This window comes from Sabethes cyaneus, chromosome 3 (assembly GCF_943734655.1).
Source record: "Sabethes cyaneus chromosome 3, idSabCyanKW18_F2, whole genome shotgun sequence".
Lineage (NCBI taxonomy): Eukaryota > Metazoa > Arthropoda > Insecta > Diptera > Culicidae > Sabethes > Sabethes cyaneus.
This window is the reverse complement of record NC_071355.1, coordinates 180,786,268-180,851,918: the sequence shown is the minus strand read 5'-3', so window position 1 is coordinate 180,851,918 and position 65,651 is coordinate 180,786,268. Positions and strand designations below refer to the sequence as shown.

Sequence of the window (65,651 nt, the reverse complement as noted above, 5' to 3'; positions counted from 1 at the left end):
CTTGCATACGGATTTTAATACGCTGCGGAAAATTGACGGGAAATCCATGGAAAAACTCAGATTTCCGCAATGACTGAAAATCCGTAAGCATTGTGTTGGGGCATTTAGACTGGAGCTTACTTTCACGTAAGCTTTTTCAATAAATACTGCATAAATCAAGTTGAAAACAAAATTTAGCACAATGCATTCCTGTTTTATTAAATTTGACATAAGAAAAAAACAAACAAACAGGGGAGGGGGGTGGGGGTTGAGCCAATGTCCACGCTTGTCTACGAAGGGGGACGGGGGGGTTGAAAATTGGTATTTTTCTGTCCACGTGGTATCTGGATGGCCCCAAAGTCTACTTTAGCTTGGATTGCGCCGCATATCTTCAGCGCTAAAGCAGTATAGTTTGAGACTCTCGGTTTCAGAGAGAAACGATCAATGGAGGGCGAAACACACGTTGAAAAGACATGCGCGCGTGAGAGGACAGGAAAAGCGTGAGCTGTACATAAAGATCATACGATATTTTGCTGGTTTAGATTCGAGAAAAATTTGTGCTTTCATCGGTTCAACAACATATATTTTAACGCGATTGCAAATAAAACTGCCACTGAAAACGGCATCATGCCGGGGATAGAAACTACAGTAACTGTTGTGTTTTTAGTTAATGTGTTTGCAATTAAACTTTGATTCGACAAGATCTTAGATTTTAATACTCTAATGCGTACCGGTAGAGATAAGCTAATAGTTGAAAATAAATAGTTAAAATAAAAATCAATGGGAAAGTTCTGCACTTGGCTAACAAAAAGCTTTTAATGAGCAATAGTGTCAACCATCACCAACTGCTTTGACTGATATAGTAAGCTGCAACGCGAACGATTAATATAATTTTTCACCAGAACTAGGACTTCTTTTACCTCTTTACATTCACTGAGTTGATTTTATCGTAAAATTTCAGAAGAGAAATCGTTACGGTGCAATGTTTTTTTTATTATCTTGCATTGCAATAACAACCATTTCAAGGTTTGAATCATATTCTAAACAGACAAGATGCACACTACGTTCGTATCGTTTCGTTATTTGCTTAAAATCATACAAGAACACCCTATCGTTTTTTCTCTCTCGACGGAGAAACGTTTCGATGTGACTGTGGGACGCAATGTCAGACCACCGGCTCGGTATCCAATGAGGAGCTGGAACTTTATATAAAAGTAACGCGTGGAAACCACACTGCAAACCTTTTTATCAGCTGAGCTTATGAGATGTAGAGAAAGGTGTGTGGAGTGGAGTGGATAACATAAATAAAAACAAGACGCAGTGGGCTCTCAGAGAATTTGCGAAAAGAACCAGACGGCTCTCTTTTCTTTTGCTGGTTCCGGAAACAGCACTAGGGGTGCTCTGTTTTTATTACTCAACCATAGCATATTTGTAAAGTTTTTATCGTAGAAAATGTAAATAGCATGGAATATATGAAAATCGATGTTAATAGTAACATTTTCATACAATATTTTATTGAGTTCTTATTTATATTGTCGTTCCTTGTCTATCGTACTTCACTACCAAACCGGAAATTTAATCTAAACTGGTTTTATCTGGGTCGCCGTAAATGTACAAGCACCCGTGCAGCGTGCACGTCTTTTTCCCGCCCTGAGGATATTATCAATTTCCCACCCTTTCGTACGCTGAATTATAACTGTCGCGGGCGAAACCATCGCCGGATCGTCGCGAGGGCAAATATCGCCCTTGTATAGAAAATATCGTTAATTTTGATAACTAAAAATAACGCACTTAAACATTATATTTCAAGTGCCAGTAGTACGAAATAATTGTATTGTGAAACTGAATTGTTATTTATGCAAGTTAAATGCAATAACAAAACCACAACTTAAAAAAATCGTTTGTTATTCTATTAGCTGCATATGCGTTATAAAAACTAATAAAACGTATGGTTACGTTTTATTTCAATAACACGTATATTCGCTCGCAGTGAGTCAGGTAAAACAATAGCCTCGCTATTGTCCTGTACTCACTGCTGGCTGTGAAGTCTGTCGATTAAAAACAGAAGGTTAAGTTTTGAAAACGGAAAGTAGCATCTACCATTTAACTTTTATTGGAAAGACTACCGTTATGAAAAAATATTCAAATGTCTGACTTCATTAATAAGTCAACAAAAAAACATGAGGTTAATCGATTTTAACCCATTTTTACATTTGATGCTAAAAGCGTTCTAACAAAAAATGAAAGAAATAAAATAATCACATTACATTCAGTATATCATTGCCTCAAACTGTGTGAAGTTTGATGTCTTGAGTACAAATTGACTTGTTTGATTATTGTTCAAGAAACTTTTTCAAAATGTGGTTTTATGCTGGAATTTCTTAAGAAAAATAGTTCTTCTATTTGAGCTGGAAGAACAGAAGTGTCTATTTTCGAGTTAATTTTTTTTCCAGTTTTCGATTTTTTAACTAATTTTATATAGATTTGACTATAAGAAAAATCATAAACATATCTAAATATTCCAGATATATTTCAAAATATAGGCACGCAGAAAAAAATCGTTACAATAAAATGTCGCTCTTATACAACCAAGTTTTTAAAATTTCACTTATTTATCTTTTTCTTGGAAACCTAACAACAATTTTTTTTGTTCGTTACTCTTGCAGGGTTGGGATTTGAACACGGGTCCGCAGCGTGAAAGGCGTGAATGCTAACCAATACACCGGGACTGACCCAAATAACAAATTTCTTTTGTTTCGTTGGTATCCATTTGGAAAAGTTATTTGTAATTTTTAGATTTTGTGTAAACAAAACACAAAGCTGAAAAATATTTTTTTTTGCTTTTTTTAATCATCTTTTTCTTCTCGGTTCTTTTTTTTTTGAATTCATGCTGAACTCTGCTCCAAAATGGCTCATGCCCAATTTATTAAATCAGCGAACAGGACTTTGCTCCAAAAGGAATCACGATGAATCGCCATTTTTTTAAATAAGCGTGGCAAAATAGACTAAAAAAGTGTTCCAAACTTTGAACCAAGATGGTTGTTTACCGCTGATTCGTCACTTTCAGAATGAATGTGCGGAAACTAGACTTAAAACATATTCTGAACTTTGCACCAAAAAAGGTGTTTACAAATGAATCGTCAGTTTTTTTGAATAAGCGTGGCAAAATATAGTAAAAAAGTATTCTGAACCTTGCACCAATATAGTTGTCTACCAATGAATCTTCGTTTTCAAAATCAGAACTCTGTTCCAAGAATACTCAAAAAAAAAACAATCCTGAACTTTGCACCAAAATGGAACGAAACCGGTGTTATGCGCCGGCATACATATATATTTCTATGCAACCACATCAGCTGATTATACGTCGAATGTCGTCTGATTCACTCCATCAGACAGAGTCTAGCCACATGAACTTCAAGTGCTCATGGGATGTGCCTCCGGTTGCGGTGCTTTTGCATTATACAACTGACGCGTCTTATCACTTTTTCGATTGCAGATACAGTCGGAACGCGCGCGAGCGTTTTTTTTTTCGATAGGGAAAATGTTTCATTTCGATTACGCGTGGCAGCGCCGTGTGTGCTGTATGAACAAATTTAACATTACACCGCGCAAGGATCGGCCTAGTGACTGGGTAGTAGCTTGCAAAAGAAGATAGGAACCGTCGCGTGTCGTCCGATAGGTCATGCATGTATACGTAATACTTTGTGGACGTTCACTTTCTCTGGGTCGAAATGCTCTGATATTTGAGTACCTATGATTTGAAATTGTTTTTTTTTTCCAAAAGTCCATCTCAGAATATGCAGTCGTACGATCGTAGTGTAAAAAAGCAAGTGATAATCACCACGGATCGTGCGCTTTATTAATTTACATCAATCGCAGGCCGGGCACACATTGTGGATTAGCGAATTTATGTGAAGCATTCGGTTCCTGAATAGAGTTCATGTGTTTGAGTAGTGAAAGAGCAATCAGCATATCAGCATCAGCAATATCAGCAACGATTGAGCTGCCCTGAAACCAATTTCACGTCGCCCCTTGTTTTGTTGCTTAGTTGTATTTTAGCTTTACAACTCTTAAAACGATGATAAATACTGATAAATACTCAAATGAAGAACGCTATTATTTCGTAAGTGTACACTATTGAAAAACTGAAAATAATAAAGGATTGTCCAACTAGAAAGTCTGGCATCCTGATTTGTCGCAGAAAAGACGTCATCATGGTTTGCACGTATTTTTTGCAAAAAAGTGACAGAAACTCCTCGTTTCTCTTCACGGGGGAGAAATCGACAGATTTCTTTAAAAAGGAGCTTCGAGCTTTGAAATTAACGCAAAGAATGCTCTAAACTCACCGAACGAATAAAGCTATCGGGTGTGTTTACATCTGTCACTAGTTCGATTAATTGCTCTCTGCTAACCCGGTCGGTTGAAAACTGAATGATAAGAAACTACAATTCACGAAATGACAGGATATACGTGAGAGTTGGGCAATTTGGCTGCTTATTGTATAATGAAAGTTTGATGACATTGAACTCTTACATCTATTGGCAAACATACAATTTATCTCCCCACAAACCAACCATCTTCAGCGCTATTGTTTTACCCACCCCTCGACATCGCTATCTTGGTCTACAGAGCTTGACAGTACCCCAATTAAGTTGGACCTCTCAGTATTGTACCCCAAACAACAATGGCCGCCGCATTGATTTCCTATGAAGTGATTTCCCGCCCAGTGTTTTTGACGTTTTAGATTCAGTCATAGAAAAATGGCGACGTGCCGGGAGATCGGTTTTACCGCATCGTTGGGGGCCCCGTTTCGCTGCATCAGCTGTACTCCGCTTGGTGCGATCGATGAATGCACTCGAGGTGTCGCGCAGCTTTGCTGCACGTTGCATGGTGTCACCCTCGTATCGTGGTGATGTTACTTGAGTAGCGGGAGTTTATCTCGTCGCAGTCCGGTTGTCCTACAAACCGTGTCGTAGCTATCTAGCGAAGGCGGGCACACGGCTATTGCCTAGGCCTGTCCTTGATTGGCGCTGGTCGAATGATTTGATGAAACAAGGTGGTGTGGTTGTGGCTCGATGCAATCACAAAATGGCGTCTCAGCACTGACCGGGTGATCAGCACCCTTGGTTCTACGGTTGCCGTCGTAAATGCGAAAGAACGTTGATTCTGCAAATGAAAGCTGCAAACAAAAGGCCCTCTTGTCTTGTAGGCAATCTGCTTTTATGGAGCGATTATGAACTGTTTGAAATCGTGCCAATTTCAGGTGTCAATGCAAAAAGACTACTATGACCGGAACATGGAACGTGGTCTTTCGAGGTAGCAGATTGAGGGTGCTGTCACTATGGATTGCACGTGGCTAAGCGTGTCACGGTGGTCACGGTCGAATATTTCCTGCTCTTTTATCGTTTCCCAGAATGCAGGCACGTTTACGATTTGCACTTTTATTCGCCAACGAAGAAGTGGCCATACACCATGCACCAACCTTGATTCGATTACAATCACTGTTCGATTACGATTGTAGCCTAATGCCGTCGATGCGACGCGAGAGTGAGCAACGATCTATTGCTTTCGGAGCTTTCATGATAGTTAATGATGATTGTGATCATTGCTTCGAATTGGCTGCGTTCTAAGCGCATTTAATTAAGAGTACGACACTCAAGGAAAATGTTGCGGCATTTTTGTCGACGAAATCTCGAAGCGTGTACCAGTAGCACTCGTGAAATTGCTGCAAGGCACAATAATTGTGCAACATTAATCTGCGTGTCAACCTGCTAATCCGACTTGTGTTCTTGAAATTTGCATTTATTGTGACATCTATCAGTTGTGCCAAACAATGATAATTACGTGTCTGTGGTTGGTGGCCCAATTTGAAAATAGTCACAAGAAATGAGCTTTTCCATATATTTAGGAAGATTACGGACTCCAGTGACAAGCTAAAAAGACAAAACAAAGGAGCAGTAAGCTTTATTGCAAGATTTTTTTATCAATACTAGGGTAGATGTACCAGTAATGGGTATCAAATAAGGAAGGCAATGGAGATGCGTCTAACATAGTTCTAGTCATCCCAAGTTCCTACCTAGCGCCTCCCAGGGTCATACCCGGTAATGCACTATCACAGCGGTTCCCAGCCTTTTTTTTTTTGTCCGCGAACCTTCTGACGATATTTCACAAAAAAAATGTACCCCCTGCAAAAAAATCAATTCATATGACTTTATGTGTAACATTTTGTTGAAGAACATTGACCAAAATAGGTTATCAGGAATTTGTTCCTTAGAAACCAAATGTCGTTATCATCATCAATGTGTCATTAGCTACCGGCCATTTTCCGGGGATCTAGAAGATCTCGCACATCACTCCGATACATAAAAAAGGGGCTAAAGCTCATGTGGAAAATTACTGAGGAGTTGCTATTCAATCGGCAATTCCGAAGCTTTTTGAGTCGTTAGTTTACAGTCGCCTTTACGATAATGTGAGTAGCCGTATCTCTCCTACGCAACACGGATTCCTGAAGAAAAAATCTGTCATTACAAACCTTTGTGAATTCAGTTCTACAGTTACGGATTACATTTCAAAAGGTTTTCAAGTGGATTGTATATATACAGATATGAGCAAAGCATTTGACGCTGTCGATATTAATAGTATCTTGGAGGCGGTTAAAGATTTCGGCATTCGTGGCTCGCTGTACAACTGGGTAAAATCTTACCTCAAATCAAGAGTACAATTTGTAAAAATGCGTGGCTACAAATCTCGTTCGTTTACTGTGCACTCAGGAGTACCACAAGGCAGTCACTTAGGACCATTGCTATTCGTGCTTCTGATGAACAAATTGCCTGATGCTATGCAACTATACTGATTTACGCAGATGATGTGAAAATCTTTTTTCCCATCAAATCCATTGGTGATTGCATGAAATTGCAGCTTGATTTAGGTCATGTGGGAAGGTACTGCGAAATCTGTGGATTGAAAGTAAATACCAACAAGTGTTCAGTTATGACCTTCACCAGAAAAACCAACCCTGTTATCTTTGATTACGCATACCGAGGAAATGTAGTGCCGCGAGTTGAATATGTTCGTGACCTGGGGATAACGTCTGAGACTTTATGCACTTGTCCGAAGATTTGGCCGTGATCTCGACGACCCTTACGCAGTACTTTCGATCTACAAAGGCCTTGTCAGAAGTAAACTCGATTTTGCGAGCGTTATTTGGCGTCCTCAGTATATAACGCACATCCAGCGCATCGAAGGCATCCAGAAAAGGTTTGTAAGATTCGCTCTCAGGAATCTTAGATGGAACGGAGAACAGCTGCCACCGTATCACGATCTGTGTTCTCTGGTGGATATTGATACGGTCCACTCGAGACATAAAATAGCCGACATAGTATTCGTTTTGAACATCCTCTCAGAACGAACAAACAGCCAACCTCTGAGCAGTCGGTTAATATTCAACGATAGTGCAGTCACACTCCGACAACGCAGGACCTTTGAGCCGCCTTTTCGGTCCAGAAATTATTCGCAGCACGAACCTACTTCTCGCCTGAATGAACTTCTTCTCATGAATGCCTTCAATGCGCTGCAGCATATTATAACCATTGGCATGAGCATGAGATGTGATTAGGCATAGACTTAGTTTATACTTCAGAGGACAATTACGTTAACTCTAGACTATTTATTTTATGACTTGTAATTTTTGTAACTTTTGTAACCTGTAGAATTAGATTTATAGTCATTATTACTTGTATAGATTTAAGAATGGGTAAAGGGCTTGAAGCCTATATTCGAAATACATTCAAATACATTCAATATATCATCGTCCGCGTAAAGCCGAGGTGGCTCGTGATGTTTCTAGCAGTCGTCTTCATTCGACTCGATTCTGGGTCACTCGTCACCTATTTCCTATGAGCCTCACTCTGGCTGTGGTGACCATCCAGAGGTCGCCTAGTCTCGTCGTCGCAAGTCGTTTTCGATTTGGTCAAGCTACCTTACACGTTGGGTCCCTCTGTTGCTGGTGAGGGTGGGATTGTTGAAAAGTTGTCGCATTGTCGTTCGGCGTCATTCTTTTAAACTCCGTTCACAGTCTTGCGTAGATTACCTCCGCCGTCAAAGTTCCTGGCTATGACATCAAAGTCATCTGCGAAGCCTAGGAGTAGACTACCTTTGCCAAAAATCGTGCTACACGTTGCGATGCCCGCTCTTCGTATCACACCATCAAGACTGATGTTTAAAAGCACACAGGATAAACCGTCACCTTGTCTCACTCAACCTTTGCCGCATCTCGGAGGAACTCGAAAGTGGTAGCCCAACAAACATTTCTGTTGTATAACAGCTTATCAAGCGTTTGCTACTTGGTAATGACGTCCACAGTTTATGGGGGTTCGCGAACCTGTATAAACTGTATATAGTATATATTGAGTAAGGTACACCGGGGGTCAGTCCCGGCGTAGTGGTTAGCATTCACGCCTCTCACGCCGAGGACCCGGGTTCAAATCCCAACCCCGCAGAAGTCACGAATGACCCAAAGCTGGTTAAAGCGACTGTAATCTAAACAAAAAAAAAGGTACACCGGGGCAAGTGGGACCTAAAAAATGCATAGTTTGGGTTTATTCCACTGTGTTTTCAATACCTATGATTATTTCAAAATTCTTTTACCACAGAAACTCTTCAGTGGTATCACTTCGAAGGATTAGTTACGAAAAAGGCCTATCAATTTACATGGAATGAATCTGGAGGAGAATTTTCAAAATTATGGCGATAGGTCCCACTTGCCCCATTTACCGGGGCAAGTGGGACCTATATTCAAATTTGATTAAAAAGCATAAAATAATAGTAAATTGTGTAAGTTAATATACAGCAATGTTAAAGCATTGCAAGAAGCAATCAAAAACAATATTTGTACGAAGGGTTCATTCAAAAATAGCGTAACAAAATCAGATCACAACGGGCGACTTTATAATTTATATAAAACACAGATCGTGAGCAATTACGCTGTAAAGCATCATTGTAATGAAATGTAGTTGAATATGTCGTTGTAACCAATTTTTGCGAGACGTAATTTAGGATTAATCATTGTTGAATAGCTCGAAATACGATTATGATCTGTTTGTTCTACCATGCCCAACCCAAGTAACCAAAAGTTCGGATAACGGTGTCTAAGCAGAGTTATTAAGCTTTATGTATATGGATATATAGTTTGCTAAGCAGCTTCACTTTTAAGTAATTAACCGAACTTTGAAGTTGCCTTGAGTTCGCTGCATGGAACTATAAGCAGCTTCGAAAGGAACTTGTTAAAAACTAAAAAAAGCTAATGACTAGCAACACTTCAAGTTCTATTTTTACCCTTCGACCACCTTTCACCTACTTCTATATTTGCTTTCATCCAATCAGGCATTCTTTTTCCTATATAAATAAAAACATACCTGCTGTCGGATTTGAACCCGGGCATTCTGCGTGATAAGCCTATCCTGATCCATTGCGTCATTTCTGGTGTATGCAAGCGATGTGAATTTTGCTATTCTTAAGCTGTTCAAACGAAAGTTTGCAACTTGGCGGCAGCTTTATGAAGCGCCGGTTAATTATAGAACATTGAAATTCGGAGCAATTACGTGGCAGTGAGCTGCAGGTAAGCATGTTATTGATAGGCTAGCATGTTATTGATGTGCAACACAACAAAAATGCGCATAGTTTGAAAATAAAAATCATCATGGCTTTTTTATTTATATTCATGACTTGTGTAAAGCTTTATGTTCTGCTTGTCTGATGTTCAGAAATTTGAACAATAAAAATGAACATATGACCATTTCGCGGCTAAAACATACATAGAGAACTTGTTAGCAACTTAGGTTACTTCAGAACTTCATGTAGCATCCTAATAGCTTTGAAGTATCCATGAAGTACTCACAGTACTTCTTAAACTATTTAGTTCTACGTATACTTGATACACACTACTAATCAGCGAGAAAGTTCCACGGGACTGAATTAGAACTAATTGCGAACTTACGAGTTCGCCTGTCAAATAAAATCCGAACTTCTAGTTGCTTGGGAATTCGGTAGAGCTACTCATACGTGATAGTTACGTTTTAATAACCACAACACTATTGTTTCAATTCCAGTTGCAGATTTGCTTAATTATATCAAATTTGACTTTCCAAATTCAATTAACATCGTTTAGGTGTAACCAAAATGTGACCAAACTGTTTGTTCCCTCACAAGCTGTGCATGTGGGCTTCTTTTTTGGGGCCCCTTGGTTTAGTCTTTTTCGGTTTTATTTTAAAGCTTTACTGGCATAAATATTATGTAATTGAACTGAAAATGTTCGATAGTTCATCTAAAAAATGTATTAAGACAGGAAGTTTTGTGCTGAAACACTTTATTTTTAATAGGTCCCACTTGCCCCGGGTGCTTTGAAGTGCCGACCTTATTTCGACCCATTTTTTTTTAATGCCGTTTGTCAAATGAAACAACTAGTTTTCGGGTGTAATTTGTTAATACACTCATTATGTTTACCTACTGTCAGAAAAACACGTACTTTTACGTAAAGCCTGTGGCCAAAATATCATTTATAAAAAGATGCGTCATACTTACATCGCAAATTGAAAATATCGTTCAAATTGAAAGTTCAATTTTGATGTTTGGAATGCCTGTTATAAATATTCTATAATTTTAATACATGCGTTTGAGTTGTATCTTTCATTTCTAGAAAGGTTCGGTTGGAGAAAATGAGGTTGAGGAGAGTTATGAGCTCCGTTCCCACTTACCCCGTATTCCCACTTGCCCCGGGGCACCTTATATATATGTAAAAATAGAACAATCTCACCAGCAATCCTTCGCGTCAAATACAATTGCGTCATTTGAATTTCCATCAGTGCATCTAATATCCAATAATTAATTTAACTTTTTCCATATCCATGATATCCATGTGTATTATTTAAACTTGTTACGGCGAAAGTTTTAATCGTACAGTAGGAGGTGCTTGATGAGCTAAAACGAAACAAATAATTAAAATAACATATTAGACTTACCTGCTACCAAGACCGGGTGGCTCAGCCGTCTGCGCAAAATCTTAGTTTTGAGGTCTGGCATCTGGGAACCACGCAGCATCGCACCCCTTAGCCCAACTACTCAATCGAGTATTACCGGGTATGGCCGCGTGGAGGCGCTAGGTAGGAGTTTGGGCTGGCAAAAGCTATATTGGTCGCTTTCTCGTTTGCCTTCCCCATTTCATATCCAGTAGTCTAAAATGCAACGTTTTGAATGCAAAAAAAATCAATTTGATTTGCCTTTTTCGTTATCGAGAAAAAAATATTTGAAATAAGGCAAAAAATATGGTGTAAAAGGAACTATGCTCCCTTAAGGAAGGGTCAGAATACAGAGTATTATATGAGTAGAAGACTGGAGCATGAAGTGAGTAGGTAACCGTATCTACTTCTCTAATAATCTAAGATATTAGCGTTGATAGGAGGAAATGCTTATCAACTAAGGGACTATATTGGCTCGCTTCATTGTGCCAAAATTTTTATTTTCAGGTACAATAAAATCAAGTTTGTCACGAGGCTTTCAGGCCACGTTAAATCTTGCATGAGCATAATATTTTTTTTATATAAATTAACAAACTTTTTGGATAATTTATCATTAAAATCTTAAAATAGTTAAAATAAATGTTATAGGACAAGAGTGAATAGAATCATCACGATATGGGAAATGAATGATGCGCGGTAGAAAGGTTAAAATAGTAATGCGCTTATTAAAAAAAATCAAGAGAGCGAGGGACAGAAGTCAGACTCGGACAAAAAAGGAGACGACTGAATACGATGACTATGACATGACAATTTACCGGCATAAATCTCGAGCTTGATTCAGGCAACTTAAGTCCTCGTGGTCCGAGGAACGGTGTTCAATTGACCCACTCAGGTTAGTTCGGCCGGCTTATTTTGCATGGTTAGTTCGTGAGTCGGGCCGAGAACCAATCAGCAATACGCTGCAGCCCAACAACTTGCACAAAAAGATAATTATTATTATTGTAAAATTGCTGCAAGGCACAATAACGACTTCTTTTAAACTACAGGAACTACCAATACCAATCTTCTAGAACGCCTATTGACTATTTACCAGCGAGCTGGAAAATAAAGCTGCCACATCAAAAGAACTTTGTCGTATTCAAAAGCCCACGACGGAGTGGACGGTCTAATTATATGGAAACAACAATGAACAATTTCTCAATTAATAGACACATAGAATGGATTTTACGAATTATTTTATTAAAGGCGGACCGTAAGAAACCAAAAAAGCCTGTTCTATTTTATCGAGTAGCATGACAAAGAAAAGTTATTCGTATTATTTTCATATAACTAACTAGCTAATACTTCTAAAATCACTGCATAAACTAATTGGGGCGTTATTTTTGAAGATACAGGTTTGTTTTGCACATTTTAAAGTAAGTAAGCTTTATATCATATCATGTACATAAATTTAACTGATACTCATTCTAGTTTATTATAAAAGATATTGCTTCAAATGTACATTCTAATATTTACAACGACTTTCCGGCTTTAAAACATTGAAAATAATAAGAATTGCAGGACAATGGTAAACTGAATCAATTATTGTTTGTTATTGGGTAAACATAAACGAAAGGTGTAATGTGAATTTTCCGTTTTGATCTGGTTTGTTCAATTTTTTTTCACTTCCAACTAAAATGAAACTCTGACAGCACGACTAGCTTTTCCATCAAATGTTATATAATATGTTCGCTCGTTGTGAACTGTTTTGATCGACAATGTTCAAAGATTGGTTTCTCTGTTAACCTCTGGTTGAGCTTTGAGAGCAATAGATTGTATAGAAAGTGATAACGAAGGGAATATTTTATATTTAGTTCAAAGTGACTTTTAGTTGTCTATATAGCAATGCAGGAGAAAATTTTAATCAGCTGATAATGCACTCTGATCAGAGATGGTACTGACGTCAGGAACGATCAGGTCACCGTGTATGTTTAGTAAAAAAGACGTAGGAAGGTTTATTTTACTATTAAACAGAGGAAAAATTTTACTCTTACAACCTAACGCGCTCAAAAATATCTTTTTCGGCTATTTAACCTAAATCAGTCACAGTTTCTTTCTTGGATTTATTCGAACGGTACAATTTGCATAAATTAACTGTGGGTTATATTTATAAAAGAAAGCTGAAGTTGCTCTGTTGCATCATATGTACAGTGATACACTTGTTTTTACACGTGATCTATCACTAGAAAGAACATGTAATGTATGTATATATTCAAAACAGATCAGGCACAAATTCGCTTCGACATAATGTTACTCCGCTTTTGATTCAGCTGTAATCTATCACAATTTTGCCTCGCAGATGTTTGGCTTCGACACGCGCGTAAGCATCGATTGCTTGCTCGAATGAATATACTTTTTCAATGATGGGCAGCAGTTTGCCTTTTTCGACTAGCTTCTGGAAATAGGCAATGGCTTGCGGAGCAGGTACAAAGTAACCCCACTTTACCAGTCCTTTCTGGGCGCTTACGGAAGCAACATTGTTACGTATAATACTGAGTGCATTTTGATACATTCCTGTTGCAAAACCATTATCATCAATATTTTTAAGTACGGGTGAGTTGAATGTGATGTATTGGTCAAAATTCCAGGGAACAATCGAAGCATATTCGGTACCTTTATTAGCACAGTCCAGCACAACATCGAATCTACAATTAGACAGGAAAGCTTTGATGTTAAATTGCAAATAATATAGAACTGATATTTATACCTTCCAGCACTTGCCAAGACTTGGACATGATCTGGTTCATTATAATCGAATGTGTAGTTAGCACCTAGGTTTTGAACCATTTCTATGGCATCGGAGGAACAGGTAGCGAATACTTCAGCCCCTTCGGCCACTAACATTTGAACAGCTATTGTGCCAACACCACCTGAAGCACCTAGCACTAATATTTTTTTTCCAAGACCACCTCCCACCGGCGAAATGGCACCAAGGAGACCACCTAAGTGTCCAGTGATGTACAACCCAGACCATGCAGTAAGACCGGCATATAATATGGCACTGGCGTCAATTTTGTTAAGGCAGGAAGGTTTTTTGGAAAGCTAAATGAAATGATATGGACGTTTATCTAAATTCACCCTGCTTAAATCAAAGGTTAACTTACACAGTACCGATCAACCACGACGTAGTCGGCATGGCATCCCTGTTGATGCAAAGGAACCACACCCCACACTTCATCACCAACCTCCAAATCTCGACTAGATACGCCCAAACCTTTCTGTACGATTTCTCCACAAAAGTCGCGCCCAAGCGTTAAGGGAAACTCGATGCCACTCTTGCAGCGCATAGCATTTATAACGGACGATCCGTAACCCTCTGGAATTGGTGGATAAAAAATGTGTCGAGAATTTTGATGCATGTATCCTAAGCGAATTGAGATAGACATCTTTGTAATGCCTGAAAACTTATTGTAAATCTGGGAACCGATTTGGAAGCCTTGCTCCTCCGAATGCTCCTAATGTAAGACCGAAAAATCTACATGTAGTGTAACGGGACACAGCACCTATATTTCTTATAGAACGGCGAATGTACCTTTTAAATCGACCGATTTCGGAAATAACAAAGATAGGTAATAATATCCGTTGAATATCTTGAACCGAACGAGGGAGCCACCAACTTGTTTTTACCGTAAAACTGGTTCTTGTGTGCACAATATCACAATTGGTCGGTGTTAAGTCAGACCGGACTAAGTCGCAACATTTAAATAAATGAGTTAATGACAGAAAACGATCAAGAACTTTCTAAGCTGCTTTAACCAAATTAGATTAATATTGCAAACAACCAGAGTTATGAGATGATTTCAAACTATTAATAGCTACAAACCATACAGAGCAGCAAACTTTGAACGCGTTTTTCTCGAAATTAAGATTTTGTCCCTTGGTTCGGTCTGTCCAATACATTTTAGTTAGTTGTACTGGCAAGAAGGGGTGCTGAATTTAAGCCGTGGCAAATCGAAAGGATATAGGGTAAAGAACTAGTTTTAAGCAGTCTAAGCGGGTCACTGATTGTTTTACCTTATTACAAGCGATGGGTTGACTAAGTGGGGGATATCAGCATACCAATCTTCTTGCTATCTTTAGTTCTTCAAGCTGTTACCATTGGAAGACACTATTGTTGAGCTAAACTTTTGATTTTTCGCTTTAAAAGTTGGAGCGGTGGAACTAATTTTGAACACACCGAACCCATTTTCACCCGCAAGGTGCTGTTTTCAGCAATCCTGAAATATGAATTTTTTTACGTCCCGTTAAAAAATCCCTCGAACTTTTCCCCCTATTCAGTAAGTTCGCGTTCCTATCCGCGACCTACTAATCGGCATCTGATGCGTAATCGGCATAGCGTATCGGCATATGCGTAAAATGCCATCTGTCTAAATTGTTTATCGGGGCATACACTCACCGCACCGTTCGGCAAACGGTATTCGTCGTCTCTTTTATTCTCTGGTGTTCTTATGGGAAACTGCGTGTTTGACGTCTCACTCGCTGTTCATAAGGATGGTGGGAGAACAAAAGAGGCAAACATAGAAGTGCACACGATCTAACTTTAGAACAGTGTTGTCAAAGCAAATAACATTGAAACACATCGTCTCTTCATTAAATCACTGAGAAAATCTTCGAAAATTATTGAAAAAGCTGTCTTTTGTGTTGTTTTTAATAAAGAAAAATTAATTATGAACATACATTTCGCTTAAAAGTATTGAACCACGTTTTCACCATAGGAGGTTTCAGTTAATTTCAAACTTAAAATTCTTATTTCCAGAACCGAAACAGTATCTTGGCAACACGATAGTTCATCAGTTGTGCTGCAGCTGCTGCTACTGATGAACAGGTTCCATCAATTCAGAATTTGTTTTCAGTTTTGTTAGAAAATAATAAAACTTTCGGCTAGTGACAAAGCCTTAGATAATAGAAAAAAAGAGACTGAATAATATGGTATGCGACAATTGAGTGCTTGACTTTCAGAGTGGTTGTAATCAGTGCTGAAAATTTGATGAATTCGTTAGTAGCGAGGTGGCGATTGCTGAAGAGCAGCTGAAAAATGTACGTTTTTGGACAACAATTTTTAATTCATCATATTTCTTGTCGGAAACCCAGTAAATTGTGTTTGTGTGAATCAAATGTATGGTTAAGTGATTTGTGAAGATGATCCTATCAAAAGATTTTGAAAATATGAATAAAAAAGTGCATTTTCGGATCATTTATGTTCAACTGATTAAAATAGGTAACACTGCTTAACTCGTTCCTTACCCTATTACCAGTAGTAGATATTGCCACTAGCAACCTAAACCCGAAATATGGACAAATTGTAATTGTTTATAAGCTTCTACGAGACCCAAGACATTCAGGAATTTACCTAACGCCAAGATACTCACTTATCATAGCAACGTCGATGGGATTGACGGATGCGGCCGTAACTTTGACTAGAAGTTGGTTCGGGGACGTCAAAACGGGCATTTTTACATTTTCGCTGTACTCAACCTCGTCCAGACTGCCGTACGAATGTATTTGCCATCCGCACATCTTGCTTATCGGTCGCACCTTTCTGCTGCAGGACGCTACTCCTCCGGAGCCGGAAGACAGCAAACGGCAACCAAACAGCTGTACGACCACGGAACGGAAATAACTTGAGGAATACATTATTATTTTCACTTCAGAAACCCGTGTCCGATTTTTTTTTGCTTGACGTGCAGACAAGGTAAACAAGTGCCGGAACCAAGGGGTTTCCAGTTAGGTGTACAAAATATGGTAATCAGAGATTACATTTATAAATTAATAAATATTGCGCTCTTCACACTCAATTGGACTGCACAGTTATAAAGTGCAACTTTCAAAACTGTGATGAAAAGTGTGCTACTGATAATATCGCTAGTAGTCTTATATCGATAATACCATCAAGCTTTATCGTCACAGAAGAATATCGAAAATTGGAGGGTTTAAAGTGAAATCTTCTTCTTGTCTTGTTATTATTTTAACATTTTTGTTCTATTTCTTACGTATTTTTGCTTATACTGTCATATTATCGTTATTAATTATTAACGATAAGAAAACTTTATCAATAATCGTTATAGATTTTGATCGGCATTTCCCATCATTACAACTCTCACATCTGAAGTGACATTTGATTTGGCAGTACCAGTTGTATAGACCAAATCAAGGTGACGTCATCTGGCAGATACTGGCGCCCTTGTTTACAAACAGACCGCAGAGTCCAAAAAAGTTTCAACCGTTTAAACGGCAAGTTTGTTATTTAAACCAAGTTTAAACAGCATTAGGACTAAATTTAAAAGCCATCATGCCTGTAAAATGTTAAAACACACGCTACAACCGCTATAAACGGAAAGGAAAGTTTTCCAAAATGTAAACAAGGGCGCCAGTATCTGTCAATTGACGGTATGATGATTTGGTCTATAGGAAAAGCAAATAGAATAATTTTTCATTTATTTCATATATGCTGCATATTTGTTCAAGTTATGAATTATGTATTTGGAAACTATTTTTATATTATTCTTAGCGCCGATAACAACTCTATGTAAGCATTAGAATTCAGATAGGAATCAACCAAGATTTATGGGCTCACCAACAAATGTGTGACTGAACAAGTGTGTTCAAAATCCAACTTTCAATGCAAACAGCAATAGATAGAATCTAGGATAGAATAAACAAAAGGGTGCATGTTGCAATTTCAAACAAAACGTGTGGTACTTGTAAATAGCGTTTTTATTTTTGTTTAGGATGAAGGACTGTGCCAAGGTGAGTTAACATAGGTGATCAGACGTAACACTTCCAACAAATTTGCTAATGCTATAAATTTACTTGTATATTATCGTACAACAGCGCCAGCGTAGGCGAGCGGCGTTCTCGCGTAGCGACTGTTGTTTGAGTTTTGGTTTAAGCGAAAATTTAAAATGATCGTTTTTATTGACGATGGAATAAGGCTTCAGTGTTACGTCTGTTAGTCTGTGCTTAAACGTTATATTTCAAGTGCCAGTATAGTACGCAATAATCCAGCTTTCCATGAGCGATAATGGCGGCTATTGAGCACAAGTGGGCACAATCTTTTGTCATTCATTGCAGGAGCGTCGAGCACAGAGAACAGATTAACAGGCTCGAAGGAATAAGTAATCGATTTTTTGTGTGTAAAATCTGTCGATAGCGCCCTCCAGAAATAGTTTCACAGAGAACAGATTAACAGGCTCGAAGGAAGCAATCGATTTTTTGTGTGCAAAATCTGTCGGTGGCGCCCTCCAGAAATAGTTTGCCAAACGCATCAAAAAATATCCACGTACCTTTATCAAAATTTCTTTGTGCTGGAGTTACATATAGCAGCGATGGCAGCGACATCAAGATTTAGTTTACCACTTACTGCTCGAGGCGTGCTCTATTGAAGGATTACTCGTAGATTACATAAAAACCCAAGTAAAAACTACAGACGGTAGATAATCTACAGACGCGCAAAGAGCGTGGCATAAAACACCAATCGAACCGTCAAATCGAGACACCAAATGAGCAAAGTAAACAAACTTGTGTTTCGTATAGGCAGGGAAGACTAAGTTTTGTAATCTACCTGAAATATTAAAACTTTAACTATTGATTTACTAACAACATATGGATTAGTTACACTCGATATATCATATAATGCTTTGAAAAATTCAATTGGCTTGTTCAATTTGCAAAATATGCGTCGTAATTCGCGAAGTTCCATGGAACATACCTCACGATTCACGCAACTTACTGCTGATTATAGGGAGATTGATCCAATTCTGACTGGTTGCCAAAACTGTTTAAATAAAATAAACAAAAAAAAGTGTTGCCGAATTGGTAATTTTTCTCTTTGCGCGTCTGTAGATTATCTACCGTCTGTAGTAAAAACCTTTACACACTTTTTGTCAATTACCAGGTAGTATGTTCTCTGTGCGTCGAGTTCGCCCCTTGGTTCGCCCTGATGGAGTTAGGCCCCGTACAGAGTAAACGCGAATGCGACGCGACACGACTGCGCTCTCATGTTGCTAAATGCACAGTGCTGCTTCGAGCGAAAAAGGGCTCCGCGTATAACTACAGTAAGAAATGTCGCGTCGCGTCGCATGTCGCTTGCACTCTGGCGGTACCCTTACGCAAGTAACCAAGAGTTCGAATAATGGTGCCTAACGAGGGTTAAACAGCTTTATGTATATTAATCTTTAACTTGCTAAGCAGCGTTACCTAAAAGTGGTAATTGGGTCCTAAAGCCCTATGTCGTTTTTAGCTTGAATCGATGAGGTTAGGGTTAGGAACACATATTTTGATATTCAATTTTATATTTTTAGGCTATTGCCGTTAAAAACCTTTTTTTTTAATTTTGTAAAATTTTGAACAAAAAATAAACATTTGGGCAACCTTATATAGACAAACTATAGTTGAGCATGGTTGTGTCAAGCGATGTCTAGACAACACGAATTATAAAAAGAAACCATAGTATGTCTTGAAATGTCACGGAAAACTTTTTGTTTACCTTCACGTTCATGTGATAGTGTGTCAAAAAGTCAAAGTTGCAAAAAGTCAGTTTTCGGATGCAACACCCGCCATCGAGATGCGACCGTGTTTGGTTAGAAACGCACAGAAATTTTTGGTCAGCCGTTCGCCCTACTACTGATGCACGTCGGAGTAGCAGAACATACCAATCTGATTGATTATACGGTGTCAGTTTCGACTGGCGTTTTTTTCATACTGTTCTGCGGGGTCGATTGTACCGAGATTATACTGTTGGCCATCAGTTTGACATCGCTTAGTCGTTCTTAGCGCAAACTAGATTTGGACAAAGTCTAGCACCGTGAATCGATGGATTGGAATACATTGCCCGAATCAAAACTTATCCGATAACTAGTACAAATTTGATGTTCCACTTCCTCACGACCACAAAAACGCAGACAAGCACAAGAGACAACTGCGAAGCTGTAACTGTCAAAACGATCTAATGTCAAACCAGAGTTGCCAGTGACAAAAAGTTATCATTGTTGCCAGAAACGTGTTATTTTCGTTATGTCAAGGAAGATCTCTAATGTCAAGGGAGAGTAAATTACAATATTTTTGTTTTTTAATTTTTTAATGCTCTGCATCTTTTTAAAAAAGAAAAAACTGTACTCTGGTAGTCATAATGGGGAGCTTTATCGTTCCTTCTAAAAAAATCATCTTTTAATCACAAATTTTAGGACCCAATTAACCGAACTTTCAAGCTGTCTGGGGTTCACTGCATAGAACGCTAAGCAGCTTCGAAATAAACTGTCAAAAACTAAAATTTAGCAGCACTTCTCGCGTCACTTTTCATTTCGTCCAATGTAACAATTGTAAACAAATCCGGTTTATCACAACAAATTATTGCTCTTTTTAAACTCTATGTTATACAAAAACACCTGCCCAAATAGAATTATTTTGAGGTGAAAAAATTAGCATTATCAAAATGTCCAATGTGCACATTCGAATTACGAATGACTGACTGTTACTTCGGTCGTTCTCATGTGATGTCCAAAGTGCAAAAAAAAATCAAAACAAACCCAATCTGTACATTGGACGTTTAGCAAGTGAAAGTTTTTTTCGCATTATTTATGCATTTTAAGTGAAACAATCGGTCTAATATTGAAAAATAACCTCGAAAATAGCGTAGCACGGCAACGCACGTATTTTACGGTGATCTCGCTTAATTTATGTGCAAGAGCCTGGAAAAATAAAACCGTCCAAAGTACAGCATGAGATGGTAAACAGTCCAATGTAACTTTTTCCATAATAAACCAAAACTGCTTAGTTTTAATTAGATTTTTAAAATCTCCGTTAAATATTGAATGTTATTATTCATCAACCACGTTGAGTGAATGACTGAAAATTATTTCATTTTGAAACAATTTAAAGTTCAATTCGAAGAACTTCGATCTCGTTTTTCTCAATATGGTGGAATTGTTACATTGGACGAAATCAAAAGTGACGCGAGACTTCTATGTTCTATTTTTATACTTCTACCTAACTTCTATATTCGTTGCATTTGCCTGCTGTTGGGTTTAAACCCGGGTGTTCCGCGTTGTAAACCTATCCCGATCCACTGCGTCACCTTTGTCGTATACAAGCGATGTGAATCTTTCTAATGAGTTGTTCTTAAGTAAAAGTTCGTTTTAGAACTTGCAGCAGCTTTATGTAGCGCGAGTTAATTATAGAACATAAAGTTTGGAGCCAGGCAGTTAACTAGTAGTGAGATACCGACAGCATATGCTACACAACACAATACAATAATGATGAGCATTGCATTCTAATTTATATTTATAATTAGAAATGTGCGAGGATTGAATTTATTCGAGTGAAATAAAAATAATTAATCTCAAATAGTTGTAGGTTCTGTAGGTTCAAAAAAGCAGCACGCAGAACTTGTTAGCAACTAAAGTTACTTCAGAGCTTCATGTAGCATCCTAATAGCTTTGAAGTATCTATGAAGTACTCACAGCACTTCTTAAAGCATTTAGTTCCACCTATACTTGATATACACTACTAATCAGCAAGAAAGTTCCACGGAACTGAATTTGAACTAATTGTGAACTTTCGAGTTCGCGTGTCAAGTAATATTCGAACTTCTGGTTGCTTGGGTAGGCTGTGAACCATTTCACGAAATTTTTAACTTTTTGGTTAAAATTTGACAGTACGATGGTTTTTCGAAAATAACCCTGCTCGGGAGCATAGTTAGTTTTAACCAAGTTCTAAGAGCCAATGAGATATGCCACAGGTGAGGAAAGAGCTTCGATGTGTTTCACTGATTTTTCCTGAGATAAATTATTGCTCCTATTTGATAGATAAAATTTTTCTCATATCATTTCGGGTTGAATAAACAAATTTGTTATATGTTAAACATCCATACATTGGTGAAAAAAATTCAAGGAAAAATCAGTGAAACACATCGAAGCTTTTTCCTCACCTCATATCTCATTGGCTCTCAGAAGCGAACCATCGAACTGTCAAAACTAACCATGCTCCCGAGCAGGGTTATTTTCGAAAAATCATCGAACTGTCAGACAAAAAACTAAAAATTTCGCGAAATGGTTCACAGCCTTACAATAGAAACATCCATGATTGTTTGTTGTTCGAGTGTAAAAATGTAAACGTTCTTTAATTTTGCAGGTCAACTGAAGAGGAACATAATTGAACAGATAAGAATCTTCATGGATTGTGGCTTCGCAATTTTCGTAAACTTGACCAAATGCGTAACGGAAAGTTCCTTATCAAACCGAGATGCTGTTCGAGTGCAAATTTGGCAACGGCTCGACCAATATGATGTTAATGTTTACCCACGGGGTAAATCACTTCCTGCATAAATATTCAATATGTGATATTGTCAATTGCAAGGAAAATTGTACCATCCAAAGTGCGATATCGCTCATAAAAGTGCTATTTTGCATTAAATCGTTTCGGTATCTTCGGCGCACTTTTTCGTTATCTTCCAAGCAATAAGAGCGCCAAAGATACCGATACGATTTAATGCAAAATAGCACTTTTATGAGCGATTTCGCACTTTGGATGGTACAATTTTCCTTGCAATTGACAATAAATATTGATAAATATATTTACTATTTTAAATGTGTCCACCACATCATAACAACTCTTGCCACATACTGTAATGGGATTTGACAGCTCAAGATCGTATGAAAAAGGTGGAAACTTTCGTAAAATATTCATCAATACCGGTAAATATATTTAGCACCCGGGTAAAAGTATGTAAATATGCATAAATATGTTTAATATATTATCAATTTCCCACCCTTTCGCACGCGATGAATTATAACCGTCGCGGGCGAAACCGTCGCCAGAATCGTCGCGGGGCAAATATCGTTTATTTTGTCAAGTAAATCATTAGCTTACGTGCTAGACAAGCATAATATATATTGTTGTTGCAGTTGAAAATCGTAATAATCGACTCGCGACATTCGGTTTTATTCTTGTTCTGTGTGTCGCAACCACGTCGCACGTGGTGCGCTGTATAGCGCACCAATGTGCGATCACAGCGCACCACATGCGACACACAGAACAAGAATAAAACCGAATGTCGCACGTCGATTATTATACGGTTCTCAACTGCAACAACAATACTTATAACTTACATACAGTCAAGCAGATCCTTTCTGCGACGATTTCAAGCTATCAAAAAAGTGAGCAGCGCGTTTTGTTACCAAAGAAACGGCAATAACTGCTATCGAAATCCCAGAAATCAAAGAGGCGTCAAACGGTGGTGGGTTGAACGCACCGATTGAATACGGGACTCTCGGTCCTCCCCCTTGATGCCATTCTTGTTTTCAGATCAAACAAAAATGTGACAGTCTTCCTGCCAACACTTCTATACGCCAAGTTAAAATTTAGCTTTCATGTTGCGTCTGTTGCGTTTCGTTGCGTTCCTTAAGCTTGCGGCTGTCAAAGCGAATGTTGTTTTGCATATCTTACCCGGCAGAGGAAACGAGATGCAATGATTAGCATCAGAAATGTCCCAAACCAACCTCAGCAACAGTAGTAGTAATAGTAGTGGTAGCAGTAGTAGAAATCAAGAAAGCATAAGCAGCAGCAAGAAAAAATTAAAAGATGGAGTGTTCGGTCGTCGCTGAATGTTTAGTTTAGAAATAAAATGTTTGTGTGAATTTTGCGAAAACGGTGTCCGTTTCGGGTGATCCAGTGTAAGTGCTACCCAGTGAATCCATTGCGTATTCCGGAGACGTGAATAATCCCCACCCTTGTGGAATTCCTGAACATTAAAAAAACCTGCCATCCTTCTCAGGTCTAGCAGAGCACCAAGAAGCAGAACTCGGAGTGCGCAGAAGAAGAAGGCGAAAATTTGGTGTTCCGCAGGTCCTTGATGTAGAGTGACTATTGGATGGAAATAAGAACGGAGCATTTTAGCTGGCTGGTGATGAATAAAATTTCCACTCAAAATGTGATTTTCGAAGTGAATCGAATGTATCGGAATGGGAATAACAACATTCGAAGTGATACGCTGTGTCGTGCTCTGCCCATGTCTATTCTGGCTGAAAAAATGGTTCCTTGATTAGCAGTGGAATATTGCATCGATACCATACCAGGCAGGCGAGGTTGTCTGGCATAAGTCGTAAAATGGTCATAAGCAAACTGTTTATGCTTGAACAGTGCGACATTAGAATGAAAATAAGGGAATGCGAACTGTTGTTGCCCAGTGATATGTTTTGTGTGAATTTAGAGGAGTGAAACCTCTTATCGCGAATACAACAGATTGAAAAATCTACGGATATATAAAAGTGTCATTTTCAAGTTCAATCAGGAGTTTGGTACACTCAAATGTAAATAGTCGATTGATTGTTGGCAAATCTAAATCGTCATGGATTCTGTTTTTTCTAAAATTTATCAATATTTATTCCTTGTTATTCATAGTAATGTCTTGTTACATCGCGGATAGACCTATCTAGAAAAAATGTAAAAAATTTCCCAAACCTAATCCGTGATGCTTACGCTATAGACAAATCAATACATTTTTATTACGTTTGTGATTAATACGAACTGCCGGTATCAGTTACTTCCGAAGTATTAAATTAGTATTACTAGTCTATTTTACTTGAGATATATAAAGCAGTAAAACTAGTAATATTCAGAAAAATGGAATCGGATTGTTTTCGATATTTACCGAAGCATATTTAGGCGTAGGTAGGTTTTGCAGCTTGCTCAAGACTAAAGCTTGTGGCTTGCATAAGAACCTTATAAGTTTATGTTTATAAGCTATCAGAGGACACGTGAAAATTCCTTAATAACCGTATTTCAAATATAAGCAATACAACAATTGAATTAGTTAGCATTCAATTAAAAAGTTTGTTGGGTACGTAACTATCACCGTGTGTCATGAATAAGTATGATCTTTTGTCGCTTCCTTGAATATTCTGGCCATTTTTCAAACAGTGATTGATTTAAACCGATTGGTGTTTAACATGAACCATTCTGCTAGGCATCAATAGCTTGTACCTAGTAGAGTTTCCTAAATTTTAGCTTCAACACAGTTGAATAAACTACTCTACAAATGAAGTTGTTCGTTGAGTAATTCAAACCCATTCTGATTTTTTTAAACTTTACCGATATTTCACTTTAAGTCATTTACATAGATTTTGTTTTGATCAGTTCATTACAAAGATTATTTTAATACTCTTTTAAGAAAATGTGACGATACTTAGTTATATATCTAAATTGGTCTGACAGATCGTAATGAAATTCTAACAGGCAACAGTCGACTATTCGAACTACGACCCCGTTATAGTGTTAAAACGAAGGTGATCATAATAAAATCTGAATAAAAGCATGCTAGTAAGACAGCTACCAATATATGTTATCCAAAAGAATTAAGTGTTATCAGTGCAAGACGATTAAGGTGGAATGTTAATCAAGACAGCCGCTCGGAGGAACCCTCCATTGTTCCGTTCGGTTGCTAGTCGTCGTCGTCGGATGTGTTTGTGTTTGCTGCCCTCTATTGCTGCTGTTGCTGCTCATCATTTGCACTAACGACGACGGCTGAGACGAAGGGTTTTGCTTCCGATCAGCCCAGAGTGCAACGGAAATCAAAAGCAACAAAAAAAACTAGAAGCCTAATCTGCCGACTATAATATGTACGGTAACAGCATCACGGATGCGACAGATTACGATTTCGAGAAAGCAGAAAATGCAGCCAAATGGAAAGGTGTTTTCATAACATCCCTAAGAAAGGTAAGAATCTGAAGTTTGTTTTTCCCCGACATATCACGCACTGTTTACAGATAGCTACCAGCGCCTAGCGCGGAACAGTTTTTTCAGATACTTCATCCGCCCACTCGAATGATACCAACTGGTGCATACATATATTGATATTTCCTTTATGAAATTCAACAAGTGCAAAAACTCTTAGTCTTAGTCATATTGATTGATAATCCATTTTTAACTCGCTGGAATACCAAATAGATCATAATTTCAGCTGAATCTATTGCTACTTATACTGGAGTCCTTCCAGTAGTAGTAATACTTCATCATTGACAGCATAAAAATACATCGTGAGGCAACAAAAAGCCGTTAAGCACAGGCGTATTCTTCTCATTGCGCCAATCTTTAACGTTTTTAATTAATTCAAACCGGATGAGCCTGCCATCCGGGCAACACGACATAAACTTGAACACTTAGTCCTTTCTGCCAAAGCCGTGAGGTAAACTGGAATGTTGACAATTTCTATGCGGTAATATTGTACTAATTGTTAGTTGTTAGTTTCATTAAGCAATCTATAAAAAGTAAGAGCAAAATGTCGTTGAGAATCTGGTTATTAATATATAAGACTAGCTGACCCGACAAACTTCGTATTGCCACAAATTAACCTGTGTTGTACATAAATCATGAATCTCGGATGATCTTTGTCACAATCTCGAGTTTTGCAAGTTTCTGAGGAGTTCAAGCTTAGATGATTCATTTTTGCAGTTACGTAACTATGAAAGCATCCCAGGTAACCAATAAGCATCACCAATGCTATTCAAATATAGGCCAATAAGCATTTAAGTCGCCTTAAATGCTACTTAAATGCTATTTTGGCAAAATATACAGCTACTTTACTGATAACCTTCTTATAGTGCTGACAATGCTAATTTACAACTAATTACTGACACGAAGAATTTGAATACAATTTTGGATGCCAATTTACAACACCTATGCAGTCAAAAAGCTAATATACAACAACGTGCAGTATAAAATGCCAGATACGCTGATTTGCTGCTTATGTTAATGCTTATTAGTTACCAGGAATGGGTAGTTTAATATACAAATTTGCAATTTTTCCTCACAGTAAAAAAGAAAACAACTCCCCTGTCCCCTCATTGCATAGCCAGAAAGCGGATAGTAATATTCGCCATGATTGTACAACATTTCGCCGAATATTATTTTGCGAAAAATCTTAAGCGGAATGTACCATTTCTTTTTTGGAAAACTTTTTTGTGGAGAGTACCATTTCGCGATCCTCTCCTTACTCGCTGTCGCTCGTTCCAGGAAACCCAGGTAGACCTAGGAAAACAAATAAACCTAGACAGTAGTGATTTCTGCGGAGAGTTGCCTGCCCCCAGTGGGCGGCGCTTCCGACGGCGGGTCACCGACAACACTCGCGGCCGTCTCGTCCTGAATGATCTAGTGTCACTATAGACAGTTTTTGTGGTCTTGTTATTGACTAATGTTTTATGGAAGAGTCTCGAATTTCTTAGGTTCGATTAGTTTTTGAGTTTCGCAAAAACTTCTGTTTTATTTGTATGAGAGCCCATATCCCCCTACCACAGGGGTGAGAGGTGTCTAACTATCATAAAATAAATTCAAGACTCCAAAATCTTCTATATGCCAAATTTGGGTTCCATTTGCTTGATTAGTTCTCAAGTTACAAGGAAATTTGAATTTCATTTGTATGGGAGCTCCCCCTCCTAAACAGGGGACTAGTCTTAATTTATCATAGAAAAAATTTCTGCCCCCTAAAAGCCTCACATGCCAAATTTGGTTCCATTTGCTTGATTAGTACTCAAATTATAAGGAAATTTGTATTTCATTTGTATGGGAGCCCCCCTCTTAAAAGGGGAAGAGGTCGTAATTCATCATAGAAAAAATTTCTGCCATCTAAAACTCCCACATGCTAAATTTGGTTCCATTTGCTTGATTAGTTCTCGAGTTATGAGGAAATTTGTATTTCATTTGTATGGGAGCCCCCCCTCTTCAAGGGGAGAGGAGTCATAATTCCCCTTCTAAAGAGGGGAGGGGTCCCAATTCTTATTATAAATTCACCAAAAACACCCGCATGCCAAATTTTGTTCTATTCGCTTGATTAGTTCTCGAGTTTTGCGGAAATTCCATTTGTATGAGAGCCCCCCTCTTAGTGGGGGGAGGGGTCTCTAACCATCATTAAAACCTTTCCAGGCCCCAAAAACCTCTACATGCATATTTTCACGCCGATTGGTTCAGTAGTTTTTGATTCTATAAGGAACATCCCGACAGACAGACAGACAGAAATCCATTTTTATATATAAGATTAGACCTAAATGACCAAATATGGTTAAAAGGTCTCAAATATAAACAAATAAACCATAGATGAGACTAACTTTTTCTTTAAATTCATTATAGTTAACGTTATCTTCCCCTCGTCGCTTTCTAATCGAAAGAATTTTCAGCTATTTTTTGTAACAATTGTTTTTTTTTTGCATGAATATTGTCAGTGCGATTAGTATTTTCCAGGTATTCCGCACTTCGTTCTTTGCAGCTTAAGCTTAACGGTAAATGAACGATCATTAACTTTTCGCCGGAAAGCACAATTTCAGAAGCAGTTTTTGGGCTCAAAACAGGAACTCTGTTTTTAAAAATGTATTCACTGCATTCGTCCAATCTGAACACAGAGAATATATTTTCATGAACAGGATTTTTATTTCAAACTACAAAACTGCTTTTGAAATTCACAAAATAAAATGACGACTAATTTTACCTTAAGCTTAACCCTAGAGCGGTCGCGTTAAAGTGTACGTAAAAAGACGTTTTTGTAGAACGCGAAAAATCATCGAAATTTTATTCAAATCACACCAAGTTTTGGTTGTATTTGAAGATATACTCTTTCTTTATCTAATCATGCCAATATATAGCAAAAAGAAATTAAAAAGTGGTCGAAAATTGCTTGTGAAAATAGTGTTGTACGCGTGTACACCAGCGCACCCGCTCTAGGGTTAAAGACTAAGTAGCGCACTAGAGAGGTTAGCTTAGGTAGACTGCCCGTAGTTGCACTCCGTGATTGGCCGAACCAGGAAGCACAAAGCACAAAAAAAAAACAATTGAATGGTTCTTAGGAGTAGCATGACATTCTCATTGTGCAACTTCTACTGATTCACTACTTCGAAAATTGACCCCAATAACGACGCCGGCCACAACCAAAAGGCTATACTACATGGAAAAGGATAGGAATATTAGTCGGACGCTTGTTGTTGCTAGAGACCGCGGGTACCACAGTATCACGGTATAGGATTTGGGCTAGTAGGAGAAGGTACAGATCAGGGTTTATCTTGGATCCAACGCAATAACGCGCGAGTCAGCGATTGCATTTCATCCATTACAAAAACTTTCCGCGATCACTATTATAAATAGTCGTTTAGAAAGCGAGTGCGACGTATTTGGTCCGGAATTCGAATAATTCGATTCGATGTTATGACTATTATGCTTTGAACATTCTCGCGAAATCAAGATAACGATATGGAGGTGGTCATCAAAATCATTTGTTCTAATCAGGGATGGAAAAAAATCCCTTCTAGCAATCAAGATCATAGAAGCGATCAGATTCAGATTCATTGACATCACTACTTATAAGCGGCAAACACTTTTTCACTATCCGTACAGATTATGCCAAACCTCATGTCAGATCATGTTCATTGCATGATTGCGTTGAAAAATATAGCAGATACAGACGATTGGTTGTGTGCATCGTATGGATCACAATACAAACAACATGTGTGACCTTTTTTCTCGCAGCTAGGTAAGATGTCACTGTGATCGACTGCTGAGACTGTTTAGAGAACAAAATCTTATGATCAACACACTAAAGATTCACTGTTTGTCATGATCTGTACGAATCGTGATCTGTGCGTGTGCCGATAACTCACAGATTTTATCAAAATCACCGATCTTCCATCCCTGGTTCTAATTCGTTTACGAACTGTTACATTAAAAACTTCACTGCTCCGCGAATTCACTGTTTCGCAACAAAAATCATGCAAGTAACGTATCTAGGTTTCCGGCCACCACAACCGACCTGAGGCCAATATTATTGAAGATTACAATACAAACTACTGTTCAAAACTGCTGACTCGAATTTAAAACTGCGTAATTGTCACGGATTCGGAAAAATTTTGCTGTCGTAGTTTTTGCAACGAACGAGGCACGAATACAAGCGATGCTGATCCCTTGCAGTAAAATACACAAAACCACAAAAATCTTAACGAAAACTGAGAATAACAATTTGTTTCTTGAATGATTAGAACAAAATTAAATTGAAAACATTGACCATTGCGAAACCAGTTCAAATTCTTGGCGCTTTGAAGACGTAGATAATCACAAATTGCCAATGGATCACTGAAGATAGCCGGTCCCGAAGCGACAACAACCTACCTCTGGTGCTAGTGTATATGGACGGTTTAATGTAAACTAGCGCAGAATTTCTTGAAGCATTTTGTCCCTAAGTTGCCAAGTAATTCCTCTTACCAACGCAAATATATAGAGATATAGCGCCCTACACGCTCCGTCATAGATATTATTCACAAACCTGAAAATAAACTCCAAGGAAATTTGCTACCTTGGCTCATTGGTAACGGCGGACAATGATACCAGCCGCGAGATTCGGAGCCGTATTGTCAGCGGCAGTCGTGCTTACTATGGACTTCACAAGCGATTGCGGTCGAGCAGACTAAGTCCTCGTACAAAGTGCACCCTGTACAAGACGCTTATTAGACCGGTTGTTCTTTACGGGCACGAAACATGGACAATGCTCGAGGAGGACCTGCGAGTGCTCGGAGTTTTCGAACGACGAGTGCTAAGAATGATCTTCGGCGGCGCACAGGAGAACAGAGTATGGAGGCGGAGGACGAACCATGAACTCGCACAGCCCTATGGCGAACACAGTATCCAAAAGGTGGCTGAAGCTGGACGGATACGATGGGCAGGGCATGTTGCAAGAATGCCGGACAACAAGTCTGCAAAGATGGTGTTCGCCTCAAATGAGAGTCGTGGGCCCTTGATGGTCAAATTAAAGTCGTTAAAGTATATCAAAGAAAAATCAGAGGGTCTGTGTGGCTTCCTTCAGGCATACCTAACGAGGCTGGACCGTTATTGGACAGTCTCCAACGGACATTAAACTTCAGTTTCAAATCGATTGTAACACCTAGAGCGCGAATAGAGTTGACGCGTTCCAAAAAACTGATAGAGAATAACAGTGTTGCAGCGTTGCATGCAGTGACTGTAGGAAATTACCTGGCATTGGTTAACACGCATCCCGTTCTTGCTACGCAACTACAAATAGGTCGATATCTGCTTATAATGCGACACAGTCGACAGGAGTGGCAGGCTCATGATTTTTTTTAGATCGTCAGAAAGTTTCGATGATGAACGTAACAAGTAACTAGTCGTTACTATAGATTATAAAAATTAGTGGGCCAAGCACACCGCCTTGAGGTACACCAAATGATATGTAAATTATTCTAGAGCGCACCGGATTCACTTTAACGAAGGCTCTGCGATCGGACAAGTATGAGCATAGCCATTCAATAACGAGATTGTGTGGTACAGTACCAAAGGCTTTGGCAAAATCAAAATAAATCGAGTGCATTTGTTGGTTGAATTCTATCTCACGTGATTTTTCAAATATTTTACTAAGGGAGCCAAATATGGATAGATCCCGAAGGATGGTAACCGAGTTATGACGCCGTTTTCCATGCAGTAGGAAATATTCTTTTCTGGAGCGAGCGCGTGAAACAGCAGCAGTTGCGTTAACACAAGTTGAACGGCACAGTTATTTAGAAAAATTAGAGGTAGGCCGCCTGCTGTCGGCCCTTTCGTTGAGTTATTATTTATCATTATTATTATTCATTAAATATGTCCATCTGACAAAGTATTAATGAATTTATAGGTCCACAAATGAAAATTATATTAAATCTGTCCCCAATAGTCGCTGCGTGAATTTTCCAGTTGGCTCTCCAGATTCGAAGAGTTCTTCAACCCGAGTGAAAGTCCGGACACATGCAGTCATCGGCTCTTGGAATCCAAATGTGGTACGATGAAAAATGGCATGCAGCAACGATATAGTACGTAAAGGTCTTTGCGAAGCACTGAAATTGACTTTTGCAAGTAACGTCGGTGAATGTCGTTAAAATGTTAAAATTTTTGCCGCTAGCGTTGTCTGCTGAACTTTGCGGCGCCGTTACGGAGTGTCATGGCCCAGTAAACGATAACGTGTAGGATACGGTGGAAGGTTGTCAGGATTTCGCCAAGGCAAATCCCTAAGAGCCATACGAATGAACCGTCTGTGGATGCGTTAGATTCTTAACGTCCACGTGAGCTGATGAGGTAGCCAAATGACACTTGAATTTTCAAGTACTGGTCGGACTAATGCGCAAAACAAGGATTTTAGGCAATAAGGGTCCTTGAAATCTCTTCCAAGTTTAGAATCCGAGCTGCCGGGATGTTTTGGAAATATTTTTAGAGCGGTGAGCATTAAACGTAAGTTTAGAGTCGAGTAAGATCAGGGTGTCGATTTCCTGGAAAAACCTGGAAAATCAGGGAATATCAGGGAATTTCGAAATTCAATCAGGGAAATTTTGTTTACCCGGCAATATTGTTGATCAACTTTCGAATCAAATCAATTTTCGTGTAAAATATACGCAGATTGATAGGTTGAATTAAAACTTGTTACATGTCTAGTGGCGATTCGATTATCTTTCAGTTTGCCGTAAATTTTTTATTTGTTTTGCGCCGTACAATTGTCAGACTTCACTCGCTGTAGTGCTCGAAATCGGCAATGGCAGGTCTCACGCACTTCACGGTGCAGACATCAAGAGCACAAAGCGGGATACATACTGTTATTTACACGCGATCTACAGCGTTTTCACCAATTGCAGAATTTTGCATTCAGAAGTCCCAAGCATTGATCATCTTCCTTCAGTGTCCATGATTCATGTCCGTTAAGGGTTACCGGGAGCATTAACGTTCTGTAGAATTTGCGTTTATGCGAGTTGGCAACCTTCGGGACTGGTTCAGCTGGTTACGTAATACGCAGAAAGCTTACATGTTTCTCTGTTCTGACGTGATCCGCAGTGAGCATGCGACTCTTGGCCTGGTTCTTCTCATTTGTCATTTTCTGGCATTCGACATCAAACAAGCTGTTACACTCACCCTTATTCTGCGAGGCGAGTGACGTAACTAATTTGGAGTCATCGCGAATGAGGTGACAATTGTCGCCTAGGTGACACGGTTTGCAACTTGGGTGACACGGGGTTGTTACCTAGGGGACACGGTTGTCACCTAGGTGACAGTACTCAATTCGACTCGCCGTGGCGAGTCACGGGGAGTGACAATTGTCGTATTGAGTCACGTGACTCGCGGAATAAGCGTGATTGTCTTCCCCACGTAGTGCCTATCACTTCCCTCGTAGTTGTTGGCGCTATGGCGGATCCTCCACAGCCTACTTACGTCTTATTCCCTTTCGTCCTGCTGTTCTGCGATTCGTTGATCAAGCTTTCTGGTGTACTCCACTGCAACGTCATATGCCGTAAACCGCTAGATGTTGAAATGCAACATCCTCTCAGTGCGAGCCTTCGTCGATTTCGATAACCTTGCGTGAATCTTACGTCGAGATAGTGATCAAAGTCGCTAAGAAAAAACTGTATATTGTGACTTCCAAAAAGTTTTGACCGTTAAACACGATCGATCTGGGAGCTAGAGTCTTGAATTTTCAAGTCGTGCGCACCCCATAAATCATTTCGAACCTGTCATAGAATTCGTCCCTAGCAAAGCAAAGCAAAGTCTTGAGCATTAACCGTCACTAGACATTATCCTTCTTTATCGACAGACTTCGCAGCCTACTGTTAGAGTAAGGAAAATTACGGGGTCAGTGCAATGATCCTACTGATTCCGTCTAACAAAAACCAGCTAGCCGAGATTCGAACACAACTGGCTTGTTAGAACAGCATCGTACCTCGAAGCTAACTGGGCGGTTCAATTCGTCCCTAGTACCATCGAATTTATGATTTGTTGGTGACTATACGTTGATTAAGTTGTAGTTGAAGAATTTGCCTTAATTCTCAACACCCATATACGGTCATCGGACCGAACGGCCGGCCACCGAACTACCTTCGAGTCAATGTTGCTTTCAAGCCTCGATAGTTGCAATCCGAAATCATGACACACAGCTTTAGTTTTAACTGTCCACCATTGAGGGTTAAAATATTTGCCATTTGGACATTTTCCAATAATATATCTAGCTAAAGTTTTGCCGTACCTCGAAGCCAGCAAAACGCACATTTTTGTACCAAAAATCTTTGGGGAATCATCTCCTTAACCCCATGCTTTTTGCAGCAAAGATAACAAGCTGGAACTTCCAGGAAAGTTTTGTTTTAGTTTAACTGAAAACTCGCAGACATGTGTCCACCTTCCAGCGGTAAAGTTACTAGTTTGAGCTGACTGAAAATTAGCAAGATTTGTTATGTTTACACGGCTGTAATTTTTTTGTATGTAACATCTAAGCTTTGTGCAAAAACAGGTCGATTAGATTATTTCTCAATCTTTGTTTCTTTGGATTCAAGTTGATACCTCAAACATAACTGTCCCTCGATACTCGATAGAAGAGGGCGTTTTCGAAACGTTGGTAAGAAATAGGTTAAGAATCTTTGATATGTGTTCGTAAAACATGAAGAAATCTAGCTTTAGTTTTCAGCAGCTCGCATAAGCTATGCAAAAGGATTAAAAACTTAAGCCAGAAATCACCCAAATAAGCTTGATATTTGAGTTTTGAGGGTCAGGGAAAAATATTTGAAGCATCAGGGAAAATCAGGGAAAGTCAGGGAATTTTATTTTTGGATTTGAGTCGACACCCTGAAGATGCCAAGGTCATTAACCTGATCAACCCTCTGGAGGATACTTCCATCAATGTTGTAGTCAAACACAATCGGGCTGTGAATGCGATGGAGCGTGATTACCTCACATTTGGCTATACAGTTGGATTTCGAATTTGGCAACAAATGCGTGTAGCCTTAGGCCTCGCCTATGTTGCCAAAATCGAAACCGTGCCAAAATCGAGACCCTTTTTTGATATGAAAAAATTGAATGTAAAGCGTAACAAATTGAGAAAATATTATTTCACAACGATTGCAATCATTTTATGCCTGAAAAGTTCGCCGAGAGCTACCCGTCCGGTGCAAGTAAGTTTTTCGCAACCTGCGGTAAGTCGTAGTCCTACGGCAATAAAAATATTATTGTTCGAAACATTCTATAACAGCAAACTTTTTTTAATGAACACACTGTGGGCATCATTTTTGCGTCATTTAAAGCATGTATGCGGAAACTGACTGATATTTAAGCATTTTTTGTAAGGAAAATATTTTGTGTTGCCAAAAACGGATACTTTTGTTGCCAAAATCGAGGCATGCCAAATTCGAAATCCTACTGTACTCACAATCAAGTAGTTTAACTTGCACCAGTTCACAAAGGCATCTAGTAAATCTTGCAGCCGATGACAATCGTCGACAGAGCGCACATTAAGATACAGTTTGAGATCATCGGCGTAAACAAGTATGCAACCGGCTTCAAGTAGTAACGCGACGTCGTTGAAGAATAGGATGAAGAGTATAGGCCCCATATTGCTTCCTTGGGGAACACCGGATTTGTTAGTAAACACAGATGAAACGGTAGATTCCCATTTGACTTGCAAGACAAAATTGCAAAATTTTTTATGTTACCAAACGTTACTAAAGACCCGTGAACGTCGATTTGCACCATCGACATTTTTGCCGAACGTTCGACTGTTGAAATTTCAGCAAAATTTTGCCGAATTCGGTACTTTTTTTAAAGCGTGTATCACGTAAATATGAGCCAAGCCAACACAATAGTCGTTGCAAGGTTCCTAATCGCTGCAGTTTTCGCAAGAGGATGCGGTGGTCAATCCGGTCGAATGCAGCCTTCAAATCCGTGTATACTATCGATGTGCTTTTTCCTCAAGTTGCGCGATGCAAGAGGAAGTGAAGTCGAGTAAATTAGTTGAAACCGACCGGCCTGGCATAAATCCGTGCTGGTAGATGGATATGCAGTTCTTAGTACGATTGAGGATTGCGGTGCTGGCGATGATTTCAAAAAGCTTAGAGGCAGCGGACAAGCTGACAGTTGAGATCTTTCTGAACTTCTGCAGTCTGCAGTAAACTGTACAAACCTGGTCTACTGAGCCAATATTAGATAGATGATTACTCTATTCACGTTTGCAAAAATAAAATTCAGCATGGCGTAGTCACATACAGAATAATCGTCCGATATTAGAGAGTCCACCTCGTCAAGTAACAGCGAAGAAAATGGAGCAATTAAACGTTAGGACACTCCAGGAGATAAATGCAAGATCTAAAAGTCTAGCATTCGTGTTGACAAAATGATTGATCTATCTCAAGCCATTGGCAAACATTGGATCTGTAAAGTGTTGCTCAATTTCAGCTAAGACGCGCGAACGAATATATCCGTTAATATCTTCCTCAATATACAACCTCAAGTCAGGTAAAGTCACCAATTGACAGACTTATGTCGGATTCCGAGAGATGATTGTACAGCTTTTACATGAGTCGAATACAATGGTGCTGGAATTGGGCGGTAACAAATACTTATGTCCATGTCTGCCGATCAGGTAGAACAACGGGATGAAATTAGACGTCTCAGCTGCAGGTGATTTTTACTTGTCGCCGGAACAGGTTCTCATCAACAGTCCGGATGTTGTTGGCTAAGCTGCGTCGCCATGAGCCTCTGGGTTTGCCTCTTCTACGCTGTCCTTGCGGATTCCAGTCGAGTTCTGTCCTAAAGATCATTTTCTCTCCTTTCCTCAAGGTGTGCCCGATCCACTTACTCCTGTGGTCACGAATTTCTGTTGCTATAGGTCGTTAATGACATCGACGATGGAGTTCCTCGTTGGATATCCAGTTGTCAGGTCACTACGGCCCGAGTATTGCATCGCGTACAGCAGTACGGATGTAACGTTTGAGTTAAAAATTCGAGTTTTGCTATGTAGAGTGGTTTGGTTTGATAGCCAAATGTTTCGCAGACCAGCACAGGCCCAACTGGCCTTCTTCATACGTGTGATGTTATCAGACTTGGTACCATCATTGGGCGTTGTCCGGCTACCGTGATATTGAAAGGCTTCCACCTACTTAACTTGTTGTCCAGCTACTGTGAACTTGGTAGGATTGTCAGTATTCCGTACCACAAAACTTAGTCTTTGCTACATTGACTGTGAGATCTGCTGCCTGAGAGCTCTTGGAGAGGTCATCTAGCTTGCTCTGCATATCCATTCGGTCTTGTGACTACATGGTCGGCTAGGTCGAGGTCGTTTAGCTGCTCCATCGTTAGAGGATTCTAAGGCAATCCTCGATTTGGTCTACTGTCAATCGCTCCAACTAATAGCTCATCCATAACGACGCCCCAGATGTTTTCGTCGTTGAGTCGGTCGAAGTCGCCTTTTCGAAGTCAACGAACACCAGCAGAAGAGAGTCTTGGAATTCGTTGATCTGCTCTAATATAACGCGATAGCGATATGGCACAGAACAGAAGTGGAAGTCCGAACGATTCGGCGACCAAAACTGGTGACAGAGTCTTTTTTGTTTATATATTTGTTTAGCAATATAAGCAGAACGCTCGCTGCCAATCGCAAAGCAGCTTTCACATGCTTTCGCGTGCATTCGTATGCGTTCGTGTCAGGAGAGTAGCGTCGATCTACTTTTCGATCTAGTTAAGGACTTTAAGACTAATACAGAGCAATGTGATGGCACGCCAGTTACCGCACTCAGTTAGATCTCCTTTTTTAGGAACTTTGACCGATATGAGCTGCATCCAGTCCACCGAAAATTGCAGTTGCCCATATATTGCGAAATAGCTGATGCATCATCTGGGCTGACAAAGATGGATCAGCAGTTGAGCATCTCGGTGAAATGCAGTGCCAGGAATTGGCTTTGTTGGATTTCATACTTTTGATGGATTCTTCAATTTCATCTAGTGATGGCGCCTCATAAATGACGCGGTTGCTGCGACAAACTATTAGCGTCGTGCGCTGTCTGTTTTGTTGGTCTCTGCCACTTGAGTCTCGAAAGAGGTGTTCAAAACATTCAATCCATCGCTTAAGTTGTTCTGTACGGTCAGTTAGTAATTGATCAGTTCTGTCCTTTAGCGAAATGTTAGTTTTCATTCTGACACCACTGAGGCGGAAAGAAATATCGTACAACAAAGGGATACCACCATTGGCAGCTGCGGTTTCTCCTTCCTCAGCAAGGGAGTTAGTTCATACTCTCTTGTCCCGCCTACAAGCTCGTTTAACAGTTCTTCCCCGGTCGGCGTATCATTGCCAAGCTGTCATAGCCGCTCTGGTTCGCGCTCGCTCGAAACCGGCTTTCGCCTCTATCCGCTCGTCAATCATGCTCAAAGCTTCAACAAAAATCCATTCCCACCGCTTGCTGCGCACTTGGCCGAAGGTTGTCGTCACTGATCGTGACGAGGGCGCTCTTGATGCCGGTCCATTGCTCTTCGACGATTCCACCAGTTGGCAAATCCGAGACTCGTGATTCAAGTTGTTCATTAAAGGGATTTTTCACTTCGGGATTCTCCAGTCGGCGGACATCGCAACGACACCCAGCATTCACTTCCTGTCTTTGGACACGTGTGACGCGCACACGTATCTAGCTCAAATGTTCACTCTTCGACAAATCCTGCAGAAATGGATTGGATTAGATGGAGTTGATTTCAGCGCAGCATACGATAAAATCGAGCGCGAACAACTTGTTCGAACATTTATGGAAGATAATGCACGAGAAGATGCCGGAGGGACTGCCGGCAATGCACTACCTGTTTCTATCGCATTGATCGAGTAAATAACATCTATCTATCTTCTCTGCATCAGAAACAAAGGCCAATCACACGAAAATAATATCGTCGCCGAGGAAGTATGTGGTACGTGTGTGGTATGATAGAATTGAAAGAATGAAACAAAATTAACTATGTATTCCCCAGTTGTTTTTTTTTTTGTTTATGCGATTAATTCCAAAACAAAATTACCGCTTGCAGTAGGCAAAATTATTAATTCATGATATTCTATCTCTTACAGGTTCTAGAGCAAGTGCATCCCTCGTTGCAAGCCCGCGAGGATGCACTGCTCTACGTGGAAAGCTTATGTCTAAGGTTATTAGCGATGCTGTGTGCGAAACCACCTCCGAAAACAGTATTGGTAAGTATTTGAAATATTTTAAATTGTACCACCAAGGTTTAATTAACAAATGTTCCCATCTGCAGGACGTCGATGAACGAATAAGGCGCACCTTTCCTACTCCTATTGACAAATGGGCTCTCGATGAGGCGAGTCAGACCATAGACAAATCTAAGAAAAAGAAAACAGTGTTTCCGGCAGATCGTGTGCATACATTACTGCAAAAAGTAAGTGAATAAAACGAGCAGTCCCATCGCAGGTTGTTAATGTTTGGTTTTTGTCTAGGAGGTGCTACAGTATAAAATCGACAGTTCGGTTTCATTGTTCCTGGTTGCGGTGTTGGAGTATGTTTCCGCTGACATACTGAAGTTAGCTGGAAACTATGTCAAGAACATACGACACATCGAGATATCCAGCGAGGACATCCGGGTTGCCATGTGCGCTGACAAGGTTTGATTTTCATTGTTTATTATTAGCTATGCTACTCTTATATATAGATTGTGTTCAATTTTTAACGCTCGTGAGAAATATATGCAATATGTGTTAAATGCGTTATGGTTTCGTTCATATAAGCGATTTTTTTGGTCATTCGGCTCTTTAAACTAGTTATCGATTGCCAGTTACATGATGAGTTTCTAAAAGTTCAATATGGCAATGCATTTTGATAGAGTAGTCCTGTAATGACTAATCGAACACACCCGGTGGTTTAGTTGGGAAGGATATTGTGATTATTATCCGGGCGTTTTTAAACAAAAAGATATCGTTTCTATATCAACAATGTACATAGTTTCAGATTAAGTTAAATGGCTTTTTCGAATGCTCAAGTCTCAATACGCAGCAATAATCCTTTAATGTAGAAAAAAATGTTTTGATGACCCGAAAAAATACCAGCACATAGAATAGAGTAGAAAAGTTAACTTACGAGTGATTGCTGTTGCAATACAAGTTTTAACTAGTATAGCATTCTTCATAAATCATTGCCATGTTTTTGGGTCTTCAGAGATATAACTCATCAGATATTATTTTATTAGGTAATTTTTTTTTCAATATTTTCAATATGATTATCTATTGAGATTGTTGACAATCTGTCTAGTATGGCAATCCCAATGGATGCTCAAAATACCATATTGATTGGTTGGTTATATTCAGTTCAAAATATAAAATTGAAGCAAAAATCTATCTCTGAAAAAAAATAGCGAATCAAAATCTATAAAAGTCTAATCAACATATGTGACTGTCTGCTTTATGTTACCTGTTCATTGCGTTTGAGCTTTCTCATTCTACTAAATCACATCTAATACTTGAATCAATGAGCTTTAATTTCAAATTAACATACGTTGCAAAATATCATTTATGTTCTTTCATGCTGTCCCAAAACAATCAAATACACATATATTTATTTTGAACTTACAAACAACCGCAGGTGGTACGTAAAAAAGATTGTTTCTTTCGAAATTTCTCCAAAAGTCCCACGTTTATAACGTAATTTCAATAAGACTTCTACTTCTTTCTGTCCTAATGATTTTATTTTATTCACTAACGTTAAGTTTTGCTTACTCTGAAGAGCAAACTTTGTATAATTTTGTTGTATTTTTTGTGTTTGTTCCCTCAATATCTGTCATAGTTTTAGCTGTCCTTGGTTTCCTATCGTTGAACTATCTACAGTGTGTTCCTGGTTTTTATTTTTGTACCTTTTTGTAACGATGAATTGTGCCTTTTTTACACCGGGTTCTGAATCCGTCTGGCGGAAGTCACTGCTTAGTGTTATGTAATCTGTAGACTAAAACAACCGTTTGTTTTAATTAGCGAAACTCAACAACAGTTTGAACAACTTTCACCTCCGTGTTATGGGATAATTAAACTATCTCTCGGCTTCGGTTATTTTGATTTGCTTCTTTTTTATATTCACCAAATTGATCTTCATCTCCTTTTCTTTGTATCTGTATTTTTATACATTTTCATCTCTTAAGTTCTCTTGCATTCGTTCAAAGTCTACAAGTTGCATGAAGTCTTTTCCTATACTTTTCTTGCTTGTCCCAAAAAAAAACTTCAGCTGGTAACAGTTTGTCGTATATTGAAGGAAATAAATTGTTGCATGCTTGATTGAACCGGAAACCAAAACTTGAAAATTTTCCATTTAAATTATTGAACTGTGTTTTAATAGTATTCTGTCCTACTTGCTAGCCGCAAGTATTCCCTGTCGAAGATTCCCTGTCAGTCGGTTTCATTTAACACTCAGATATTAGCTAGTTCTGATTTACGTTTGTATCACCTATTAGATTCCTGAAAATTGTTAAAATTCTTCTTAAAGCATGCGGTAACTTTTTCTGCTGACGCTTTGAATGTGAAGCAAAGTCTCAATAGGTTTTTTTTTCAAATTTAATGCACAACAGGTGCTCATGGATATGTTCTATCAGAGCGACAATTCGGGTTCAATGGCACCGAGTCCGTCACCGCCCACGCCTCGTAGGAGTCTTACGTATGAAGAAGTGGTGAAAGAGCTCATACACGATGAAAAACAGTACCAGCGAGATTTACACATGATAATCCGTGTGTTTCGCGAAGAACTCGTCAAAATAGTAAAAGATCCAAAGGTAACTAAAGGCGGGGTGGGAGTCACAAAGGCAATGGTTTACTGTCCTTTTTTCTCGTTTCAGGAACTTGATTCCATTTTCTCCAACATCATGGATATCTACGAAGTGTCAGTAACTTTGCTCGGATCGTTGGAAGATGTGATTGAAATGTCACAGGAACAGACTTCGCCTTGCATCGGCAATTGCTTCGAAGGTATTTAACTCACCATGCGCCTTTCGAATGGTTCGAACTCATGTATGTATTTTATTGTTTTGTGTACAGAACTAGCGGAAGCGGCTGAGTTTGATGTGTACGCAAAATATGCAACAGATATTACATCAGTCCAGGCGAAGGAAGCCTTAGCTAATCTACTGGCTAGACCCGAGGTATGATACTTGAATTTGTTTTCCTTTTGTTTTTAGCGCAAAAATAAGTTTAGCCCTTAAATGCGTAATATTGCTTTAAAACAACATAGTGAAAAACATCCCCAGAGTAAATTATGTTTACCGCCTTTAGATAAGTAAGTTTTCTTTATAAATGAATTTTTTCAGCGTGCGCATTTAAAGGTTAAATTTTAATTGGGCTTGTAAAAGACATATTACGGTACTGTCAAATGAATCAAAATTGAGTCAAAGTGAATAAACAAGCCCTGTTGATCATAAACCACATTTACCGTCTATTGCCACCGGGTACGAGATTACTATACGCGGATGATGCCAAAATTTACATGATTGTTTGTCTAACAAAGAAGATTGCCTGAGACTTTAAAAATTGATTAACCGGTTTGCAGAGGGATGCGATTGCAACTGTACGGCTATAGGCGTTCCATTATCAGTTTCTCTTGAAAAGAAAACATACGTTAATTTACGATGTTCGATTACTGTAACATAGCGATAGTTTTATCGATCTAGAAGTTGTATTGGATAAACAGTTAGTTTAGAGTGGTGAATGACCCGTCGGTTAAATCACTCTATAATAAACTCAACAACAGTTAGTTTAGACTACATTCCCAAACAGTACAATTTTAGCACTTTTAGTTGCATCAACCTATTTATAACCAAAATTAGTCATATATCGGTTGCCCCAACGACTTTGTAACAATTGTGTTAGTAGGGTTATGAACTGATTATCAACATCTCGACAGCCAGTAACGATACTTACTACTAGTTCCATGATTCTGGGACATTACATATGTTGCTCGCTGGTACGTTCGGTTTTGGAAACAGGCTGCGCTGCTTGGGACCCCCATTTTGACAGTTGGTCTCTTTGTGTTGAAAGCATCCAGAAACATTTTGTACGAACAATATGCTTTATCTTACATTGGAGGAATGCTGATAACCTGCCACCGTACGAGAACTTGTGTCTATCAATTGGTATTGTTCCGCTTCATAAACGGCGGGAAGATCGCGTCGCTAAAATGGCACACAAGATATTATTTACAACTGTCCTGGTAGGACTCACGTCCTACTGCTCACTGCCCACCATGTCCTCAACGATATGGAAAAAACTCGCCTGAAAAAACTTCCAATCACGCATGGAAGAAAGGTGAAAAATTCAGTGGAACTAGTGAATCAGCAAAGAGATGTACTGGCGCCTTACGAAGCTTTTTTTTTTTTTTTTTTAGAATGGGATTTGACTACTTTGTCCATTAATTTGAACTTTTGTAGTTACGAAGCTTGCATGATCACTTGGTGCGAAGTCACGTTCCACCGAATCAGATCAGTGCCTATATAGCAGTATTGGAAGAATGCATGCAACAGAACTTCTTCTCATTTATAGAAAAGTTTTACAAATAGACTTTCGGCCTTAGTATGGGTTCCAAGTTGTCTCCAATTTTAGCGGAAGCCTTCATGAGCGATTTCGAAGCAGATTTGGAAAAGCAAAAGTTTTTCCCGCGAATATGGAAACGTTATGTAGATTATGTAGATGTTTTTGCAATAGTGAAAGAGCGTTACATACCGCAAACGCTGGAATTATTAAATTCCCGACATCCCACGATAAAATTTACCATAGAGTGGGAAGTGGACAACAAATTACCGTTCTTGGATCTACCTACTAGTATCCAGAAAAAATGACAACACACTAAAATTTAGTATATATCGCAAACCCATTTCGACAGATCGCTACATCACTTGTGACTCCAACCATTTTGGAGCTCAAAAACAAGCCGCATTCCACTCTATGGCCCATCGACTTGTTAGCATTCCCATGGAAAGAACAGATTTTATAGAAGAGAAGACAAAAATCTACGATGCGGCTAACCTGAATAAATACGGTAAGGAGTTTGTTGACAAAATTATACGGACACATGAACGAAAGCAACATAGACAAAACGCTACCACACTGCAACCAGAGAGAAACCAGAGGATCAGTATGCCGTTCTGCCCCAAAATCACAAATCCGATCAAAAATGCTCTTAGGAGACATGGTTTTCACGTCGTGCACAAAAGCAACCACACACTACGTGAGCTTCTATGCAACGCGAAAGATAAGATTCCTACAAACGAAATGTCCGGAGTCTATCAAATACCATGCAAAGACTGCCCGGCGGTATATATTGGGCAGACCCGACGAAAATTCAAAGTACGCTTAAAAGAGCACAAAAAGGCAGTGGAAAACAACCGAACCAACGATTCTAGTGTGGCAGTACATACAGCAAACTTTCAGCATGAAATCGACTGGGATAACGCAAAAGTGATTAAGGGAATAAGAAAGGCCTCACAAATAAATGCGTGGGAGTTAATGTTCATCACAACAGCTGATCAATTGTGAACGAAGATGAAGGTTGCCCGAAACCGGTCGGTAAAAGGTAAATATACTTTTTATGTGTGTAAGAACGATAAGTGTTATGCCTTGTGTTAATAGCGCCTCTAGGGATCAAGAATATAGGAGCAATCAGATTCAGAATCATTGACATCACTGCTTGTAAGCGACAAATAATTTGCCACCGCCTGTACAGATCATGACAAACTACATATCAGATTATGTTCATTGCTTGATTGCTGTGAGAAATATAACAGTAATAGATCGTTTGTGCGCAGTGTGTGAATCTCAATAACAAAAAACATGAATCCCATCGCTGTTCAAGAGCGTGGTGATCAGCATGATGATAGGATGAGCAAAGTTGTATGGCAGGATTTATTAGCAAGCGATCAGATCTAGGAAGCGATTATTCCTCTTTAACACCGTTTTTCTTTGTGCCAGCCTATGGGAGCAGAAACCGCCCAAAACATTGTAAAAGCCGCAGGAGTCGCGATGAAGAAACCTCGAGTGCACGAAATAAATTATTCGACGGGGATTGCCAGCACGCGACGAAGAGGACAAGCGTTTGGAGAAATTTTCTAAGCATTATGATGAGAGAGAATTTGGCCATGTATCGACGAGAGCGGAACGAGTTGACCACGATCCTGAGGAGAAAAAAGCGCCAGAAGGAGAACAGAGATCGTGAAGAGTTAGAAAAACTATTCCGGGCTAATGATATGCGCAAGTTCTATGAGAAGGTGAACTAATCTCATAAAGGATACAATCCGAAGATATGTGTAGGGACGTGGAGAGAAACCTGGTCACAAACAAGCGTGAGGTGGTCGACAGGCGGAAGAAGTTCTGTGGGCATCTCTATGGTGTTATAACCGAAGAAGACGGAATGGAAATTAACATGGGAGTGCCTACAAATGATAAGAGATCCGTCGATAAATCGGTCAGCTGAATAGTAATAGAGCCGCTGGAAAAGACCGACCCCCGGCTGAACTATTGAAAAATAGCTTAGAATCACTAGCAATGGCACTGCTAACAGGACAATTTTGAGGATTTGAGAGGAGGAGATACTACCGGAGGAATGGATGTAAGACATGGTTTGTGCTCTCTATAAAAAAGACGGTCGGCTCCATTGCTGCAATTATAGCGGCATTACGCTGATTAACGTGGCCTACAAGGTTTGTTTTGTTACGTCGTCTCTCCCCAATAGCAAGAGAATTCGTAGAGCAGTATCAGGCGGACTTTATGGGAGTTTGTACTAATACGGATCAAATTTTCCCACTCCTACAAAGGCGACAGAAATGCCAGAACTAAAATGTGGCCCCGCATCATACTTTCGTGGATTTTGGGGAAGCATACGATACAGTTGAGTGCGAACAGCTATAGCAGATAATGCACGAAAACGGACACACTGACGCGGCTGATCAAAGCTAAAGGGTGTCCCACATCAAATTGTATCACGGAAAAAACGCTGTAGAAAATTACCCAATAGGTATTTACCCTTGAAAATTTGAATAGAAGTAGTTTAAAGTGTATTGTTACTACTATTATTATTTAGTCTTCATCTTCTTCTTTATTATTCATATCTTAAAAGTCTTAATCTAGACACTGATTTATATTGTAATCATACATATCACAAGTTTCGTTGAATCTTCGGCAACAGGTTTCTAGAGGATTAAATTGGTCGTACTGCGTTCGATAATGAACCGTTCTGAAGAAAGTTGATGAAAGTTGATGATGGCATTGAAGCAGCAACCGTCTAGATTCGAGAGTAGACAGACAGATGAGTTGACAGCGTTGTTCATAGGGTGGCAGTGCAGTGGGATTATTCCATGGAAGCGAGCGAAGTGCGTAGCGGAAGAACGTTTTCTGAACCCGTTCCATCCTGTTGATGTGGATGGCTTGGTATGGTGCCCAAACTTGAACTCCGTACTCTAAAATGCTTCGTATCAGTCAGCAATATAGCGACTTTAGGCAGTATATGCTGCTGAATTGCTGAGTGTTGTTGCGCTTGATGAAACCTAACACAGCGAATGCTTTTGCCACGCATGATGAGATATGCTCCGAGAAGGTTAACTTACTGTTTACACCGTAAATTGATCGCTGTCAGTTTTTCGAAAATTGGAAAAATGGCATTACCCGAAAAGCAACGTCGCGAATTGATTTTGCGCTGGCACCAGGAAAATCTTCAACTCTCTTATCGGGACATCGAAAAAAACTCGGAATTTTGCACTCAAATGTGAGTCGGTGGCTTCCAGCACAAGTTTGATGCTCCGCTCAGCACAAGTTTGATGCTCCGGAGGAAATAAGGAAGCAAATACTCGAAACACACTAATCTATTATGAAGCAGGCACTACAGAAGCATCCCAAGAAGGTTAAATCGGAGGAATAGCTTAAGAAAAAGTGGGTTTCCGTACAGAAGAAGCTGCATCCAGATGTTGTACAGAACCTTATGACTGGAGTTAAGTGTAAGGTGCGAGCGGTCAAAAGAATATTAATTAAATTGGTTATATTTTATTGTCTGAAAGTTTGAAAAAGATCGGTCAACGGTCAATTTTCTACAGCATTTTTCCGTGATGCAATTTGATGTGGGACACCCTTTACCCTGAAGCGAGTGATGTGCTACATGCGTGTATCTGAAGCACTCGAATCCTTTCGAATCGCGTAGAGGGTTGTGGCAAGAGGATGGATTGTCCTGTATGTTATTCAACATCACATTTGAAGGTGTGATCCGCCGAGCGGGCATTGCAACAAGAGGAACGATCTTCGGCAAAAGTAGCTAAGTCTCAGCTTTCGCAGACGACCTCAACATCGTTACTAGAAACCTTGGGACGGCGAAGGCCATCTACGTCAGACGGAAGCTAGAAGGATTGGGCTATAAAGCAATGCGTTGAAAACCAAAAATGTGGTAGGAAAAAGCTCCAGAGAAAGCAACGTTTGCCTCCCGCGGACAGTGGCTATTGACGGCGATGAACTGGAAGTGGTTGATGAGTTCGTATATTTGGGATCTCTGGTAACCGCCGACAACAGTACGATCAAGGAGATTTAACAATTCATTCAAGCTAAAGGTCGAGTCTACTTTTCCTTCCGCAAGACGTTCCGAGACGATTGAAGTGCATACACCGCTACACAAAGCTGGCGATGTGCAAAACGCTAATCAAACCGATAGTTCTCTACGGACTTGAGTCTGTAACTTTGCTTACGGTAGTCATACGTGCGCTTGCTGTATTCAAACTGGGAGAACAGAATGCAGCATGACAGAGGAGCTTTTTGTGCTCTGCTAAAAGCTGTCTACCAATTTAAATTAATTTACAAAGTTAACGAGGGCTACTCTGTAAGTCATTTCGAGTGTTGTTCGATTTTTCTATTTGGGTATTATAGAAGTCGAGCTCGGTAAGATTTTGTCGCGCTACCCGACTGAGTCGACCGCTCACCGAAGAAAAATTAGGTACTCAACTTGTATAATGCGACCATTTTGCTCGACTCGACCTCGACAGTATCTGACTGGCTTAATAGGGTCCCCAGTTGTCAATATTTTTGACGTAGAAAGCAACATAATCAATCGAATATAGTTATTCTTTCGATAGTTTAGATGCTGACTCTTCATGTACTTCTTCATTCATTACAGGCAAACTCGTTGATGTCAGCTGGTCACGGTTTCAGGGAAGCGGTCAAATTCTACCTACCAAAATTACTTTTAGGGCCTATCGGGCATGCACAGTTATATTTAGATTATATTAAAATTTTACTACAGCTTAGCCCATCACAGGAGGACAAGGAGAGCTTCGAACAGGTCCAAGGCCTGCTAAAACCCCTACAGTGTGAACTGCAAAGCATATCCTCGCTGCTACCTAAGTATGGACCGCCGTCTGTTAATGAATTACGGATTCGATAAAAAAAATCGCTTTTACCATTTACAGGGAATATTTCGCAAGAGTGAATAGTAGGGCCCGCCGTCAGTCGGCTATCGAGAAAACACGAGACCTACAGAATAGTGTAGAACACTGGGACAAAGACGTGGGCCAATGTTGCAACGAGTTCATTAGGGAGGATACGCTAGCAAAACTTAGTTCCGGCAAGCGTCAAACCGAACGAAAAGTATTTCTATTCGATGGCCTGCTGGTACTGTGCAAAACCAGAAGACAAATTGTTCCTGGCAATACCTATGACTATCGGTTGAAGGAGCGCTTTTTCATGCGCAAAGTGGAGATCATTGATCGGCCAGATACCGAGGAGTTAAAATTTGCATTCGAAATATCACCGCGTGAGCCTAGTAGCGTTGTACTTATCGCAAAGAATGCACAGCATAAAAACGACTGGATGGCAGATCTTGTAATGCTAAATACGAAATCTATGCTGGAGCGCATTCTAGACAGTATTCTACTAGACATCGAAAAGAAACACCCACTAAAATTACCTAGTCCAGATATTTACGCATTTGCCGTTCCGGATTCGCCTTCGAATATAGTGTTAGAGGAAAGGGAAGGTACAGGTGTGCCCCTAATTAAGGGCGCTACCTTGACGAAATTGATAGAACGGTTGACGTACCACATTTATGCCGATCCCATGTTCGTGCGAACTTTCTTGACAACGTATCGATCATTTTGTTCACCAAAGGAATTGCTTAAATTATTGGTTAAACGCTTTGATATCCCGGATCCAGGCTTGGTGTACGATAGTACAAACGATAAGGATATCGGATCGGATACGGAAAAGTTTCATAAGAATTCACAGCGAGAGGATTGGAAGCGGTACAAAAAGGAGTACGTACAACCGGTTCAGTTTCGAGTATTGAATGTTTTGCGGCACTGGGTGGATCACCACTTTTACGACTTCGAACGAGATTTTGAGCTTTTGGAATATCTGCTAAGGTTTCTCGAAACCGTACGTGGAAAATCGATGCGCAAATGGGTCGATTCGGTGTTGAAAATCGTAAAAAGAAAGGTAAGTCAATCGTGCACCTAAATGTGTGATCGGTTTTAAACCGTTCGAATTTTTGCTTTTTCTTTTGTAGAATGAAAGTGAGGACAATCATCGGCAGATTTCGTATGCCTATGGTCACAGTCCACCGGCGATAGAACATCACTTGCCGTTGAACAATGAGAATGAATCAAACCTACTGATGCTGCATCCGTTGGAGCTGGCCCGCCAGTTGACGCTGCTGGAATTTGAGATGTACAAAAATGTAAGTTGTGGGTTTTTGGTAGCAGGAAGCATGCCACACGTTGCCCATCTGACTCATCTAAACGCACCTTTAGGCACACTAGAGAATACTTGTTGTGGCATAGTCACATTAATCTGGCTTTTCCTGTGGCAAATCATTTCATATGCATTCTTTAAGTTACTGTCGATTAAACTCCACGTTAATTACCTAGGGGTGGCTCTTGTTTTGTTTAATCATTTATGGACTCACTTCAAATGACTTTAAAATTTACGTTATTACTTCTTTTTGACGTTACAAAAGTATCATTACACGAGCAATTAGATTTTTCCATCGTTTCAAATATCTTCCTCTTCCATTGAAATTTTAAAATTCAAATTTCTATTGCAAAAATTACTTTTTCCAGGTGAAACCCTCAGAACTGGTCGGTTCGGTGTGGACCGGAAAAGATAAAGAAATTACTAGTCCTAATTTATTAAAGATTATGCACCACACCACAAATGTAAGTTCGGCAGTTTTGATTATCGTTCGGATATATCGTAATACATGTGCTTTAAAATGTTTACAGTTTACTCGTTGGATCGAAAAATCGATCATCGAGGCAGAAAATTTCGAGGAGCGTGTGGCGATGGCATCACGTGCAATAGAGGTGATGATGGTGCTGCAGGATTTAAACAACTTCAACGGTGTGCTGTCGATCGTGTCCGCCTTTCAAGGGGCCGCCGTGCACCGGCTTAAGCTTACTTTGGAGGAAATTCCGAAGAGCTACCAGCGGGTGTTGGCCGACTGCCGGGAGCTGAACAATTCGCACTTCAAAAAGTATCAGGAAAAGCTGCGTTCAATAAATCCACCTTGTGTGCCATTTTTTGGAATGTATTTAACCAATATTTTACATATAGAGGAAGGGAATCCAGATTTTTTACCAAATACGGAATTAATAAACTTCTCTAAGAGAAGACGCGTAGCTGAAATTACTGGTGAAATACAGCAATATCAAAATCAACCATACTGCTTAAAAACAGATCCTAGCATTAGGGTAATTGATTTTCTATATGAAAAAGTTCCTCTCGTTAAAGTCCTTTACTTTTGCAGCATTTTCTAGAAAATTTAGATCCTTTTAAAGGAATGAGTGTAACGGAGATTCAAAACTATCTTTACGAAGAAAGCAAACGGATAGAGCCAAAAAATTGTCGCCAAGCGCTAAAATTTGTAAGTCACTCAATTGTTGTCCTCATTCTGCCGTAAGTTTACCCTTTAAATCTGTTCCCCATTTCAGCCCCGCAAATGGCCAGATATTTCACTGAAATCACCTGGTATTAAGCCATCGTCGAGACGAAATATGGGCTCGATCAATTCGTCGTCGATGACGTTGTCGTTCGGTAAATCTACGCAGCAGAACAATAACGACACTGGAGCCGATCAGCAGTCACCTCCAGCAAACTCATCGTCGTCTTCCGTACTCGATTCAGCGATATTCGTTCCCGTCTATTTGAATTCTTCATCGTCGTATCTATCACAGCACCCTCATCACCCCTATCAACAGCATCATCAATATCCGCATCACAATCACTCGCAAGGATCGATGCAATATTACCACCAAGGGCACCAGCACAGCTTTTCCCAATCTGTAGTTAATCTAGCGTCCACAACCGACCAGCAAATGGCACCGGAGATACCACGACGGTCTGATAGTATTATACTGCCTTCTTCGCTATCATCCCACACGCAGTACAACCTAAATAATAGCAGTTTGTCCGAATCGAGCAGCAAACCCAGTGGAAGTGGTAGTGGTAAGCTGATTCCGAGCCCACGCTATCCGTATTCTTCAATGGGTGCCCTTTCATCGTCGTCTGGTGTCAGCAGTTCCACATTTTCCAGTACTCTGAGCGCTTTGAGCAGTGATGGTAACGCCAACAATAATCATTCTACAGCTAGCTTTAAATACATGCCAATGCTTAGTCAAAACAAAGTACTAGCCAATACGCATGCTGAAGAGCATCCCAATTCAATTATTTCAGCGTCCAGTCTAGGCGTTGGCGGTGCTGCGGGAAACAGTAGCTTTAGCCTAAGCAGTTCGGCTACAACCAATGCGGCAAGCATTTTATCCCTCAGTGATGGACCTCCGGTACCTCCGCCACCATTGCCACCACAGTCATCAGTTCCAATTATTTCATCACTCTCTTCGATGTCTTCAACGTCCGCCAGCTCATTATCGACACTGACAGCTGCTTATGCGCCGGCTCCCCCGCCCTCGTCGGCAGCTGACATTCCTCCTGCGATTAGTCCACGAACAGATAAATTGGCACAGCCTCCACCAGCGCCTTTGCGAACCCAGGGAGGTGGAACTGACTTTTGCTACAATTTTCCCGGACTACCGAACTGTACATCACCACATGCAACTAATAGTAGTAGCAGTAGCTTTAGAAATAATTCATCCAACCCTCTAAGGTATGTATTTTTTGATAAAATGAGCAAAAGAAAATCTTCATATGGCGTTTTTAATGCAGAAACCAAAACTGTGATTTTCCCCCCGCAAACACTGCTCTACATAGATCTTCCTGCGAAAACTCGCCCATCTACCCGTCGAGTCCAAAGTTGTATCCGATAGGAGCAGTTGGAGGTGCAGGATCCACTGTAACGGATTTTAACAGCACTGCAATGTCATCGCCCTCGCTGTCCGCTTCATTCAACTCGTCGACTACGGCCGATTCGATGATCCTGAGCACTACAGCGGCAAGCAGCGATTTCGGTCCGATACCGATTTCGCCGCACGTAAACGTACCAAATGCACACAATATTCCTCCCCCGATGCCACCTCCTCTACCTCCTAGGGTTAAACGAAAAGATTCCTCCGGGGAGTCATTGCAGTCATCGCAGGTACGACAAGCGCCGGATGCGCCCAGGGTAAGCAGAGTTAATTTGTTTTATTATGTTTATCGCTAAAATGATCAATTCAAAGACTGACCGGTTAAAATTATTTTTCGAGCCATTTGACGAAGAAAAAGACATATTCCATTCAATTCTACCATGACAAACAATGTGACCTTCTTACAAATACCTACCTATGCACATTTTGATGGAAGCTTTCAATTATCTTTAGTGAGAACGTTGATTTGTAGTTTGAACATTTGTTTGATTTGTAGTATTTGAACACTGGTTAAATAGGTGGTAAGAAGTTTCTTAGTGATGCTTTTCAGTAAAAGTAGGATCATAGAATTTTTCCAATATATTCAAAATCGACCAAGAATATGCTTTCGTTAGGGCTACGTCTTACAAGCAATTATCAAAATCTGTCAACGTTCTGTCAATATTTAGGAAAAATGTGCACCTGCCCAGAATTAGATGCTGTCTTCACGGTACGGTTATTCTCAAAAAATAAAATTATTCCCGGAGCTCAATCCCCTCGATCACCAGCTGAACGTGCATCATTCTCAACAGCACACATCCATCGAGTGCGGAGTCTGCCTCGTCACGAATGCGGCTTACACCTCTCCGCTATTCTGACGCATGATTTTAACCCATCCAACATCGGACGAATCAATTTAACTAGACTCGTCGTAAAACCACGTGTTAATATGTTCTGCCACAACTCATCTCGTTTGACTGAATTGTGCGCCGCCTTAAAGTCCACAAATGTATGTATGAGTCTGCCCTCGGATCGGGAATCACCTAGTCACGGACACAGGGTAAACATCTAATCTGTTGCAGAGCGCCCCTCATGAAAACCGGCTTGGTACTCGCCGACGAAGGACTCCGCTAAGGGTCTCAGTCCACAAAACAAGATGCGGGAGAGCGCCTCATAGGCAGAATTAAGTGATGTAATGCCTCGATGCTATTTTTTAAAAAAAGAGCAAATGAGGCCATCCAACCACTCTTTCGGCATTTGTTCTTCCAGTCCAGCTCCTGTCAATGATCCGGAGGATCACTTCGTACAGCCGCTCACTTTCTGCTTGTAGAAGTTCATCCGGGATACCCTTTTTTCAGCTTCACCAACTTCAGCAGCTTAACCGTTTTTTTAGCTCGCCTTCCCAACTTTCTCCTGTGTTGGTGGCTCCACAGCTTGACCATCGTTCACAGTGATTACTTTGTTTCTTCTGATTTCTGTGTTTACTTTTCTCTTCAACAGTGTCTGAAAGTGCTCCTTTCACCTGGTTACTGCAACCGTTTCGTCAGTAAGCAGGTTGCCAGCACTAGCGTTGCATGTCACTTAGTTGGCTTTACGTCTCATGATAAGGCCTGCGTGGCATAATTTCTCCATCTAATTCGGTTCACGGCAGCTGGTGTCAAGTTCCGCGTGCACCCAGTGCTCGCCAGATCTCGCTCTTGCCTGGTCTTGCTACCTCGCTCACTGTGCCCCATTTCGTCCTGTTCCTACCGGATTCGATGCGAACGGGGGCTCAGATTGTTCAACCGCAAGTGTTTGTGGAGTCCGCAGTAGGGCCGACTTCTGCTGATAATACGCCGTTTAATCTTACAACTTGTATTGTTGTCCAATGTTGCCAGTGAACCAAGGTATACGAACTCATCGACTACCTCAAACTAATCCCTGTTTACTACCACGGTACTGCCTAGGCGGACCCTATTGTACTCGGTCCCGCCGCTTCGCCTTTTAGTCTGGTGTACTGATCTTCCACCACCTCAAATGTTTTGTCGACAGCGTCCACGTCGTCAGTAAAGCAGATAAATTGACTGGATTTACTGAAAATCGTGACCCGCATTTCGATCGTTGCTCATCTTATTACACCTTCAAGTGCAGTGTTGAATAGCAGATAGGAAAGATCATTTCCTCGTCGAAGTCGCCTGCGAGATTCGAACGGATCTGACAATCCACCTGAGATTCTCACACAGCACTGGATCCCATTCATCGTAGCCATGATAAGTCTAGTAAGCTTACCCATAAAGCCGTTTTCGTCCAGAATTTACCACAGCTCTGGTCGGTTTACACTATTGTATGCGACTTTGAAATCAATGAACAGGTGATGCGTGGGAACTCGGGATTCGCAGCACTTCTGGAGGATCTGCCGCAGGGCGAAGATTTGGTCCGTTGTAGACTAACCCTCCCTATTGGCGACAGTCGACGGGAGATGACCTGGGAAAGCACTTTGTTTGTAAACAAAAACAAAACTGGCGCTCTACAGAACACAATTCCTCTCTGTAGCCCCTTACAGACACGAATCATGAACGTTAAAGGAAGCTGATCGACGAGTGCTTAGGATTTTTGGGTGGGTGTAAATCCTGCGATCAATATTGGTGGCAACATGGAAAATGGAGTGTGGCGCAGACGCATGAACCACGAGCTGTAACAATTATACCAACAGCCATTTAGGATAGTGATCGCTCGGTAATTCTCACAATCTAGCTTATCGCCTTTCTTGTAGATAGGGCAGATAACCCCGTCTTTCCACTCCTCCGGTAGTCATTCCGTATCGCAAATCTAGACAGATCTTGCAGACAGTTGGTCAAATTGTTCGGGTCCATTTTAATAAGTTCAGCTCCGATGCCATGGCTTCTTTAAATTTACTTATATGCGTTGGTTGCTGCACCAATGAGATAACTTCTTCCATTGTCATGGTCTTCCGCCTGCACGTCATTCAGGTGTTCATCTCAACCAACCCTACAGTATCGCCGGAAGACCAACGTAGCTCGAAAGAGCCCTCCTTACCCATCAGCATACGACTTTGGTTTCCACCGGGGTTGGTTACCCAATCTCCACCGAGGTTGCTCGTATCCCGGTTGGTATCACGAGGAGGTAGGGAGAGGAATTGCTGGGTATGATGCTACCCAAGCAGCACTTGCAACATCTTCCATGTTGCTATTTAGTCTTGTTTAAATTGCAAAAAACTTCACCGGTTACAGTATTGAAACACGCAACAAATAAGCAACTTCATGTTATTAATACGTTAGATTCAGGTTATCCAATACTTATACTGGCTGTCACAAATATATTAGTCTATATCTAGTAACATGAAACTTCATCGCAACATCGTGCTATTATAATGTCATTGCTAAACAATAATGTCACATGATGTTGCATCATGTTGATTACGGAGGATTTCGTGGGAGTGCGAACAGGCTTAAAATCTCTTTAGTATCGTAGTCGCGAATGGATAGATAATGCGCATTGATGTTTCATAAAACATATGTGTAACAATTGGTTGCATATAGGCTCCACCTCTTGCGCTTTTTCAATCACATAACAGTTCGATAAAGGTAACTGATGCGAACTTTTACCATACTTGAATGTTTCAATTATAGTTGCGTAATCCTTCTTACAACAAATGGTGCTGCTTGGGTATGGACCACTGTATGGTCTATTTTATTCCCAGTTCACAAGGCACCGATGATACACATTACCGAGCCGTTTATCAGCCATGCGTGTTTTTTATACGCTAGTGACCTTACGTGTGAGCCTGGCCTGTTTCTTCTCAACTGTCACTCTCTGGCATTCGGCATGAAACCAACTGTTACACTCTCTTCCACGCATTGCCTCACTCACTACCACCTCACTCACAGTTGCTTTAAATGCACCATGGATGTGCCTCAGCTGCCCACTTGTATCTTCTTTCCTTTCATGCTACTGTTTTGTGATTCGTTGATCAAACGCAGCGTCCTCTCGAAGCGATTCATCACCGTGTTTGACAACTTGGAGGGAATCTTCTGGAGATAGTGATCAGAGACGATATTTGGTCTTCGAAAAGATCGATGATATCCGAAAAGAGTCAACCGTCAATCAGGACATGATCGATCTGTGATCTGTCCATTTGAATGCCTCCAGGTGTGTTTCCTAATATTCAGATGTGGAAAGTAGGTGCTACAGAGGGCCATGTCTCTGACCGTCTTAAGTTTATGGGCCTCATACTGTTACCATTGGTCGACAGATGAAGGCTATGTTTTCCAATGTCAGATCGAAACATTTCCTGTCTTCCGATCTGGGCACTCTTTATGGGTCCTCTCGACACTGTCGTAGAACTCCTTAGCATCATTGAATTTATCATTTGTCGGTGCGTATACGTTGATTAGGCTGTAGTAGTAGAATTTGTCACAAATTGGATTAATTCAAGGAGAGTTCGGACATGCATGTACTGAGTTTTCAATCGTTATCGCCGTTTCCTTGTTCTTTGCTGTGTCCTATACCGATTGATGCGTTCCGTGTTTCCATTTTCGTTGTTCGTGGTAAATGAGCGTGAGCGTGCTACCTTACCGGGGTCGTGATACCTACATTCAGCTGATGGGTCTGTCATCTTAGGTATGGGGGATACAGTATTTCATATTCAACCGCTCGTTCCGAGACGGACGCAGTTTGAGCCACCCTTCGCCTGAGGATCAGGCGCTGAAGTTTGAACCTGCTGGCTTAGCTGCTCCAGTATATACATGAAGCATTCCCAGGTATTACCATCGATCGTCTTTGTTTAAGAGAGCCAGAGCTCTATTTGAAGCTCCTTCCATCTAGCTCTCCCCACTCGTACCCTTGAATACAGACCGTTCGTTCAAAATGCTTCGTCAATTTAAATAAAATTTGAAGTTCAAATAAACTGACACAAGAATGATTACATAAGGACCTCTGGCAGCCTTTCCGACATCCCTTCAGGCACTAAAAGTAGTTACAATTTTTTTTAAATTATCTCTTTTTTCAGCTTCCCCCGAGAGATATCAGTCCCCCACCGTTACCGCCGCGTCATTACACCCAGTCACAAGGCATGCATCTACCACACCAGAAGGAACAACCTCTGTACGGTTACGGTACCATAGCCTGTGATAACTTTAAATCCAGCTGTTTGTTTTCGGTACGTACATTCTTTCGACCATAGTGAAAACAAGTTTCGTTGAATTCGTCTTGATTGCCATAAATCTCTGAATGTTTATATTCCCCCCAACGTATCTTTTAACAGAAGGATGATTCCCCGTCTTCGTCGTCATCGTCGTCCACGCTAACCCGAGACAACTTAAATCAGCATAACCAGCAGAATGTAAGTGAACAACGGTTACTGATGCTACCGCACACCAGCACCATTATGATGCGTCGAAATTCAGCCATGGACCGATCATCGAAGGAAACTGTGACCAACATAGCGCCGTCACCGTCCCTTTCCGGACTATCGTGCAGTGGTGCTGCTGGTGGGGGTGGGGGTAGTGCACCCAATACCGCGGGACATGTGAATCTTTCCCCAGCCTCTGGTGGTGGTGCGGCAGCTAAGAACAAATCTATGCAGAACTCTCCCATCTCGCAGCAACCATTGGTTTGTGCACGTCGACCCAGGTAGGTTACCTCGCAACAAAAAGAAAAACGCAAGTTAAAATCTACCCTGTTTTCAGTTCGAATATTTCGCCACGTTTTTCACCCGGAGAAACTACACCTAAATTACCTCCGAAACCAAAGCAAACAGGTGAGTGCGCAGGTTTAGTTCAGTAAAGTTTTATGATGTTACTAAACCTGATTTCACTTTTTCTAGATCGAACAATGTTCCCTTACCCCAGCACGAACTGACCAAGCGGGAATGGTTGCGGGCGACACTTTTTACGATAAACGACATAGTTAATCGCGAAAGAGCTACGCTGAACAAGTTTCACGGAAAGAACGATCATCTATTGTGACATAGCGATAACGTACCGAGTGTTTCGACCATGTTTAGCAATTTTATCGATTTATGATTATGTTTTATCGGATCTCCGATGCACGGTTGCAATTTGGTTATTGCTTTTGCAAATACTTCTTATATTTTTTACACGCATTATTTTATGTGCTCCTCTCATACAAAAACAGCGTATGTATAGTAAGTCGCCAGAACGAAGGCAAGTATACAAAACGAAAAGTGCCATAATTAGCGGTTAGGAACGGAAAAATTCTCTCAGCAAACAACAAAACTTGTATAGAACCCGTATTACCATTCTGAATAATAAGAATCTGATTTTCTCGCAACTGATGAGGCCATCCTTATAACAAACATAGCATACAAGCAGTGTCGTGTTCCTATATTTGCATAAAATACTACCATATTGATAAGACGAAATGTACGTTGAAAAGAACGAAACATTGACCAATAATAGGAAATGGTGAAAAACGAAGTTTCCGTTGTTAGAAACAACCAAAGGACCGGGAGGCAAAGTGGTTAACCTGATGAAGCAGCGCCATCAGTTCTGTTGTGTATCTCAATTGGAGGTCAGATAGAATGAAATTTAAAAGAAACATTTTTACTATTTTGGCTTTTTGCTAAATAATTTTGCTGCTATGAAAGAAATCGAACATGGTAGAGAGTTTTGTATTAATCATAATCATGCATAGAAGATAAATGTTTTTTTTTTATCTCATACAAAAGTGTGTAATGTTTTTAAAGCATGTGATATCAGAACAAGTTGTTAAAATTTAAGAAGTTTCGGATTTATTAAGCTAAAACAATGTTTTTCAGTAATTACGTGCCTGGCACACTTTGGATTTGTACCAGTTTATGATGCAATATAAGATTTTTAAGGCATTTAAAATGATGAAAAACCATTTAATGAAGCATGGATTATTACGAACATATTCGCTCTTAATTGTGATTTATTTTATATGTGCTTTCTTCTGAAGCTTGTTTCGGTTTAATCGCATGGAAAGTTATTCTACCTATATACTTATTAAAAACAGTTTCTGGGAAAGATGAATGTTATTCCTACCGAGAGGTGGTGCCTCCTTACGGACTTGGGAAAGTCACTTTGCTTCTGCGTGTCTCGGATGATCGTTTCTTCCTGAAGAACATGCGATGAACTGCGATCCGCAACCACAGACAGACATATAGGATATGCATTAAACAGCTGAATATTAATAAAATAATAACTAAACTTCTACACGCTGGTGTTGCACGGTACACAGAACATGTGAACTTTTGGTAGAGAAACATAAACATACACAACTTGTTGTAAGTGAGAGCGCATTGAGAAACGGTTACGCAATCGAGCATGATGTTGCCTGGAAGGACCGTGCATTTGTGATATATTTTTCAAAAATAAAATGAGAGGATTTGGAATGAGATAAGCATAAAGCAAACGATATAAGTATAACAATAAATGTTACTGTAAGTATATAATACCACAAAGAATACATAACGAAGGCCACAAACCACAATATGGAAATATAAACACTACAAATAAATAAAAAAAACAGTGATGTGATTAACTAGCGCGATTAACTTAAGCAGAGATAGCATAGAAGGAAAGCGAACAGATGTAGGGAAATCAGAGGAAAATCTATATTACTATTATTACAAAAATAAAACAACCCAGTAATGAAAAGTGAATGTAATATGTAAATAATATATAAATATCAAAGAAGGGGTTTGAAAAAGCACCTATTAGTATGAGTGCAAACGTTACGCGAGAGAGAAATTAGCTGTTTTGAAAAAGCTGCAAAAGGAGAGATACAGAGAGAAAAAAACGTTAGAAAAAGAAAGAACTACTAAAGCTGTGAGCGAAAATGTAATGTTGTTAAAACAGATAATATACAAAAGAAAGTAAATAAGCCAAGTAACTTATCATCGTTGTATGATGCATCTATGGTGTATGTGCGAAAGAGAGGTAAGAATAATAAACGAAAAACAAATGAAAACATATATGTTCAAAATTGTGAAAATTGTGCTGCATTTTAATTAGTGCCGAAATCGATTTTTAAAGTATAGATTAGATTAGATATAAAACTCTATGTACAGATTTATAATATTTTTTCATGTACAGAACATGCTTACGCAGAACATACGATTCTATGACATATACTAACATTGCTGGTGAACGGCTGGATAATGCGCGGTTGTACCAGGTTAGGAGCGGCTCACGACAGCGTTTGATTCGGACCGGGCGGCTGCATTATGAAATGTGTTGTCTTGGCACTATACGTAAGATGGCAGTGCCATAACGAGAGTCGGTAGCGCGGCTCTAGTGAGGCAAGTTATCAAATCATTATTACTACGCACATTCAAGCAAATACGGATCGGAATATTTGGCATCGATCTAGGCGACGAAACAAGGATGACGAATGGAATCTCGGTACTTGGAACTGCAGATCGCTAAATTTCGCAGGTGGCGAACGGGTGTACGTTGAATAGCTTGAACTCCAATAGCTCAGTACCGTAACTCTGTAGGAAATCTATCGTAAAGCAGAGAAGGTTTAAAAGATCCACGGCGGAAGCGCCCAGTTTTACCAGAGCAGTAGCACTGGCCCTACCATAAGGTCGCTATTCACCGCTCAGCTCCATTTACCGCTCATTTCAAACAAAAAATGCTTATATCTTTTTAAAATGGTTCATTATTGTAAAAATTAATAACAAACAATAATTTTGTATGTTTAATGATACGAATTAAACATAAATTTCCACTATATTCATAAAAGCTCATTTCCAAAATGAATAAGCTTTATAGTGAGGAGCGAACAATGCCATTTTGATGGCGTTTTTATTAAGGCCAAGTGCAAATGACTAAATGGATTAGTAGCTCAAGCGAACTTGTTGCTTTGGTTTTTTAGAAACTATTCTTTTACATAACACGAAATAAGTCAACAGTATTTCTATTAGCGTTCTATTCTGATATAAATGCCAAACCAAAAACAAGGGTCAAGACGCGGGTTTTATTTATTTGGCATCAGTAAAAAAATGAGCGGTAAATGGCACCCATATGAGCGGTGAATGGATCATCATATTTCAAGTGAGCGGTAAAAGGGGTCATGAGGTTGCATTACTTTTTATTAAAAAAAGTCACTATTATGAAATATTTTGAAACCAAGTAAATTTTTCTTATAAACACAATTGTTTTTTGTATCTTATGACGCAAATTGGGTTTCGATGGACCTCAATTTAGATTTGCTATAGACAAACTAAGCTAGAATCGTTTTTAAATGAGCGGTAGATGGCGACCATACGGTAAAACGATTAGCTCGAACAACTTCGAAACGGCAATCAACGATGTAATTCCTCGGTAGTTGTCCACATCTCGTTTGTTGCCTTTTTTGTGCTGCACGATTGACCAGAAGTTTACCCTGCGTCAGTTACTGGACAAGTTCCAAGAGTAGGGGAGAGTAGTCAACAGTGAGACAACAGAAACAGTGAGTCAATGGATATAGCTACGTCATAAAACATTTAAGATCCATGATATTTTCATGGAAAGTGAAGTTTAATGTAGTCGCATAATGTAGTTTGAGCAAAATTTGTCGATTTTTTAATATATTTTTTAATAATAATCAGTTTTGGAGGGGTTAAAGTGAATTCTTTTCCAATATTTTTCAAGTTATTTTCAACAACAAAATACATATTGAATTTAAATTACAATTACTGCATGGTATCATATAGTAATAAGAGTTAATATTTGAAAAAAATATGACAATCGAATTGTTTGCTAACTCCGCTAGTTCACTATTTTTCATAAAACATTCCTATGATTCCTATACTATGAGACACAGAGACGTGGGTGACACTGAGAGATAGCTTTCGTCATGCATTTTTTTTATTTTTTTTGTGTTCAATTGCAAATCAATCCATAGGGATTGACTGTAAATGAGTTCTGAAGTGTAAGTTAAAAGTCAGATGTCCAGGATTCGTCCTTTATATGCGTATAAACGTATATGTGAAAATAATCGGTATTTTTAGTCATACCCAATAATAATGTATGCTTTATACACACAATAAAGAGCACGACCTCTAAACTTACCCAAAAATATGGTTTAAATTGATTTCAAATAGGTGTGTTAGTATGTAATACTCGTTTGTCTCATTCTTCCCACCTAGTGGTTAACAATGAGACAAAATTCCACCTTCACATTTGTGGTTATAACTAATTTAGCTTATAACCAAAATGACTGAAACTGTTTTTCAAACAACTAGAAGGATATATCTTTCAAATGGATTGAAAAGCTCGTTGGTAGCTATCATCAAAAAAAATTAAAAATTTTTGGAAAAAAAGTGTCTCAATGTAGACATCTCTCCCCTACACCTTGTAGACTCATAATGTGTTTGTGGACTTAAACGAAATGAGCTGTGGCAGATAATGCTAGAACATGGTTTTCCGATGAAACTTTTTACGCTGCTTCTTGCGACGCTGGACGGGTGAAAACCATGTGCCAGAATAGCGGGTGAGATCTCAGCCGGCTTCGTGACGTTGGATGGACTGAAGCAAGGGGATGCACTCTCTAACCTGCTATTCAACAATGCCTTGGAAAGTACGATACGAAGAACAAACACGGAAAGGAACGGAACTATTATCACGAAATGTCACATACTTACGAGTCAGTAAAATCCAGTTAAATTTAAACTTCTCGCTCGATGGTAATCTGCAATAGACGTAAGAAGAGGCACAATTTGTGTCTATAACCCAACCAAACGCGTCGCTATCTTGATGAGTGGACTTTGCAGTCTCCTTTTGTCCAGCGCCTCTATGGTTCAAAGGTACAAGTACTAGCGAACCACATGCCCTGGCGGGTGTTGTGAGTTCGAATCCGGTTATAATCTCAGATTATAGCTTGGTTCGACTCATGCACCTTCCAGCATTGGACAAAAGGTAGGAGTCAAAATGACTACTTGTTAAGCGTAGCAACCAAAATCCCCCCCTCGTTTCCGTTCTTCCCCTCCTTCACCAAAAATTCTCATTTCCCCTACCGTCCCTTCATCAATTGTAGAACCACTGACGAACTGACATGACGCATAGAAGAAAATCCTTTAAAAACCATCGTCCTACACATTTTGCTTGCACACTAGCACCCTCTGTTATGCATGTTGCGGAGTAGCTTGCATTTGCAGGTTTTTATACTGTAGGGTTTTTACATTTGTATGACTTTATACTGAAAACTCGAAGCAACACTCGCGCGCCGCGGTGTGGACATGTTGCGAAACATGCTTTTTAGAAAAATGAGTGGTTTTTGATTGGACGATGGAATTAACGTGAGTGTCCCGTCTGTTTGTCTGTGGTAGAACCATCGTTTCAAAAAAACATTCAATTGCAAATTGTTACAAATCAATGAAGAAATGAAGCTTTAGTATCAGTTGAAGTAGCACGGCTCCGCTTCAAAACAAGCTTCAATCTGCGTCGGCGAAGCAGGTTTCACTACATCGTGACAATAGCTTTTAGAGTTCATTGTACTTTTCTATCCAATATTTAGTAAAAAGCTAGAAACTTTGATTGCAAATAAACTGAAATTGATTTGCATATATCCTTCAATGTTACGCGTGGTCTATCTAGTTAACATTGACAAATTGTGCCTGACTTTCAAGCGCCGCCAGCTGGAACAATAAGTTCGAAGATCGAAATAAATCGATGAGTGATGAATGACTGAGAAACCTATTTTTGCTGCCTTTTGATAAAAATGCAATTTTTTTCGACGGATGTCACATTTGCCTAGACCCCCTCTCCCCCTTTATCACAAGCTATCACAAAATTGACACCCCCCTCTCCCCCATAAGCAATGGACGTCATTATTGAATGATCCCTATCTCGCAAGCTATACCTAAGACGGCAGACCCATCAGGAGGATGTAGGTATCGCGACCCCGTTGAGGTAGGACACCGAAAACTCAATTACTACGAATAACGAAGAAAGAAATTCAGGATGGAACAATCGGTTTAGGATACGGCAAGGGACAAGGAAACGATTAAGGGATAATGATTGGAAACTTGGTACCTGGAATGTCCGAACACTCCATGAACCGGCACGAGTTGGCTTGCTTGCTCGAGAGCTGCATCAACTCGGAGCGGAGATTGCTGCTATTCAGGAAGTTCGGTGACCAAATTCCGGAGAAAGGGAGTTCCGTGCAGTAGACCCTATTGCAGGCACTTCTTTCAAGTACCACATCTACTACAGTGGCGGTAAAAAAGCAGAACAAGGCGTCGGTTTCGTAGTGTTGGGAAAACAAACGCAACGAGTTATCCGGTGGAGGCCCATAGATGACCGTATATGCGTGTTGAGGATTAAGGGCAAATTCTTCAACGGCAGCCTAATCAACTTATACGCACCGACAAATAATAAATCCGATGATGCTAAGGACGAGTTTTACGACAGGCTTGAGAGGACTTATGAAGAGTGCCCAAAACACGACGTGAAAATCATCATCGGAGATGCAAATGCGCAGATCGGGAGGGAGGAATTCTTTCGTCCAGTCATTGGAAGGCATAACCTTCATCTATCGATCAATGATAACGGTCTAAGGCTCAGAGGAATGGTCATCTGTAGCACCTACTTTTCACGTTTGAATATTCCGAAACACACCTGGAGGCATCCAAATGGAGACTCTAGCTCTCAGAACGATCATGTGTTGATTGACGGTCGACACTTTTCGGATGTTATCGATGTACGGTCTTTTCGTGGACCAAATATCGACTCTGACCACTATCTCGTAGTGAGTAAGATTCGCGCAAGGCTGTCGAACACGGCGAAAGCTCGCACTGAGGGGATGCTGCGTTTCAACATCCAGCAATTAACGGCAGACGGCGTAGCAGTGGAGTACTCCAGGAAGCTTGACAAACGAATCACAGAACAGCAGGTAGGAGATGATATAAATGGGCTGTGGAGGAACATCCATGGGGGCATCGAAACAGCTGCGAAAGAGGTGGTAGGCACGACGCGTGGATGACAGCGTAACAACTGGTTTGATGCCGAACGCCAGAGAGTGACATCTGAAAAGAACCAGGGCAGGTTTCGCATGCTCACTGCGGCAACGCGTCAAAACAGAGAGAGGTACAGAGAGACTAGAGCTGCGGAAAAAAGAATCCATCGTCGCGAGTATGAGGAGCACGTGCTCGCCGGCGCAGAGGAGCGATACGCCAGCAACGATACACGGAGTTTCTATAAACTGGTGTGATGCAGGAATTTTGCCATACTGTGATGTACAATGATAGTGCTGGCAACCTGCTTACCGACAAAACAGCGGTAGCTGCCAGGTGGAAGGAGCACTTCCGGACACTGTTGAATGAAGAGGTAAATGTAGAGATCAGCAGGGACATGATAGGAATTGTAAGCGATGATCAAGCTGTGGAGCCACCAACACAGGAGGAGGTTAAAAAAGCGATCAGTGAGCTGAAAAACGGTAGGGCTGCTGGGAAGGACGGTATCCCGGCTGAACTTCTAAAAGTAGGGAGCGAGCGGCTGTCTTCGTACACCGTACTGTCTTCCACCGACTCATTGTCAGGATCTGGGTGGAAGAGCAAATGCCGGAGGAGTGGTTGGATGG

General features: G+C 40.1%; 2 protein-coding genes across 2 annotated transcripts; one reads left to right on the top strand and one right to left on the bottom strand.

Moving 5' to 3' along the window:
- Window positions 1–12,230: 12,230 nt before the first annotated feature.
- LOC128742045 (reticulon-4-interacting protein 1 homolog, mitochondrial) lies at window positions 12,231–16,702 on the bottom strand. Its single transcript, XM_053838229.1, has 4 exons — window positions 16,400–16,702; window positions 14,135–14,346; window positions 13,738–14,072; window positions 12,231–13,675 (listed from the first exon to the last, which is right to left on the bottom strand). Exons 1-4 carry the CDS (start codon window positions 16,662–16,664, stop codon window positions 13,297–13,299), a joined length of 1,191 nt encoding a protein of 396 aa, XP_053694204.1. The 5' UTR covers window positions 16,665–16,702; the 3' UTR covers window positions 12,231–13,296.
- Window positions 16,703–23,581: 6,879 nt separating this feature from the next.
- On the top strand, window positions 23,582–60,066 carry LOC128740295 (protein son of sevenless). The gene is made up of 20 exons (XM_053835833.1): window positions 23,582–23,698; window positions 25,260–25,739; window positions 38,890–39,009; window positions 39,075–39,215; window positions 39,274–39,438; window positions 41,382–41,582; window positions 41,646–41,775; window positions 41,845–41,948; window positions 47,945–48,171; window positions 48,237–49,260; window positions 49,331–49,501; window positions 49,884–49,979; window positions 50,046–50,513; window positions 50,570–50,686; window positions 50,754–51,925; window positions 51,985–52,381; window positions 57,112–57,261; window positions 57,367–57,734; window positions 57,791–57,861; window positions 57,928–60,066. Exons 2-20 carry the CDS (start codon window positions 25,641–25,643, stop codon window positions 57,960–57,962), a joined length of 5,256 nt encoding a protein of 1,751 aa, XP_053691808.1. The 5' UTR covers window positions 23,582–23,698; window positions 25,260–25,640; the 3' UTR covers window positions 57,963–60,066.
- The last annotated feature ends 5,585 nt before the right edge of the window (window positions 60,067–65,651 follow it).

What these genes read in the sequence shown, in the direction of transcription:
- LOC128742045 (XM_053838229.1), bottom strand. Translation starts at nt 16,664, where the DNA reads ATGTATTCCTCAAGTTATTTCCGTTCCGTGGTCGTACAGCTGTTTGGT. An exon ending in CATCGACGTTGCTATGATAA is followed by an intron (nt 14,347 to 16,399) that starts GTGAGTATCTTG and finishes CACCAATTCCAG; the next exon opens with AGGGTTACGGATCGTCCGTT. An exon ending in GTCTTGGCAAGTGCTGGAAG is followed by an intron (nt 13,676 to 13,737) that starts GTATAAATATCA and finishes GTCTAATTGTAG; the next exon opens with ATTCGATGTTGTGCTGGACT.
- LOC128740295 (XM_053835833.1), top strand. Translation starts at nt 25,641, where the DNA reads ATGTACGGTAACAGCATCACGGATGCGACAGATTACGATTTCGAGAAA. An exon ending in AAGCGCCGGATGCGCCCAGG is followed by an intron (nt 52,382 to 57,111) that starts GTAAGCAGAGTT and finishes CTCTTTTTTCAG; the next exon opens with CTTCCCCCGAGAGATATCAG. An exon ending in AATCCAGCTGTTTGTTTTCG is followed by an intron (nt 57,262 to 57,366) that starts GTACGTACATTC and finishes ATCTTTTAACAG; the next exon opens with AAGGATGATTCCCCGTCTTC.